The sequence below is a fragment of the Dryobates pubescens genome, chromosome 22 (genome assembly GCF_014839835.1).
Source record: "Dryobates pubescens isolate bDryPub1 chromosome 22, bDryPub1.pri, whole genome shotgun sequence".
NCBI lineage: Eukaryota > Metazoa > Chordata > Aves > Piciformes > Picidae > Dryobates > Dryobates pubescens.
In genome coordinates, this window is record NC_071633.1 from 16,625,430 (window position 1) to 16,695,269 (window position 69,840).

A 69,840-nucleotide genomic window follows, 5' to 3' on the forward strand; every position below is an offset into this window, starting at 1 on the left:
ACTTCCTACACAAGCCTCAAGAGCTGGCAGCTAGGGTGTGAAGCAATTAGCAGCAAAGCAGGCTCTAAACTCCTCGCATCCAGGGTCTCCAGGAGATTTGGGGTCTCCAGGAGCTGCAAATCCCTCATCCACTGGGGACCACAGGGTGGGGTGGCGCTCTGGCATGGGCTTGCATGGCAATCCCCTTGCCCTCCTCACAGCCAGCACATGGGAATCAAATACACATCATCTCGTGGGTGGGGTCCTAGTAAGCCTTTAACCATCACTTCTAATTTCCTGTGGAAGATGTGGCAGAAACAGCCTGGGGTTCCAGTTTACCAGGGTGGGGGAGGGAGAGAGAAAGCAAAACAACAAACCAAACAACAGCATCAAAGATCTTTAAATAGGACATTTTGGAGATGCATTGGAAGAAGCTTAGAAATTCATCCTGTGGGTGGCTAAGTAGTCCCAGAGTGTGAGTGAGAACAACTTCCTAGGCAACCAGCACCACACTGTGCTGGCTTTCAAGGCAGGGACTGGGCAAGGGCAAGTGGCAGGGCATGGACTGGCCTATGGCAGTGGAGAGATGGAGTTCCATCCCTCAGAAGAAGCCTGTCTGCACCATTTGGGGAGCCAACCAACACCTTCATTTTGGGTAGAAAACATGACACTAGGAATCTCATCCATGCACCTAGTGGAACATCTCCAGAGTACTTTCTCTGCTCCCAGTGGTGCCTGCTCATCCTAAAAATCCTTGTGCCCAGCCTTGTCGATTCAGCTGAAGCACCACAATAGCCCAAGAGGTCACACTGGCCTCCAAGCCTTCTTGGGGAGGGGAATGCTGCAAGCAGAGACTTGTAGCTGTGCCTGAAGTTTCTGTTTCTAATAAACTCACCAAATGGTTCCCATCTGCGTGGCCTGTCTCTCTGCCATCTTTAAATATTTATGTCAACGTATCTATGGTGATGGGGCAGGTTATATAAAGAGGAGGAGGAAGGGGGAGGGGTGGGGAAGGACAATATCAGCTCCCACCAGAGCTGTGGCAGAGGGAGAGCAAACCTGAGTGGGATTCCCCATCCATCCCAGACACTCCCCATTCCAGCAGCTCAGGCTCTGCTGCTCCTGAGCCCAGGGAGTGGACACTCATTTTTCTCAGAGCATCAGAGAGGGATGAGCTGCAGCTGGGCTGAGCCACGCTCCATGAGATGCCATGTGGGAGAGCAGGAGCCCAGCCCCTCGGTGCAGAGAGCTGCTATTGTATAATCAATGTATAATTCATTAGGAGGTGAATACAGATTGGGATTGCTTCTTGCTGATGCAACAGGGCTGGAGAGAGAGGTCCGGGAGCAAGCTGCTGCTCCCCGGGTTCAGCAGTGGCACTGAGTGATGCTGAAGTGGAGAGAGGGGACTGTGCCTTGGGATAACATGGGAGAGCCAAGCTGGGATCTGCATCTTCCTGGCAGCTACGCTGGGAAGGAATTTTCCTTGTTGCTGGCTGGAGTCAAAGGGAGGCAAGACAGTGTGAGCTGTGATCTGGGAGGCAGGAAGGTAGGAGGAGCTGTGCCCTGCTGAGGCAGGAGGGTATGAGGAGCTGTGGATCGGTACCTCAGGGCACAGCTGGAAGCATTTGTCCCAAGATGTGCTGATTCCTCCCAAGCTGCTGAGCAACCTCCCTGGAACTCTGCAGATAAGGACCTGGGGTTTATTCCTCACAATTTCCCTGGCAGGGGCAGATGTGCAGCTTGACTCCAGGCATTAATTGTTCCACAGACCTTCAACCCATGCACTGACTGGAGCTCGTACTGGGTGGGCAGTGAAGCAGCCCCATCCCTGGGCCTGCAGCCCAGCAGGGCTTTGGTAGTTCCAGCTGAAAGCTGCAAACCATGAACCACGTGAGGCTTTCCAAAACAGACTCCAAGGCTGCTCTGGGGCTTTCCCCTCCTCAGCTCTGTGCTCTCTCCACATCTCACCTCGTGCTACATCTCCCAGAGGACAGAGATGATGCTTGCTGCTGGTTCCTCATCTTCCCAGAAGAGAAACTACAATCACTCTCACCCCCTCCTGCATTTTACTAAAAGTGAGAACAGCCACAACCCTTCACAGGACAGCTGCAAGGCTGCTTTCAGAGCAGCTCCTGACCTTACCCTCCTTCAGCTGAGCTGGTGGAGCTCTGCTGCATGGAGCATCTACCTGCATTTCTGGAGAATTACAGGCAGCTGCTTCTGCTAACACCTTGCTTCTGCTCCTGGGTAAAAACTCTTTAAAAAAAAATACTTCATAGAGTTGTTTAGGTTGAGAGAGACCTTTGAGACCATGGAGTCCAACCATTAACCCAGCACTGCCGAGTCTGCCACCAAACCACGGCCCTCAGCACCACACCGACACAGCTTTTAAATCCCTCCAGCAATAGGGACTCCACCACTGCCCTGGGCAGCCTGTCCCAGGCCTTGACAACCCTTCAGGGAAGAAATTTTCCCCATGTCCAACTTAAAGCTCCCCTGGCACAACCTGAGGCTGTTTTCTCTTGTCCTGTCGCTTTTTACCCAGGGGAAGAGACCGACCCCTACCTGGCTCCAGCCTCCTTTTCAGGGAGTTGCAGAGAGGAACATCTCCCCTCAGCCTCCTTTTCTCCAGGCTAAACAGTGCCCTCAGCTGCTCCTCATAAGAGCAACAGGTCTCCAGACCCTTACTAACTTTGCTGCCCTTCTCTGAACACATTCCAGCATCAAAATGTCCTTGTAAGGAGCTTTCTTACCACCCTGGGTCTGCAAAGGTCCACCAAAATCTGCCAGCTTAAAGGCTTGCCCAGCCCTGTCCTTTGGGAGCCTGCTGCAGGCATGACCCAGAGTCACACAGCAAAGGGGCTGCTGCATGAGGAAGTTGCATTTTCAAGGCAGTGGGAACTGGCAGACACACAGTCAATAGAGCAGGAAATAGCAAAAGGCTTTGGAGACGAGCCAGCACACTATAGGGCTGGAAGTTTCCCACTCTCCTCACCACCAAATCCTTCTAGCCAGCCAGCAAACCACTTCAGGTGTGCTTTTCACAGGCACTCTGAGCTCCCTGGGCATTCTCTGGGCACTGGAACGCCCTCTTTGCCGAAGGTCTGAGCAGCCAGGGCTGCCGTGGGAAGCTGCGCCCTGCCGACCTGCAGTCCTGCCTGAGCATCTGCCGCCCTTGAGGTGGGCACTGGGAGAGCTCCCCTGGCTCACAAGCAAGCTGTGGTTGGTGGGGCCACCCGCAGGCACGTGGCCAGCCTCATGTAGAGCCTCAGGGGAAATCACTGCTGCCGCTGGCAGAGCAGGACCTGAGCTGCGTGGGCAGCCGAGGATGGAGAGCAGCACAAAAGCCTTCTTATTGCTACCATGGGCTGATGCTCCCCAGCCCTCCCTGGCCTCGGCTTGCTCCTTGTTCTTGTCTGCTCAGATAGAGCTGGGGAAGGGGGGGGAGGGGGCTTGTCTGGAAGAAGGGGAAGTCATGAGCAGAAGCTATGATTGCTCAGGTAAGGGTTGTGGAACTAATTGATAATTGCTGGAGCTTAATTGACAATTATCTGGAGCCCATTCACAATTAAATATTTAACTTTGCACCTTTGCTCTCTCTTTATTTTACTGGGGTTTCTCTTTCTTTCCCTCCTGCAGAAGCCAACACGCATCAGGGTTTCTGTCCTACAAGAGCCTGAGTGCTGATGTGATTGTAGCAGCCACCTTCTGCTCCTGCAAGGCTCAGGAAGGCTCAGGGGCTCTGCAGGTGTTTCCCTGCCTGGCTGCTGGCTCTGCAGCCCCACTGCTCAGCTCTCATCCCAGCAAAATCTCTCTGCTGCTCTCCTCAACGCCAGCAATCTCAGCAGTGCTCACTAACATGTTCCGGGGGTTTTGCTCCCGTTGCACAACAACTGTAAATAGGGCAACAGGGGCAGCAGGTTAGGGACCACTGAGTGCAAACATTACTCAGGACAGGGATTCTTTGTTGACCCAGGTGTGAAATCACCCACTGGGCACTCACCCACCTCACAGCTCCCCTCCAGCCAGAGGGGAGGGCTTCACCTTTTAACTCCAGCAGCAGATAGCTTAACTATGCATGCTTCAAGGGGAATGGCAGATGCATAGATTCACAGAATGGCTTGGGCTGGAAGGGCACAAGGCCTCACCCAGTCTAGCCTTCAATACCCCCAGGGTATTCAAGCTGCATCAGGGGAAGGTTAGGCTGGAGGTGAGGAGAAAGTTCTTCCCAGAAAGAGTAATTGGCCGTTGGGATGTGCTGCCCAAGGGAGGTGGTGGAGTCCCCATCCCTGGAGGTGTTCATAAAAGGCTGGGATGTGGCACTTGGAGCCATGGTTTAGTTGTCAGGAGATGTCAGGTAATAGTTTGGACTTGATGATCTCTGAGGTCTTTTCCAACCTGGTTGATTCTATGATTCAATTTGGGCAACCTGTCCCAGAGTATTACCACCCCTGTACTGAAGAACTTCTTCCTAAGATCCAGTCTAACCCTAGGTTCAAACCATCCCCCCTTGTTCTGTCACTAGACAGTAGTAGATACGTGGCTCTGGGCAACCTGCTGTAGTGTGAGGTGTCCCTGCCCATGGCAGGGGGGGTTGGAACTGGATGATCCTTGAGGTCCCTTCCAACCCTGACAATTCTGTGATTCTATGATGAGGCTAATAAAGAGTTCCTTTTCCTCCAGAAGACCAACACTCATCTCAGGTGCTGGGACAGATGAGATCCAGCTGCCCAGGGAATATCTCTTCCTAGCACTGAGAATGACAGAAGGTTATCCCTGCTGTAACCACCCTCCCCCCCCACTCCAAGCCACACAGGCAGCCTCACACAGGGCAGAGAGAGAGAAGGAATGATGGCCTGCAAGAAATTCATCTTTATTGAAGCAACCATGAGTCACAGGAGCTGCCAGCTGGCCTGAGGGAGAACAATAGCAGTGGCCTGGACAATAGCAGCTGGAGCTCACAAGAGAGATTGTCTCTCTCTGGGGAGTGATATACTTAAGAATATAGACAGTGAATCTTTCCCCACTGCTGCAAGTGGGTACTGCACATCACTACCAAATCCCTGCTACACCAAGGTGCTTTGGTCACTGCCAGGAGGTAGCTTGGGTAAGACTCTGGAGCAATCTGAACTTCATCCTTTTTCCCAGTGAAGTCAGGGGTGAAGCTTTTCTGGTTGCAAGAGAGTAGGATGAGGAGTGGGAGCCCTTTCCCACCCCCTCAACGCAATTTTTTCCATGTTCAAATGCCAACCAGGTGCTGCAGGCTGGACTGCTGCTCTTGTACAGGTAGCAACCCCTGCCTGAGGGTCAGGACCTGTCCTGAACATCAGTGTGGGGACTTCCACATTTGTCTCCATAAACAGTTGCTACTTACTGGTGTTCATAGAAAGACAGAATTCTTGTGGGTGGAAGAGACCTTTAAGATCACCAAGTCCCACTGCTGGCCTAGCATTGCCAAATTACCACTAAACCAGGTCCCTTGGTCCCACATCTACACAGCTTTCAAATCCCTCCAGGGCTGGGGACTCCACCACTGCCTTGGGGAGCTTGTTGCAGGCCTTGAACAACCCTTCAGGGAAGAAATTTTCCCTAGTGTCCAACCTAAACCTCCCCAGCACAACTTCTCCCTAGGGACAAGAGGAAATGGCCCCAAGAGACCAAGGTCCACCTCACTACAGCCTCCTTTTCAGGGAGTTGTAGAGAGTGAGGTCTCTCCCAAGCCTCCTTTTCTCCAGGCTGAACAACCTCCTGACTGAACACCACGACAAAGCAGGAGGATGAAAGCTGTTGTTAGCTGTGCAGGCACTTCGCCTGGCCACTGAGTTTCCAGCAGCTTTTCCAGCAGCTACTGAATCCATTGCAGTGATGGGTTTCAGCTCAGCAGTGGCTCTGCCTCTTTGCAACAAGGGCAAAGCACACCAGGGAGCAGTTTTGTGGGTAGACTGAGAGCCGAGTTCTTCAGTGGATTGAGGCTCTGGGGATTTCTGGGTGCTGTTGAGAGGGTGACGTGCAGAGGACGTGCAGTTGCACACTGCCTTTCGTGACCTGGCTGGAGATGACTCCTCTCCTCTTAGAGATTTCAGCTTCAGTCCTGCCCTGTATGTGCAGTATCAAAGTCCTTTTGTGTTGCACAACAGCACAGTGGGTCAGTGAAGCTAGATAAACACAGTGCTGCAGCTGGGAGCTGAGCAAGCCTGTGGAAGCAGTGTGGCTTCAGGCCCTGGGAGATTGACTAAATCCTAGGAATTAAAAATATAATGAAGTATTGAATTAGCAGGGAGGAATACCAGGGGGATATGGCCTTCTGCTGAGCATTTGGGTTCAAAGCTCCTGCAATGCTCTGTGATTTTTTTTCTCCTGATCTCCACTGAAAGCTCTGTAAATCCAGCAGTGTTGGAGAACAGGGGAAAACCAGCCCGCAGCTGTTGGATGCCAACACACTTGAGCACGGCCAGAAACGTGGCCAAAGTCAACCATTACAAATGTCCAGGGCTAGGAGAGCACATTTCCCATCAGCAGAGACACACTTTGTTTCCATGTGTTGGCCAAAAGAGCACAAGATTGGTCCTGGGCTGTGATCCAAAGCCATCTTCCCTGCAATACTGCACCTCTTGGGGGGACACAGGGAACTGCTCAGAAACAGCCCAAGAGAAGTTTGGTTCCATGCTGTGGTTTTTGCTGGGCTCTTTGCTTGGTTCTTGCCCTCAGGGGCACTGTTTGTGCCCTGCTTGTGGAGCTCCAGCCCATCCATCCCCTGATGAAGGGATCTGCAGCAACGAGCCCCTGGCCATGTCTCAGTCCTTGTCTGTTTTCTGTGCAGGTGTGGAACTATTCCTCTGCAAAGCACCAGCTGCTCTGACCGGCACAGCAGTCTGTAGAGCAGAAGAGGACACATCCCACTGCCTGCCCCCATGCAACTCCCTCCTGGGCCACTTCAGACCTCCTCTTGCACCAAGAGCTGGCTCTGCCTGCTGGGGATGCCCAGGCAGCAGATTTCTACTTCTGTCTCAGGACGTATTTGCCTTTCCGGTCCAGGTTGCTGCTGAAGTGGATGGAGAACCAGAGGAATGAAGTCAGGATCATCCCATAAACCTAAAGGGCAGTAAAGGAGATGGGCACACAATTAAATGCTGAACTGATTATGATGCTCCCTCTGAGCAAAGAAGCCACCATAAACGTTGCCCATTAGTCCATTTCTGGATTTAGGTACCAGAACAGAATGGAATTAACCAGGTTGGAAAAGACCTCAGAGATCATCCAGTCCAAACTGTCAACCAACACCATCTGATTAACTAAACCATGGCACCAAGGGCCTCATCCAGGCTCTTCCTAAACACCTCCAGGGATGGTGACTCCATCACCTCCCTGGGCAGCACATCCCAATGGCCAATCTCTCTTGCTGGGAAGAACTTCTTCCTCACATCCAGCCTAAACCTCCCCTGGCACAGCTGGAGACTGTGTCCTCTTGTTCTGGTGCTGGTTGCCTGGGAGAAGAGACCAACCCCCACCTGGCTACAACCTCCCTGCAGGGAGTTGTAAAGAGCAAGAAGGTCTCCCCTGAGCCTCCTCTTCTCCAGGCTAAGCAACCCCAGCTCCCTCAGCCTCTCCTCACAGGGCTGTGCTCCAGACCCCTCCCCAGCTTTGTTGCCCTTCTCTGGACACCTTCCAGCATCTCAACATCTTTCCTAAACTGAGGAGCCCAGAACTGGACACAGGACTCCAGGTGTGGCCTAACCAGTGCTGAGTACAGGGCAGAATGCCCTCCCTGCTCCTGCTGGCCACACTATTCCTGATGCAGGCCAGGATGCCATTGGGCTTCTTGGGCACACTGCTGGCTCATGTTCAGCCTGCTATCAACCAGTAAAATGTCACATTGTTCTTGAGGGCTGTTTTCCAGTAGAATGGTGAACAGCAATTCCATCTGGGGAGGGAGAAAAAAAAACCCAACCCCCAAAAACCCCCACACCAAAAACCCCAACCCTAACATGTGGTTAAAGCATCTGATGGAAATTAGCAGAGTATGGCTCAAAGCCTGTGCTAAAAATAGCAAGAAATGAAATGGAACCAGGAAATCCAGATTTCAAAGTCCTGCCACAGAGCATTCCTCTGCACAAACAAACATCTCCTTCTCCTAACAGGCTTTGGTAAAAGCAACAGAGGAAGAAAAACAAACAAACAAACCCAACCCAACCCCAAACCCCCAAACCTCATATATTGTTTGGAATGAAAACCCCAAGAGAACAAAAACTCTCTAGCAACCCCCATGCCCCAGCCTGTGCATGTAGAGGACAGCATAGTTCATAGGATCATAGATTCATAGACTGGTTTAGGTTGGAAGGGATCTTGAAGGTCATCTGTTTCCAGCCCCCTTGGGGACAGGCTCTGCTCACTGGCTCCCTGGGATAGGACAAGGAGCAATGGATGTAAGCTGCAGCACAGGAGCTTCCACCTCAACACAAGGAGGAACTTCTGCACTGTGAGGGTCACAGAGCACTGGAACAGGCTGCCCAGAGAGGTTGTGGAGTCTCCTTCTCTGGAGACTTTCAAGGCTCATCTGGATGTGTTCCTGTGTGACCTGAGCTAGATTGTATGGTCCTGCTCTGGCAGTGGGGTTGGACTTGATGATCTCTTTGGGTCCCTTCCAACCCCTGACATCCTGTGACAATTTTCCACAGATTTTGGTAGAATGCAAATAAATTACCATTGGATGCAAAAGGGAAAATAATGATAAGGTCTAAGTAATCCTATTGGTCTGAAAATCAACATCAAGTTAGTTGTGTGGACTAACTCTCTCTCTTTTTCAACTTCTTTGCTCTGCCTGGGGTTTCTCCTAGCTTGCTGCCCTTGGCTGTGTTCCTTTGTTGTGGCTAAGTACTCAAAAGCTACTCTCTGCTCTTCTCTCTTTTACCTTGTACAGGGAGGAAGAGGAGGAAGCTGCTGGTTTTGTCCAGGACTAGGGGGAATGGAACTAAACAAGAAATGGGTAGATTGAGATTGGATGTTAGGAAGAAGTTGTTCCCCAGGAGGGTGGTGAGAGCCTGGCACAGGTTGCCCAGGGAGGTGGTGGAAGCCTCATCCCTGGAGATGTTTGCAGCCAGGCTGGAGGTGGCTGTGAGCAACCTGCTGTAGTGTGAGGTGTCCCTGCCCATGGCAGAGGGGTTGGAACTGGCTGCTCCTTGAGGTCCCTTCCAACCCTGATGATTATTCTGTGATTCTTGTGTCATTTATGACTGTTGTGTATTTTGTACATATTCATTGCATTCCCTATTTCTGGATTGGAGTCTGTGCCTGTAAACAGAGCTTCATTTGCTTCCATCTGAGCTGCTCTGGCAAATGTTTGTTCAGGGAGGGTGGAATTTCAACCCACCACAGCCAGGTAAGCTGGGAAGGACAATGAGGGCTGCACAATATGCTCTTCCCTACAAGTCTGCTCCAACATGCCACTGCCTTTGCTTGCAGCTTGGGCTGGGGCCGTGTGTGCACTGCTGGCTGAGGGACAGCGAGATCAAAGCAGCTCCAGCCCTCATCTTGTGCTTCCCTTGCATCCTGCCCTCACAACAGTGAGCTGTGAAGGGAGGTTTCCTCTAGCACCTGCCTCAAAGGCAGCCACCTTATCTGGCTCCAGCATCAGGCAATGAAAAAAACGAGAGACCTCTAATGAATACCCTCCTGCTCCTGGCTGAGCAGAGCTGCAGTGAAATTCCTCCTGCAGCTGAGGAAAATGAGAAAGCCACCCCAAACACTGCCAATGGGACTTGGGGGTTCCAGTCACCCACCAGTGCCTGATGGCTTCCCTAATTCACTGCTGGCAGTGTGAAGTACAACATGATTGCTCCCCTGGGCTGTGTTTCACAGCACCACAGTACATTAGAGCTTGGAATGGACCTCCAGAGATCATTGAGTCCATCCCCCCTGCCAGAGCAGCATCACTCAGGGGAGTCTGCACAGGATTGCATCCAGATAGGTTTGGAACTTCTCCAGAGCAGGAGACTCCACAACCTCCCTGTGCAGCCTGCTCCAGGGCTCTGGCACCCTCACTGTAAAGAAGTTGCTCCTCATGTTGAGGTGAAATCATCTATGTTCAAGCTTGAAGCCATTGTTCCTTGTTTTATGGCTGTGCACCACTGGAAAGAGCTTGGCCCCCTCCACTTGACAGCCACCCCTCAGCTATTGATAAGACATTGATCAGATCCCCTCTCAGTCTTCTCTTCTCCAAACTAAACAGCCCCAGAGCTCTCAGTCTCTCTTCACAGGGGAGATGCTCAAGTCCCCTAAGCATCCTCATGGCTCTCTCCCTCCATTGGACTCTCCCCAGCAGGTCTCTCTCTCTCTTTAGATGGAGAAGAGTCTGCTGGCCCAGAGCTGTGCCAGGTGGACACCAGGAGTAAAACCAAACGCAGGTTTGGTCAGGAAAGGCTGCATGGGAAGCAGCAAGGAGGTATCACAGCAGGCCTAAGAGCCTCCTTCACGGTGAGCAAGCAATTCTCCTGGCCTGTAGCCCTTTCTGGATGCTTCACCACACGTGTAGGGCCCTGCAGTGGGGGAGCTGCTGCAGCACACCTCTGCCAGGCAGTGGGTGGGCACGTGAGCAGGCTTGATTTAATTAGCAGCACTCCCCAGCTCTGAAGGAGCCATCCCCAGGCAGCCTCCAAGCCCCCTCATTGCTGAAGGACGTTTCTCTGGCACCATTTCATTCTTCCAGACATTCTCCCTCCAGATAAGACTCTCAAATGCAGTACAGACCCTTTCTACTCAAGACACCCTCTGGGGATGCTCCCTCCTCTCCTCTGCAAGATGCTCCTTCACAGCCAGTCTCTGGCAGCCCAGGCAACATGCTCTGCTCCTCTTCTTTGCAGCCTGCTCCTCACAAGCCCCTGCTTCCCCCAGTCACTGCCCAAGGGGCACCTTACCAGGTCCATTAGTTGCAATTAATAGGCTGAGACCTTTCTCTGCACAGCTCTCCCAGCTCCACTGCTGGTGCTCAGCTGCTTTCAAGAACTTCCAGCTCTGGCTGCACTAAGAGACTTCCCAGGCTGAAGTGGGAGGCAGCCAGTGAGTGCTGGGCAAGGAGAGGCACCAGGCTCCCCAAACCTGGAGGCTTTTACTGTATCTCCTTTTCCAGAACTGCTGCCAGCTTCCCTTTTGGATTCACAAGCCCTGCACCGGGCAACATGGCCTCTGATTTGCAGGAGATGTGCTGGCAAGCTGGATGAAATGGAGACACTGCTGCAGCTTGCTCCTGCTGCTTCCTGTGCCTGGCTGGGCAGAAAAAGCGGGCAGGGAGTCTCCTCCTGCAGGAAAAGGCCTCTGGCCCTCAGCCTGGCCAAGTCAGGGCCTGGCCCTTTCTTAATTTCCATGGTGGAACCTACCACCACTTGTTTCTCTGCTGCCTGTCTGCAAAATGATCCAAGAGATCTCAGCTTCTGAGATCTGGCTAATTTAGGATACACCTCCCCCACTGGCTGCTGGTTCTTGGGGTTGAAATGCAAAGGAACAGACATAGCTACCATGAAGGCAATGGTGATGCCCAGGAGCGTGGAGACAAAGTCCATGTGCTTCTTCAGGAAGTGCTGGATCTCTTGAAGGCAATCCTGGGAGGAGAGGAAGGGAATGGAATGGAATGGAATGGAATGGAATGGAATGGAATGGACCAGCCCAGGTTGGAAGAGACCTTTGAGATCATCAAGTCCAACCTATCACCCAACACCATCTAAGCAACTAAACCATGGCACCAAGCACCCCATCAAGTCCCCTCCTAAACACCTCCAGCGATGGTGACTCCACCACTTCCCCTGGCAGCACATCCCAATGGCCAATCTCTCTCTGTATGAAGAATTTCTTCTTAACATCCAGTCTAAACCTCCCCTGGCACAGCTTGAGACTGTGTCCTCTTGTTCTGGTGCTGGGTGCCTGGGAGAAGAAACCAACCCCCACCTGGCTACAACCTCCCTTCAGGGAGTTGTAGAGAGCAAGAAGGTCTCCCCTGAGCCTCCTCTTCTCCAGGCTGAGCAACCCCAGCCTCCCTCAGCCTCTCCTCACAGGGCTTTCAGCCTAGCAGCAGCTCAGGGAGGGGGATTTGTCCCCCCCAGCTGCAGTACCAGATAGAAATGGAGCCGAGGAGGGGGTGCTGCTGCGTGGGCAGCTCTCTGCCGCTTGCTGCAGCTTGGGCAGACAAACCCCTGCAGTATGTTTGCTATTACTGCAGCACACCTACGGCTGCCTGGGTGGGATGTGTTTTGGGCTGGGGAGGGGTGTGAGGGGGGGTGTGAGAGGGATCTGTGCACACAGGTCACAAAGGTTGTGGTGCAAAAGCTTTTTTCTTTCCACCCACTGGCAAATTGAAAGAGGGGGAGGTGGCAGAGGAGAGCAGACCGTAAGGCTGACCACGTTCCTCACAGATCCTCATGAAGAGCTCCATCTCACAAGGTGTCACAAGCATTCACACACATCAGCTGTGAGCCTGCCAGCAGCCCTGTGGAACTCCAGGAAGTGTTAGCCCCAACAGAGTCATCTCCAAAGGCAAAAGGATGTCCTCCATGAAGTCATTTGTAGAGCAAGCTAAGAGTGCTCAAAGCCAGAGAGCGAACGTGCAGCAGCGAACAAACAGCGGCTCCCTGGGCTGCAAAATGCATCCTTCCACCCACTCAGCACTACAGCAAACACAAACCAGGAGTGGAGGAGGAGCAGAGTCACCCCTACAGTGCTGCTTTTCCTCTGCTTTCCCCTCCTGCTCTTTGAAGTGAGTTTGACTTCCGACACCAGAAGGGATCCTACCGGAAGTCCGCGGAGGGACTTTTCATCAGGGTGTCCAGGGACAGGACAAGGGGAAATGGTTTGAAGCTGGGGGAAAATAGGTTTAGACTGGATCTTAGGAAGAAGTTCTTCAGTACAAGGGTGGTGAGGCTCTGCAATAGGTTGCCCAGGGAGGTTGTGAATGCCTCCTCCCTGAGGGTGTTCAAGGCCAGGCTGGATGAGGCCTTGGGCAGCTGAGTCTAGTTGAGAGGTGTCCCTGCCCGTGGCAGGGAGGTTGGAGTGGCTGATGTCTAAGGCCCCTTTCAGACTAAGCCATTCTATGATGCTCTGACTCTGTCTGAGATGGGACTTTCCCTGAGGCAGCACTTTGAAAGGCTGCTCCCTGAGCTGCTGTGTGCCTGCTCATCAGGGTCCTGTTGGCACATCACAGTCCTGCTGGCACCTCACACCTTCCCCCTAGGGACAGTGTTTTTCTGTAGCTGTAGCAACATGGTTTTGCTTTTCCTAGGTACAACACACCTATTGGTACTGGCAGCTGCAGCTCCTTCAGCTGATTTGGCTACTGCAGTGGGAGATAAATAATCATACAATAGATTTGCTGAGAGACCATGAAGTCTGCCTTGTGGCAGAGGCAGTCTAATAGTGGTGGCTTCTCCATCCTCTTCACTACAATACTGTGAAGAGGAGGAATGAAGTGCACTTGAGGAAGCTACTGCTGGGCATCATCCTCCTGCTTCATGAGTTTCTCATTTTAATGCCTATTTAATGCCTTGGGGGCAGATGAATTACAGCAAAGCCCACCCCTGCTGTTGGTGGGACTAAGCCTCAGACACTAGTGTGAGAAGGAAAGGTCCAACAGATCTGTTGAGCTGAGATGCATGCCTGTGATCTCTCACACTCTGCACACAGAGATGAGGAGGAAGCTGGGGGGATGTGACAAGCTGTAAACACAACAGTCTTGAAGGCTTTCTGGAGCTGTAGAGGAAACCACAACTGCAGCTCTGAGACCTGCTGATCTGCTGGGGCTGCCCCAGTGGGTGAGACACCTCCTCACTGAGACAATAAAACCCCAAGGCAACAAACCTCAGTCCATAACACCCCCAGCCCATGAAAACCCCACAGTTCTCACCACCACACCAGCAAGCTCTTAACAACCCCAGCCTTCCCCTTACCTGGCCTGCATCCCAGGCCTGGCCGGGCGGGCATGTCTTCTGCTCCATGTTGGCTGTGTCCCCAAACGGAGAGTGCTTCCCACAGCACAGGAACTGGAAGGGAGGGAGAGGTCTGTCAGCAGCCTGCCATTTGCCTCCCCATTGCCACCAGGTGCTGGTGAGAGGCCACCACACTTCCTCCTCGCTGCCCCAAGCAGGGCTACACAGCCAGGGCTGCAAGGACAGGAGCACGTGGGAGTGCAATCGGCAGCTGCAGTGGTGGAGGTTAAATTCAGAGGCCCTGAACTTGCCCATGGTCCTCCAGGAGTGCTGCCTGGGGCTGGGGCATTCCTTCCCTGGTCCCAACAGCTCTCACAGAGGTTGCTCTGGAAAAATCATGAGATGCACAGACTCATTATGGGCTGGAGGACACCCCCAACAACACCTACTGTGGAGCTGGTTTCCTGCAGCCAGAAGAAGGGGGGAGAGGGGGGAGAGAGAGAGAAGGAGAGAAGGAGAGAAGGAGAGAAGGAGAGAAGGAGAGAAGGAGAGAAGGAGAGAAGGAGAGAAGGAGAGAAGGAGAGAAGGAGAGAAGGAGAGAAGGAGAGAAGGAGAGAAGGAGAGAAGGAGAGAAGGAGAGAAGGAGAGAAGTCTAAAAGAAGTCTTTCTCCATCACTCACAGTGACTAAAGTAAGCAGCTGATGAAGCTGGGTATTGTTGCCTGGTTCTCCTCACCCAGGGGGACTCTGGGTGTGCTGCTCCACATCCCTGCAGGGCAAGAACCACCACGCCTGCTCCTGGCTCTGGGGGTCACCAGCAGGGTTGCAGGGAGAAGCCTTTGCCCTCTCCTGCGTTGTGAGAAGCACAGATGAAAGCAGCTTTGGAATGCACTTCTTGTGATGATTTCAGAGAGCACAGGAGGCTAAAGGGAGGTGTTCTGGGATCAGACCTTCCCATCCAGCACTGCTGTGTGCCATGAAGTCACTACACAAACAGGCCCTGCTGTGCATGGAGCCAGCATCTCCTTTACTCAGTGGGGACTCAGGAGCTTCTCACCACGGGGCCCATCCTCACTCATCTCCTGCAGCTTTTAAGGCAAGCATCCTCCCTGTGCTCTGGGTAACCACCCTTGCACACCTACTGTGAGCTACAGAGATGTCCCCTGCACCAGCAGAGCCCTGGCTGGTGGCTTTGTGGAGCTTGCTGGCAGCCTCCAGCACTGCATGAGACCAGGTAGCCTCTGGTGCTCTCCAGCCATAGGCTCCAGGGTAAACAGAATTAACCAAGTGCAAATATTCCTGCTGGACAGTGTGTCCAGTTTGCGAGCTCCCCAGCTCAGGAAGGACAGGGAGCTGCCTCAGAGTGCAGCAAAGGGCTGCAAAGATGATTAGGGGACTGGAACATCTCTCTTAGGAAGAAAGGCTGAGGGACTTGGGGCTTTTTAGCCTGAAGAAGAGAAGGCTGAGGGGGGAATCTTCTCAATGCTTGTCAGTGCTTCAAGGGTGGGTGGCAGCAGGATGGGACCAGGCTTTGTTCAGTGGTGCCCAGTGACAGGACAAGAGGTAACAGGCACTTAGGGAGCTGAACATATGAAGTTCCATCTAAACATCAAAAGGAATCTCTTTGCTTTGAGGGTGGTGCAACAGGCTGCCCAGAGAAGTGGTGGAGTCTCCACTTCAGGAGTCATTCAAAATCTCTCTGGATGCCAACCTGTGCAACCTGGCCTAGGGGAACCTGCTCTGGCGGGGGGGGGTTGGATTAGATTGTCTCCAGAGGTCCCTTCCAACCACTATCATTCTGTGATTCCATGAAGTTTCTACCTGACCTGGGACACCAGAGAGCTGTGTATCCACCTCCTTGTATCACAGATAGGAAGTATAGCAAAGGGTCTGCTGAGCCAGACCATGTATATCAGCCACAGCATGGGAGCTGTGAAGGTCTCATGCCAGATCAGTGCTCAGGGAAGTGACCCTTTCCTCTTGTTGATTATCATCTGGTTGGCCAGACCTGGGAAGAGTAGGAAAGGAGGAGCAGACCTCCCAGCAGGCTGGAGGACTCAGCTCCTGAGTGAAAAGAGCCTTGGAGCATCACAAGGCAGAGCACAGGTGTCAATCCCAGCCTGCTGAAGCCATCAGGAAGGCAGCCCAGGGCAAGGCTTTCTGCTCAGGCTGGAGGAACACTTACTGCTTCATGGAGGGCAGTCAGGTCGTGCCTCCTGGGGCTGGAGCTGTTCCTCCTCACCTCCTCGTACACGCGGTCGTACACATCCATCACGCTGTCTTCCACCTGCCACGAAAGCAGAGAGCTGCACGTAGAAAACACTGACTGTGGGCATCTCTGGAGGGAAATATGCCCCTCTGGCATCCCCCTGGGAGGACCCCCAGGGGTAGTGAGACAAGCAGTGCAGCTATTACATGAAAACTGTGCAGCAGCAGGAGCTGGTGTGCGACCAACCACGCACAAAGAGCACCTATGACAGGGTCAGTCCCACCAGAGAGGCTCTGCTGCTGCTGCTCGTGGACCCCTTGGCATCACAGCAGGGTCTCACCAGCTGATGGCTGAGGATTTTGGCCAGTTTTGGATTTAGTGTCAGAGGAAGCTCTGGCACCTACAAGCAGTGTGCCCCCTGGGTCCCTCTGCTAGGCAGAGCTGACACCATCTCCCTGTCCTGATAGGTGACTGGGAGGACAGACACACACAAGAGTGAGATGCTGAAACAGAAAGGTGAGAGGACCTCAGTCAGGTGGCTGCCATTATCCCAGTGATGGAGCAGTCCCTCCAAACAGAGCCCAAACCCCTCCAAGCCAGACTGACTCAGTGGTGAATCAGCCCCCAAATAGTAACCGAACATGTGAGAACTCACAGCTTGACAGATCCCAGCCAAGTCCTGCTTGGGTTTCAAAGGCAAAAAAAACGTGACAATTGCCCTCAGAGCCTGGAGTTAAAAGCTTCTTTCTGCCTTCCCTCCTCCCTGGCTTCCTCAGCAGCCTCAGTCCGAGCGGGCCGCAGGCAGCGGATCGGAGGGGGCACGGATCGGGGAGACAGATGGGAGTGGGTGGTGTGGGGAGGGACAGAGCCATCTCTCAGCCAGGCTTCTCAGCTCAGCATTAAGGGGCTCTGCTGGGAAATCAGGGTTAAAAACCAGCACCATGTGCCTGGGAGGGAAAGCAGGGTCATCTGAGGTGATTACAGCCATCGCTGCAATATTGCTCCCCCCCACCTGGCTGTCCAGAAGGAATCAGCTAAGGGAGGTGATAACCAGGGAGGGGAGAGAGGTAGGTTGAAAAGATCACTTGCATCCAGCTCAGTGCTTCCAGGAATAGAGTTTGAAGACTCCCATTGGAAGATTTTTCCACAGCTCTCAGCATGGCACAGAAGTGGAGGGGCCTGGGGGCTAAAGCTGCTGTCCCCCCAGAACGCTCCACAATCCCTCACGGAGCAACCAGGAGGTGAGGCTGAACAACCCAGCTTTAATGAGAGAGGTCTGATGATGGACAGAGATTGAGCCAAGGAAAAAGTCCATCTCAGCTAGGTGCACGATGCTGAGCTGTCCCACACCACTGAGGAGGAAGGATGCTCCTTTTGTCACCCCCAAGTATCACAGCCCATGGAGCAGGATGGGTGCAGCAAGACAAGCTCTCTCCAGCAGACTCTCCTTCCCCTGAGCAAACCCTAAACCCCAACAAGAGAGGAAAACATCCAAGCTTTTCTAACTTCTTCTTGGCCACAAAGCAGTTTTCCAGCAGCAGCAATTAAATAAATGGATTCAATAAAAAGAGCTTCCATTTCCACTGAAGAATTGGATTAAGAATAATGAAAAGAGAATCATCTTCTGACCTCCTCCTGTGGCCTCATCTTGCTGAGGAAGGAAGGAAGAGCACAGAGCAGCTGGCTTCTGAACCCAGGAGGTTTGAATATCTCAAGTCTAAGCTGCAGGAAGAAAGCCTCTTGTGTTATGACAACACACACCTGGGGCTCTGTGAGGTGATGCTGCTGCATGTTGATGTTTATCAGCAGGCTCAGGATGCTGAGCTGCCCCCCAAAAGGCCTGAATTTGGGTGTCTTAAGAAAACAGCCAAACAACAACAAAAAAACCACCACATTAAAGCATTCAAACAAGTTGTTAGGTTCAAGGGTTGAAAGTCATCCAGAAGTTGAACAGCTTCTAAAGGTCTGCTGAGCTCTGGGTCAGGAAAGGTTGGGCCAGGTAGTGTTGTGCCCTCTGCCCCCCCAAACTCACAGAACCTGGCAGAAAAGCTCCTCTGCCTTGGGGCTGGGGCTGGCTGCCTACTTCATAACTGTATTCAGCTTCAGCCAAGGTAAGATGAGACTTGGCCAGTGATGTTTTATCTGTCAAGACCACCACAGGCTCTGACCACACCACCAGAACCGATTCACTGAGCAGGAAAGTCGCTGCTCCTCGGAGTCTTCGTGCTGATAAGAACCCTCAGGGCACAACTGAGGCTGATGTCCTCCTGAGCAGCTGCTCTGGTGCTCCTGCTGTCCTAAACAGCCTGAGAGGAGGGCAGGGGAGCTGCCTGTGGCACTGCCAGCCTGGTAAGCTGCTACCAGCTGCATGAAGCCACCAGAGGATCGATTTGATCAGGAGAGGTTCTGCCTGATGCAGAAGTGCACATCTGCACCTTCCTCATTAGCTCAGGGCCCAGGCAATGACATTAAACACTGAAACTGAGGCTGCTTGAAGGGTAAGGGCGGATGGGACTGAACCGAGGGCACAAGATGCCCATAAAGCTGTGGCAGAAAATGATTCCAGCTGTCAGAAACAATAAAGGGAGAAACCACCGGCAGCCAGCATTTCACAGCCGGCTCAGCTGCACCGATGGTGACGACAATGCAGGCAATCTCCAGGTACATAACGACGACTACAGGCTTAATTGCCCCCTGTTTCTGAGCTCCTTTGCGGGCTGGCTCCTCAGTTATTTACTGGTGTGGGGGTTTTGTTTTGTTTCATTTTGTCAAGCAGCCTCCAAGAGCTGAAAGCACCAGGGATTAAATGGAAAACGTTTTAGAGAGCAATAATTTCCTCTTAGAATGTGTGTCTGGGCAAGCCCCAGAGTACAATTTGCTGATTAGTTGTTCTCAGCGTTTCTATCTCATAATTATATCTAGCATTTCCATCCAGCTATTATCTGAATGTGCTATTCAGATCCTGGGGAGGGAAGTATCAAACAACAAACCCATGGGTTGTTTTTTTTAAAGGGTGAATTGACTAATTCCTCCACATTCCCCGAGTTCTGCTAGGAGCTTTTGGTTCTGGAGGGGAAAATTGCTGTCTGCATCCAAGGCAGCGGTCTGTTAGCTCTCTGCAGTAAGCCTTGCATTCTCATTTCAGTGCTTCAGAGGTAGGCATAAAGCACTAAAGCTCAGTGTTTCTCACTGGCTGTCTCCTGTGTAGGAGATGAGCAGACCACAAGCCTGGTTTAATAAGAGAAGGCAGAGAAAAGCAGAAGATTGCACTAAGACACCATCATCCAGGCAGCTTTTCTGCCTGGGATGGAGTTCTGTTGATACCCAGAGCTGCAGCTGAGCTCTGCAGCATACAATCATAGAATCAATAAGGTTGGAAGAGACCTCAAAGCTCATCAAGTCCAACCTGTCACCACAGACCTCATGACTACTAAACCATGGCACCAAGTGCCACATCCAATCCCCTCTTGAACACCTCCAGGGATGGTGACTCCACCACCCCCCCGGGCAGCACATTCCTATGGCTAACAGTTCTCTCTGGGAAGAACTTTCTCCTCACCTCCAGCCTAAACTTCCCCTGGCACAGCTTGAGACTGAGAGCACCAGTCACACATGGCAGCTTCCACCCAGCTCAAAATACTGTGCTCATTCTTGCATGCCTGATGACAGAAAAAATAAAACCTGAGAGCATGAGCCAGGTGGCTTTATGGCCTCTCCTCATCTGCAATATTATTTCCTCCAGCACAGATCTCTTCATCCTGGAATTTTGTGGTGTTCTGGGACTGCTCCAGCAGGGCACTTGGAGTAGGTGATTTTAGAATTTAGAATTAACCAGGTTGGAAAAAGACCTTTGAGATCATCCAGTCCAACCTCTCACCCAGCACCATCTAAGCAACCAAACCATGGCACCAAGTGCCTCATCCAGGCTCTTCCTAAACACCTCCAGGGATGGTGACTCCACCACCTCCCTGGGCAGCACATCCCAATGGCCAATCTCTCTTGCTGGGAAGAATTTCTCCCTAACATCCAGCCTGAACCTCCCTTGATGCAGCTTGAGACTGTGTCCTCTTGTTCTGGTGTTGGTTGCCTGGGAGAAGAGACCAACCCCCACCTGGCTACAACCTCCCTTCAGGGAGTTGGAGAGAGCAAGAAGGTCTCCCCTGAGCCTCCTCTTCTCCAGGCTCATCAACCCCAGCTCCCTCAGCCTCTCCTCACAGGGCTGTGCTCCAGACCCCTCCCCAGCTTTGTTGCCCTTCTCTGGACACCTTCCAGCAACTCAACATCCTTCCTAAACTGAGGGGCCCAGAACTGCACACAGGACTCAAGGTGTGACCTAACCAGTGCTGAGTACGGGGCACAATGACTTCCTTGCTCCTGATGACCATACAGGCCAGGATGCCATTGGCCTTCTTGGCCACCTGGGCACACTGCTGGCTCATGTTCAGCCTACTATCAACCAGTACCCCCAGGTCCCTTTCTGCCTGGCTGCTCTCCAGCCACTGTGACCCCAGCCTGTAGCACTGCCTGGGGTTGTTGTAGGTGAACTTCAGAGATCCCTTCCAACCCCCCCACCATGCTGTGATGAGCCAGACTGCAGCACTGCTTTGTGCTCAGCTGCCACCCTCAACAGATTCCCTCTGCCACTGACAGCCAACTTGGGGTCAGTTGCCTCATAATAATTCTTCTTTTTCTGTTTTACACCAAGGGCTGGAGGGGAAAACAAAAAGTGTTAAAATATAATCAGGGTGCTTAAAAAAGTATTAAAAGATAATCAGGGTGCTTGCTTTCATGGTTAAGCAACAGGATGCCCTTTTGAGTGTGAGTGGTTGTGCTGATAGTGTTAATAACATGCTTTAAGAAAGCCACAGCTGTGCCCCATCCCTCAACTCAGCCCACATTTAGCACATAATGGACTGATAGAGCTGGAGAAGAGAAAGGCTGTCCAGGCTCCCTTTCAATAGGTCTCACACTCCCTCCCCACAGAAGCATCGCCACAGCCAAGTGGATTTTTCTGTTCCTAGTGCCATGCTATGACCTACAGCTGGAGGAATATAGCTGGAGGAAGCTTTCCCTTGGAAGGAGACAGTGCCTCCAACGCTTGCCAGCCGAAACCACCAAGAGGTGAGGCTGAAGCAGCAGATGGGCTTTGGCTGAAGCAAAGCCCCCAGGTTCAGGGATGAGGAGCTCACACCTTACAGCAATTCTTTTCCTGGAAGAAGCTGGGTGAAACGTTCCAGCTCTAAATTAGTCAGATTGCTGCCTCCCATTTCTGTCTGCATTCCTTAATGAGACATTCATCTAGGGACGGTATCGATGGGCTGCTGGATGCAACAGATGGAAAACCACCACCGAGATGGATGTGGCTGGCTGCAGAGAGCAGCCCTTTTCACTTCAAGCAGGAGAAAGAAGGAATTTTGAGGTTGTTTGTCATCCTCTAAATCCTTTATCCCCCCAAGCAGCAGAATTTATGGCTGCAGGAAGGCATTTACTCAAAGCCATTACTGTTCTTGCCCCTGGCTATTAGAAACTAGAGCAAATTTCAGTCTTACCTCCTTCAAGATGAAAAGTGACCTTTTTTTTTTCCCCACTTAGGTTATTTATCAAGGATGATTTCTACCTGCTAAGTGGATTTGGACCAGAGAGATCAGTCAAGGAGGTCAGCCTTCAGCTCCTGACCTCTTGGCAAGCCAGAGGCGGCAATGAATGCCCCTCCTGTGGCCAGTGAATACCTGCACCTGAGCAAGCAGAGCTGGATCCTTAGCTGTACACTGGAAAACCAACTTAGACTTGTGCCAAGAACAATGCTCTGAGATTTCCTCACTGAACCATCTCTGCAACAGCCAACAGCCCAAATCCACCCTGCAAAGCTGGGGCTCAAGGGGAAGGTTGTGAAGGCAGATGTTAGTTTTGTCTCAAAGACAAGGCCACCTTTCTCCTTTCTGCTGAACAGGGACACTCTTGGAGTGGCACAAAGGAGGATCCTCCTCTCCTGTGGCTCTTGTTGAGTTGTGTCCAGAGAAGGGCAACAAAGCTGGGGAGGGGTTTAGAGCACAGCCCTGTGAGGAGAGGCTGAGGGAACTGGGGTTGCTTAGCCTGGAGAAGAGGAGGCTCAGGGGAGACCTTCTTGCTCTCTACAGCTACCTGAAGGGAGGTTGTAGCCAGGCAACCAGCAGCAGAACAAGAGGACACAGTCTCAAGCTGTGCCAGGGGAGGTTCAGGCTGGAAGTTAGGAAGAAATTCTTCCCAGAAAAAGAGATTAACCATTGGGATGTGCTGCCCAGGGAGGTGGTGGAGTCACCCTCGCTGGAGGTGTTTAAGAGGGGACTGGATGAGGCACTTGGTGCCATGGTTTAGTTGATTAGATGGTGCTGGTTGGTAGGTTGGACTTGATGATCTCTGAGGTCTTTTCCAACCTGGTTAATTCTATTCTGTTCCATTCCATTCTCTTTCTGCCTTCAAGGTACCCACCCTAGCATGTGCTGAAGCTTCAAGAGGAACTACAACTTCACCAAGTCATGCTCTTTCAGCATCAGCAGGAAGGGTGTGCTGACCAGCATCACTCATACATTCCTCACCAGTGGCAACTGCCACAGACTCCCTTGCTTAGACAGAGACTGCAAGGCAGTCAGTTAAGACGTGCAACTGGAAGTTAACTCACTCAAAATCCTTGCTTGCTCCAGTAAGAGGAGCACTTCTGCATTTGGCTGTCTCTTTCCCTTCCTCCTCAGCATGCAGGAGCACACCCCTTCACAGGGGCTCGGGGGGGCTGATGAAACTGGCTTTGGATTAAGCAATGATGAAATGCAACAGAGAAGGGAAAACTGCTCTGAGTGCTTGAGCCAGGTTACAGAGCAGGTCCTACCAAGACAGGCTCCCTCCTCCCCATGCTTGACCAGGCTTTACTGCTGTATCAGACATGGTCTTCACAGCTTGCTGCAGCCAGTCAGCTCCTCTTCTCTCCAGCATTCCTTCAGCCAGTCAGTCCCAGGCACGAAACTCACCCAGTGCTGCACACCGGAGCAGCCCTTGAGGCCCCCTCACCACGTGAAGCTGCACGAGATAAGAAGATGCTGCTCTGCCTGCCCAGGAGACTGCTGATGTGAGAAGATCCAGATAAGGCTTTTAGCTAAGTGGTTTTCACCATTTATTTCACAGAGGCAAAAGCATTGCCTGTGACTGGGGCACAGCACCAGATGCTTCAGAGATAAGCACAGAAAACCAAAGCAGGAAATTACTCAACACCAACAGATTCCTTCCCCGGATCCTCCAGATCTGGGGCTGCATCCCTCATGAGTGACACCAGTCTCAATGCACCAAGATCCTGTTGGAGTTTTGGGGGTTATTTTGGTTGGTGCTTGGTTGGGTTGGGTTGCTTGTTTTTGTTAAACAAACCTTAAGCATTTCATAGAATCAATAAGGTTGGAAAAGACCTCAGAGATCATCAAGTCCAACCTGTCACCCAACACCTCCTGACTAACTAAACCATGGCTTCAAGTGCCACATCCATTTCAGTGCATTCTAGAACAGAGCTCCAAGCCTACAGCTTGCCAAGGCCCCACATCCACCCTCTTGATGGGGTGCTTGGTGCCATGGTTTAGTTGATTAGATGGTGTTGGGTGATAGGTTGGACTCCATGATCTCAAAGGTCTCTTCCAACCTGGTTTATTCTATTCCATTCTATGCTCCCATCATTCAAGATGCACAACTCATCAACTTATGAAGCTCCCAACATCATAGAATCAATAAGGTTGGAAAAGACCTCAAAGATCATCAAGTCCAACCTGTCCACAGACCTCATGACTAAACCATGGCACCAAGTGCCACGTCCAGTCCCCTCTTCAACACCTCCAGGGATGGTGACTCCACCACCTCCCTGGGCAGCACATTCCCATGGCTAACAACTCTGTGAAGAACTTTCTCTTCACCTCAAACCTAAACTTCCCCTGGTGCATGGCCAAAGTACCTCAGTCACCTCTGATCTCTCACCCATAGGACTTGAAACCAGTACCAGGCAAGACTGCTTCCCAACAGAAAGCATGGGGGGGAGTGTGGGTGGGTGGTGTGTGTAAATCATCAAACCCAGCTTCAGCTTAAAAAAAACCTCAAAAAAGCTGCACCAGCAAGAGTGCTCTGAGCTGGTGGGGGCTGCTTTGCTGTGGTGAGCATCCCACAGCCAAGGGAAGGCTGGATGTGCCACAGAGACAGCAACCATCCCCCTGACCCTGGGTCCCAGGGCTGATGCTGCCAGAGCCAGGAGCTGCAGCTAAGGCTGTGCCATGGGAAGCAGCAGAATGGGGACTGCGTGGGTTCAGCGTCAGGGCAGTGATAAATTATCCCTCCCAAGTGGTGCCTCAGACAAAGGAGAGCAGTGTCTGCCCCGGGGAGTGGGCCCTTATTGTGTGATGGGAACATAAACACTGGGAAAGAGTCACAGTAGAAAAGACACTAAGGAAGGGGGAAGGGTTTTCCCCCTTTCTGTTTTTTTTTTTCCCAGAGGCCTCAGAGGCTGGGAAAAATTCAGTGCCTACCTTAAAGCAACTGTGCCTGGCAGAGTAGCAGCCAGAGCAAGAAGGACATTAGATTCTTTACAGCAGTTCAGAGCTTTCTGCAAATGCTCTTGGAAGACCCCCACGAGCGTGCACAAACCTGATCCTGCCCCATGTAACCAAAAACCAGAAGGAAACTACCTGGGATGCTTCAAGGTCTGGTTTCAGACAGCACCTGAACACACCTTCACCTTGTGCATGACTCCCCTCAAGAGCTCTAAGCCTGAAAGGAGGTTGGCATGAGGTGGGGCTTGGTCTCTTCTGCCTAGTTACAAGTGGTAGCATGAGAGGAAATGGCCTTGAAGTTGCCCCACAGGAGGTTTAGGTTGGACATAAGAAGAAACTTCCTCCCTGAAGGGATTCTCAAACACTGGAACAGGCTCTGGGGGGGGTTGATGGTTGAATCCCCATCCCTGGAGGTGTTTCAAAGAGGCAGAGATAGGGTGCTGAACGGCATGGCTGAGCACCAGGCTTGGTAAAGTTAGAGAATGGCTGCATTTCATGACCTTAAAGGTCTTTTCCAACCAAAATGATTCAAGCATCGCCTTGAGACCAGATGCCCTGTGAGAGTTTACCCAACACACCCCAGCAGCCACAGGGACAGAGACAAACACACCCTGAAAACCCCACAGAGCTGGTTTGCCTCTAGAAGGACACCTAAAATGCCACTGCAAAAGTTACCTGGGAAGTGCTGGGTCACTCCTTGCACACCTGCAGAAACCAGGGATGATCCTGGGGGGGTTGTACACACACAGAGGATTTGCTTCCTGCAGACCCAAACGATGCTGTGCCTGGCTTTGTGTGCTTAGGTTAAGCCCAGCCCAGGAGGTGGGTGGGCTGAAAAAGGGAGAAGCTTAAACCACACCACTTTGCAAAGGTGCTGGTTGGGAAGGAAAAGCCACAAGCAGGAGGCCAGTGTAGAACCCACGTGTAGGGAAGATGCTCCTTGGATGAATGGCCCCCAGGCAGGGCAACATTTAGTTACAAACCAGCTGCAGCTGTTAATCCCAGCTGATCCCTGTTAGGAAATCACCACCTGAAGAGGCACCACCTTGCTCCCTAACCAAACATGAAAGAGACTCTGTTTCCTCTTCCCAGCATGAAAGCAAATGTTCACAGGATCACAGAATGTGAGGGGTGGGAAGGGACCTCCTGAGGTCATCCAGGACCATACAATCCAGCTCAGGTCACACAGGAACACATCCAGATGGGGCTTGAAAGTCTCCAGACGAGGAGACTCCACGACCTCTCTGGGCAGCCTGTTCCAGTGCTCTGTGACCCTCACAGTGAAGAAGTTCCTCCTCAGAAGAAAGTTTCAAGCAGAGCAAGCCTGCAGGAGAACCATGCATGGGCTGCTTGTGTTCTTCCCCCATAACAACCTAAATCCTCAAGTTCATTCCCCAGTTGCAAGCAGCACAGTGCCAAGATGCCAAAGCCTTGCTACACAGGCAGAGCCAAAAGTCACTGAAGAAACCTTCTTTGGAGATCCCTGAGAAGCCACTTGGTAGTTAAAAGATTGCCATGTGATTGTAGCCAGAGCAAGTGACCTCTTCATCTCTTTAGGCTGGGTGTTAGGAAGAAATTCTTCACAGGCAGAGAGATTGGCCATTGGGATGTGCTGCCCAGGGAGGTGGTGGAGTCACCACCCCTGGAAGTGTTTAAAAACAGCCTGGATGAGGCACTCAGTGCCATGGTTTAGTTCATTAGATGGTGCTGAGTGATAGGTTGGACTTGATGATCTCCAAGGCCTTTTCCAACCTGCTAAGTTCTTTGATTCAGCCAAAGCACAAGGCAAATCAAACCTTGACACCAGTAGTCTGGGCATCTATCTGCACCAGTTTCACCCTTCTCCCTGAGCTGGGCAATCATGTTTCCCTGGTTTGAGGCCAACGTTTCCCTGTGAACAGATCTCTGTAACTAAAGTTTGTTCAGTTGCAAAGTTCCTTTCCTGCTGCAGGGATTTTATTCTTTTGCCAGCTCACCCTGCCATCCTGAGCACTGCACAGGCACAGCTCCACAGCACTGCTGCAAGGCTCTCCTGAGCTGCTGCAGAGATGTGGCACGAGTCTAGCCCACGTCCTTCTCTGCAGCCTAGGACCCAGCCGCTTTGGGCCGTGCTGGGAATGACTAAGGGACCTCATCCAAACAGGCAGCAGTTTGTGGGAAAGGAGCTGCCATGAAAAGAAGTTTGGAAAAGAAGAGTCAGCTCTTTGGCCTCAGGAACCACATCTTCCTCCTGTGGCTGAAAACCAGCTGAAAATCCTCCGCATTTCCATGGCTACCCATGGCTGCTCCGTCAAAGATGCTCACACAGAGGTCATCCTCCCCACTCTTCCTTGTCCCCCTGCCTCTCATTCACTTGGATTTGCACCACTACTGTTGTTCCTCAGACACTTTCCTACCTAAACCACACTGTGGGCAGATGGCCCTTAGAGAAGGCAAACAAACAGGCTCTTCACCCTCATGGAGTTCCTTGGTTGCACTAGGTCAGATGTGGCAAGAGATTGACTCTCTCTCTGGGCCAGGCAGAAAGCCAGTGAAGTTTCACAGAGGCTTGGAGGCTGGGCTGGGGTGTTTCTGGAGCTGGGAGATTGAGAGTGTGATGGGACAGAGGTGAAGAGGTGCAGCAGATGAGGATAGGGCTCAGGAACAAGCCAAGCTAGAAAATACTGAAACATGAACCCTGGAGGTGTTCAAAAAGGGATTGGAGGTGGCACTTGGTGCCATGGTTTAGTAGTCATGAGGTCTTGGGTGACAGGTTGGACTTGATGACCTCTGAGGTCTTTTCCAACCTTATTGATTCTATGAACAGCTCAGCACTAGAACTAATAGGAGAAGAGGTGCTTCAACAGCCTCCAGATCACAAATATTTTCCTTTCAGATCTTTGGGTGAGCAGCCAGCCTGCCCAGGGAGGTTTTGACACCTCTCCAAGCGAAAGCAGCACGTTTTCTGTTGGTGCCAGTGTTTGATTGCAAACTGGAGTAGACCCTCACAGAAAGACTGCCTTAGACATGCTGGCAAGACAAGCAGAGGACCTGGGAGGTTACTCTGACTTAGTTTGTCCCTCCCCATTTTGTACATAATTTTCTATTCAGAACCTACCAAACATACTTTGGGGACAGCCAGATTATGAATCCCTTGTTAAAAGCACTTCAGTGCAGACAGCTGGATGCAAAGCAGCCCTGAGAAAACAGTTTGGGGAAGGCCTGGACCTAGCAGAACCCATACCCTGGCCACATGGATGGGGCAGTAGAGCAGGAATCATCATGCTGCTGAAGAGAAGGAGCAACCTTTTAGGATGAAGCCTGATAAACCCCAGCTCTGGGATTTCTGCCTGTCTGGGATATGTTATTTTAAGAGTAAACCTATGGTGACATCAAGCCTGTGTGGAATGCAGGTAACTTAAAGTTAAGATACATGGCATCAGTCTGAAATGATTCATGCAGGAGCTACAGAAGGTCACAGAAGCAGAAAGGAAAAGAGAAGACTCACATTCTGTTTACAGTGTCCAGGTCTGAGAATACCAAACATTTACACACAGCTGCCTTTTCTTTTTTCCCACCCCCTGCCCTGCTGAGACTTCATCTTGAGTACTGCAGTCAGTTTTGGGCTCCCCAGTTCAAGAGATCTGCTGGAGAGGGTCCAGCAGAGGGCTATGAGGATGATTAGGGGTCTGGAGCACTGCCTGGTGAGGAGAGGCTGAGGGACCTGGGGCTTTTTAGTCTGAATAAGAGAAGACTTAGAGGGGATTTAATAAATGTTTCTCAATATCTGAGGGCTGGGGGTCAGGAGGGAGGGGACAGGCTCTGCTCACTGGCTCCCTGGGATAGGACAAGGAGCAATGGTTGTAAGCTGCAGCACAGGAGGTTCCACCTCAACACAAGGGAGAACTTCTTCACTGTAAGGGTCACAGAGCACTGGAACAGGCTGTCCAGAGAGGTTGTGGAGCCTCCTTCTCTGGAGACTTTCAAGGCCCTGTCTGGATGCATTGCTGTGTGACCTGAGCTCGATTGTATGGTCCTGCTCTGGCAGGGGGGTTGGACTCAATGATCTCTTTGGGTCCCTTCCAACCCCTGTCATCCTGTGATCCTGTGTAGCTTTGCTGTAAGAAGCACTGTAAACAGGGCTCTGAAAGAGGCACAAAGGCAGAGAGGAAGTTTTGCTTTTGTCATGTTCAAGGAACATTCTCCTACCCACCTCCTCCTGAAAACAAACAGCAAAAGGGTTTTCACAGCTGAATGTTGGCCTTTTCCTTTCCAGCTGATTTTCTGTAAGAGGGAATCTGCTTTATGAAGGGAAGTTAGATTTAATTTCTCCTTATTTATTTATTTGTTTAGATCAAGAGGTCTGAACCCCTCAGAGCATCTGCTGTGGTTTGGCACGGGGTGGGGGGCCACTGCCCATCACCTGGCTTGCAGAAGTTGTAAAGTCTAAGATGCTTTCATTTCCTAGAGTCATGGAATACCAGGCTGGAAGGGACCTCAAGGACCTCAAGTTATTAAATGGTAAGTCCAAGTTCTGTTTTCCCCCAGCAGCCTTCTTCAAGGTCCCTTCCAACTCAAGCCACTCTATGCTTCTGTCTCTGGTCCAGCATGACAGCAACCCAAACCACCACTTTTCACACTAGGCTTTTGACTTTACTACTGCTGCCAGGTAATAAAGACATCTCCTGGGGCTTTCTCCTGGCCAGAGCCAACCTGAGCAATCATAACTCGCCACTTCCTTTGGATGGAGGCTCCCAAACGACCTTAGCAGGAATTAGAGCTGTCTGGAAATGACTTTTCAAGAGCCAAGCATCATCTTGTACAAAACAAAGCAAAGCAAAGCAAAACTGAGCAGAGCAAAACAGAACCAAAGCAAAGCAAAACCAAACCAAATCGTTCAAACCCAATCCAATCAAAACCAAACCAAACAAAACCAAACCAAACCATTCCAAGCCAAACCAAGCAAAGCAAAGGAAAGCAAAACATCCCCAGCAAATTAAAACCCCAATCCCTAAGCTATTTGGAGCAAGGCTTGCACTTTGTTTTGCCTTCAGGACAAAACCGTTTGCCCCACGTGAGGGTTTCCATGGCTTCTGCCTTCAGCTGACCCCATTGGTGAGGCAGCCCTGTTCTTGCAAAGGATGGATGTGACACAGCATCTGATAGACCTCAGCATGGATGGCTTAATTACTGCCAGATGTCCCTTTTATGGGAGAAAGAGCTGCTATGAAGGAAAAAATCCACCAACCCTCCCCCTCTGACGAGATGCTGGTGGCATTTCCTTGCTGCCGTCGCTTACCTCGGTGCTGTGTGTGTATCTCCAGCAGGCAGCTGGGAGCAATCCACAGAAGGCCAGAGCGAAGCAGAAAAACCCCTGAGAGGATAAAGAGGGAAAAAATACCATCAGTTAACAACATGGGGAGGGAAAAAAGATCCATTTGGAAACACCGTTGGGATGTATTTAATTAGGCTTCTCTGAGCGATTTTAGTTAAAGTTCAAGCTAAACATCACCACCTTCTAATAGCCTTCATAAGGTTGCTTGAAAGAAATTAGATGGATAACAGTGTTGCTCTCCATCAGGAGCCTTCTAATTACACTGTGGCCATTTGAAGGGTTGAGTGAAAATACATCCAGCATCCTGTGGAGCAGTTAATCTCTTCTGCCCAAACTTACCTTGGGCAAAGTAAACAAAGGAGGTGGGAGAGAGCCATTCTATAGACACTGTGCTCCTCTTCTGCAGCAGGGATAGTATCTCTTTACTCACAGCATGGTGGGGGTTGGAAGGGACCTCTGGAAAGCATCTAATCCAACGCCCCTGCTAAAGCAGGGTCATCCACAGCAGGTTGCCCAGGATCAAGTCAAGCGTTGAATCGAGTCAAGCATTGGAACAGGCTGCCCAGGGAGGTGGTTGAGTCACCATCCCTGGATGTGTTTAAAGGTCACTTAGATCATAGAATCATAGAATCAACAAGGTTGGAAAAGACCTCAAAGATCATCAAGTCCAACCTGTCACCCAAGACCTCATGGCACCAAGTGCCACGTCCAATCCCCTCTTGAACACCTCCAGGGATGGGGACTCCACCACCTCCCTGGGCAGCACATTCCAATGGCTAACAACTCTCTCTGGGAAGAACTTTCTCCTCACCTCCAGCCTAAACCTCCCCTGGAACAGCTTGAGACTGTGTCCTCTTGTTCTGCTGCTGGTTGCCTGGGAAGAAGAGACCAACCCCCTTCTGGCTACAACCTCCCTTCAGGTAGCTGTAGAGAGCAAGAAGGTCTCCCCTGAGGTTTCTTCTTCTCCAGGCTAAACAATCCCAGCTCCCTCAGCCTCTCCATGTGGAGCTTAGTGACATTGCTTTAGTGGAGAACTTGGTAGAGTAGAGCTAATGGTTGGACCTGATGATCTCAAGGGTCTTGAGATCTGAGTGATCTCAACCTGAATGATTCTATGATCACAATGGCCAGGTGGGTTTGGAATCTCTCCAGAGAAAGAGACTCTGTGCAGCCTGCTCCAGGGCTCCAGCACCCTCACAGCAAAGAACTTTCTCCTCATGTTCAGATGGAACCTCTTGGGGTCCAGTTTGTGCCTGTTGCCCCTTGGGCACCACTGACAAGAGTCTGGCCCCAATCCACAGGATTCAAACACAACCCCTCCCCCATGTTTAAAACTCTGCTATTGTTTGCAAAGTGGGGCAGACCCACATGAACAGTCCCTAAAGAAACCAGTAAGCAGGATAGAGGTCAGCCTGCTGTGGGTGAGGAACTGGACTGCACTCTGTTGGCAAGGTGGCCAAGCTGCCTGCCTTAGATCAGCGCCATCCCAGTCAGACAAAAGGATGACAGAAATATCCTCAAGGCCAGCGACTGACCCTGAAGTGTCTAAACAATAATAGCAGTGACACAGGAGGCAGCTTCACAGGCTCACAGGATGTGAGGGGTTGGAAGGGACCTCCGGAGAGCATCGAGTCCAACCCCCCTGCCAGAGCAGGAGCAGAGAATCCAGCGCAGGTCGCACAGGACCGCATCCAGATGGGGCTTGAAAGCCTCCAGAGAAGGAGGCTCCATAACCTCTCTGGACTCCTGTCTTCTCCCCTCTGCTTGCAGGGCTGGAAGTTCCCCATGTTGTTGCTTATTTGGACAAATCTGGCCCCAAAAAAAAAGAAAAGAGACAGACCCTGAAGTAAACAGCATTTGGCTGTTGTGACAGCTGGGCCAAAGGCTCTCGTCCACGTTAAAAAAGGGAAGGCAGAAAGTGCCTGCAAAGCATCTGAAGGCCAAATGGGCTTCATCAGATATGAGTCCACAGCTCAGGCTTGGAATGGCAAAAAAAAAATGTGATGAATAAGCACCAGTGGAAAATTATACTGCTCTGACAAGTTTTCCTGTGACACTCTCCCCCTTCCAACATGGAGTTATGGAGCAGGGGGAAATTGCCCAACTGGCTGCAGCTTCTTTTGGTTTCAGAGCTGTTGGTTTGGTTGGTTTCTTGGTTTGGGGTTTTTTTTTTTGTTGGGTTTTTTTATTCTGTGAGGGTTTTAATAGTGTGATCCAACTGCAAGCACTTTAAAAGCATTCCATCTTCCCTGGCAGTTTACCACGTTCAAGTGTGACAAGAGGAAGAAGAGCTGCTACCAATTCTGCTTCAGCTAAACCCCCAAAACTACCTAAAAAGGGTGGTTTATGAAAGAAAAAATTAGCCCAGAACTCCTCCACAGGCAGTGAGAAGGGAAAAAATGTGGCTGTGAACGTGCCAATAAATTGCCTTTTGCTGCTTCTCATCCATCTGTCTCTCTGCTTGTGGCAGGATGATGCCCTGCCCAGGGGCTTTGCTTCAGAAATAAGGCTGCTGTTGGCAGTTCATCGTGTTTCTGGGGCTGCCTTGTCTCAGGCTCTGCATCAGGCACTGGGGAAAAGCCTGGTGCAGCTCTTAGGAAAAGTTTCAATTATGTATGTCCAGCCTTTCCTTTTCTTTTAGTTTTTTGGCAGCTGCCCTGGCTGTGTAGGTGGTGAGATCACTCTCTGCCTTGCCAGCAGCTGAAATGGGCTAACAGAAGACCCTAAAGGAGACAGCGAGGAAAGGCTGATCGAACACTGATGTGACAAGGGGGATGCAAGCAGTGAAGATGGGGATCAAACACACAGGGTGAGATGCCACAGACCAAAGCCCAAACCCACCCAAGGGTGGGGCTTCAACCCTTGCATGAGAGCACAAACTGGAGCTGGAATGAGGGGAGGTTGCATGGACACATTGGGTTGCTCTTCACTAGGACCAGACCCTGCAGTCAGTACAAACCCCCCATGTCAGTAGGGGGCTGAGAATCATAGAAGTGTTAGGGTTCAAGGGACCTCAAGCATCATCTAGTTCCAACCCCCCTGCCATGGGCAGGGACACCTCACACTACAGCAGGTTGCTCACAGCCACCTCCAGCCTGGCTGCAAACACCTCCAGGGATGAGGCTTCCACCACCTCCCTGGGCAGCCTGTGCCAGGCTCTCACCACCCTCCTGGGGAACAACTTCTTCCTAACATCCAATCTCAATCTACCCATTTCTAGTTTTGCTCCATCCCCCCCAGTCCTATCACTCCCTGACACCCTCAAAAGTCCCTCCCCAGCTTTCTTGTAGCCCCCTTCAGATACTGGGAGGCCACAATGAGGTCTCCTTGGAGCTTTCTCTTCTCCAGACTGCACAACCCCAACTCTCTCAGTCTGTCCTCATAGCAGAGCAGCTCCAGCCCTCTGCTCATCCTTGTGAGCCATCATGAACCTGGAGAGTGACAACAGCAGTGGCATCACCCACACTTCTTTCCCTGTGCTCTCCTTTCCTTCTCCCACCAGCTCCAGCACTTAAAACATCTCTGTGGGGCCAGAAACCCCAGCAGATTAAAACTACCTTCTCATCTTCCCTTCCTTGGCTCTTCCCCCCCATCTCCCACATCTCAGGCCCTCCAGCATCTGCTCCCCCTTTATCTTCTCTGGGAACACCAAGATGCAGTCCCTTGGGAAGCTCCCTCTCCATCCAGCCGGTGTGGAGCAATTACGTGGCTCCGAGAACATCTTATAAATGAATTATGGGCTGCTCTTTCCCTTCCCAGCCAAAAGCCTTTTGGAAGAGCAACTTTCTAATTACATTAGAAGACATTTGGAAGGGGGGGGGGGGGGGGAAAAGAAAGAAAGAAAAAGGCACCACATAGCTTGCATACAGAATGTGGTAGGGTCGAGGCTGGTTCACCATCTCCCAGAACCTTGGAGCTCCTCGGAGAGGGCTGAAGGCTGCTGCCTGCTCCCCGTGCAGGAGGCAGCCACATCAGCCCTGTGGAGAGCTGTCACCAGCCAGACATCAATTACTCTTTTATGAATGACCTTGTTTCCATCCTTGCTGCAAGGAACAGTTTGTCTTGGCGGGAGCTGGCAGAAGGTGCAGGAGCAGAGCCTTGTCTGTTGGCTGGTGTACCTTCTGATTCACCTTCCTGATGCTTCCCCGTCGGTTAGCAGGGGTCTGCTTCAGATCAGGGAGGGACCTTCTAGCTCAGGCTGGGTTTGGTAGCCAGCCCAGGGGCAGGGAAGGGGTGGGGGGAGTTCATTTTAGAATGCATCCATCAGGTCACACCTCTCCCTCCCTGACCCAGCTCAGCTCAAAGCACACAATGTTTTTGCCTTTTGCTCTCGGTCTGAAGGAGGACTCCATCCTCAGCTCCAGCTGAGCATGTGGCTCTGCTCCCTGTGGAGCACCAAGGCATGGATGCCTTGCTCAGGAACACTGAGACAGGACACAGATTCATTGTGAAAGCAAGATGCTGAAGTGGGCTCTGGTGTTATGAAGGACCCTCTCCACGCTTGCCTGCAACGATACACCCGGGAGCAGTAAAGCAAGCAGTCCGTGCTGTGTGCTGGCCCTGCTGACACATCACTTCTGGTGAGAAACTGCCTCATGTCAGGCACTTGTCAAGGCTTTTTCCCACAGAAATTGGTTGGAGGTAGTGCTGCTTCATCCTCAACACAGATTTTGCTCTGCATGAGTGTTTTTTAGGCTGGGAAGATCAGGTGTAAGAATTTCAGCTGGGATATTCTAGTTGGGATATTGCTCCCTGCTGGTTTTTTTTCCTCTCTCCCATCTCTCTGTCCAACCAGATAGCAGTGCCTTGAACCCCACTGGAACAAGAGTCCTTCCTTTGTACAAGCAGTGCTAGTAAAACTGCTCTTTTCCTTCCTTCTCCTGCCCTTCAATAGTGACATGGCCTTCAGGGGCCAGGAGGGCTGCAGGATGTTTACATTCAGGACTTCACTGCACCACCAATCACCCAAAAGAAAGGTTTGCCAGGACTGGAGGACAGTCAATAAACCTGCCACTTAAACCCTGTTTAAGAGGAGCTTAGGAGGAAAACAGTCTAGATTATGAGAACATCATTTTTTATCCTTAAGTTCTCACTCTCTAGGAAGCAGCCTCACAAGCATCAGTGGATGTCTGCCTGGTCTGGTGATGCTGCTTATGCAGCTACAAGATGAGCTCCTGAGATATGTGCACCTTAACTAATCACTGGGCACCCATGATCATTATCAGGACAGCACCAGTAAGGCCTGCAAAGGCTGAGACCCCTCCTCTGTATGCACACAAACCTCCAGCTAGCCAGGCAGGGGCAACGTTTACCATTTAAGCAGACACCTCAGAAATGCCAGGAGAGAAAGTGGGGGAGAGAAAGTGGGGCACAGGAAGGAGATGGAATCCACCAACAGGCTGGTGACCAGGGCAATGCTTCTCACAGGCTGTCTCCATCCCAGCATTTCCCCAGGGCAGCTGGTTTGCCAAGCAGAGCTGTGGTGGATTAGCCATATTGCTGCAGAGATCACCCAAGCCTGGCTTGGCTGTGGCTCTACAGCCACAGCTGTCAGGCACCAATACTCTGGGGTCTTCCCTCTTTGATTAAAGACTGAATTAAATGGTCTTCTAAATGAGACACATGCTTTGCAGGAGAGAAGAAGTCCTTTAAAATCAATAGTGGGGGAAGGTGAAAAATCCTCTCTGAACAAGGAGAAATAAAAGCTGCAAGCAGGGGGCCGACCACTTCTGCCAGCTCCAGCCCAGCAGGGCCCAGCAGGGCAGGATGTGACACTGACAACAACCTTGTGAGCTCCATGGGGCTGAATCCCACCTCTACCTGTGATCACATCTCACCACAGCCCCCCCTTATCAATCCAAGCTGGGAATGAAGGGCTGGAAAGCAGCCCTGTGGAGAAGGACTTGGGAGCACCAGGGGGTGAAAAGTTAAATGTGAGCTGGCACCAAGCACTGTCAGCCCAGCCCCAACTCTGTCCTGGGCTGATCCCCATCAGTGTGGGCAGCAGATGGAGGGAGGGAATTCTGACCCTCTGCTCCACTCTGTTGAGACCCCACCTGCAGTGCTGGGGCAGCTCTGGAGTCCTCAGCACAGGAGAGATGTGGACATGATGGAGGGAAGTGATGGGAGGGCTGGAAGCCCTCTGCTGTGAGGCCAGACTGAAAGAGTTGGGGGGGTTCAGCCTAGAGAAGAGAAGGCTCTGGGGAGACCTTCTTGTAGCATTTCAGGATTTAAAGGGGCCAATAAAAAAGCTGGGGACAGACTTCTGGGCTGGGCCTGTTGTGACAGGGCAAGGGAGGGGATGGTTTAAACTAAAAGAGAGAGATTCAGCAAGGATACAAAGAAGAAATATTTTGCCTGGTGGTGAAACACTGACCTAAGTGTGGTGGTGATGCCCAATTCCTGGAACCACTCCAGGTCAGTTTATTTAGGGTTCTGAGCAACCTGCTTTCATTTCAGATGTCCCTGCTGACTGCAGGGCCCTTTAAACCCAAAGCAGTCTATGATTCTATGACTCTATAAGATGCTGACAAGCTACCTGAACCAAGAGGAGTAGAGAATAAACTTGCTGCTGATCAGCTCTTGCATATTTCCCAGGCTCTCCCATCAGTTTCTGAAGGACTGGGGCTATGCCACTCCCTTGCAGTGGTTCCGGTGGCTGCTCCCTCACTCCGTTTCTCCCGGAGCGGGGCTCGGTGGGGCGGTGGTTCCCTCCAGCGGCGGAGCCGCGCCCGGACCAGCCGCTCCTGGGCACTTGGTTCCCTCCAGCGGCTCCTCAAGAGCTCAAGAGAGACAGGGAACTGCAAGACAGGATCGGGTGGAGACTACGAAGATATTAAGGGGACTGGAGCGTCTCTGCGAGGAGGAAAGGCTGAGACACCTGGGGCTGTTGAGCCTGGAGAAACGCAGCCCCAGAGGATCTTCTCAATGCTCAGCAAGAACTTAAAGGATGGAGGGCAAGAGGCTGGGACCAGACTCTTTTCACTGGTGCCCTGTGACAGGACAAGGGGGAACAAGGCACAAACTGGAACCCAGGAGATTCCATCTGAACAGGAGAAAATCTCTTTGCTGTGAGGGTGCTGGAGCCCTGGAGCAGGCTGCCCAGAGAGGCTGTGGAGACTCCTTCTCCGGAGAGGTTCCAAACCCACCTGCACATTGTGATCCTGGGCCACCTGCTGTGGGTGTCCCTGCCCCTGGGAGCGGACTAGAAGATCCCCAGAGGTCTTTTCCAACCCTCGGCATGCTGGGATTCTGTGAAGTGCTTTGGCAGCCAAGCAGCTCGCTCGGACCTCGCTCCTGAAGCTGCGCGCATCACTCCTTGACAAAAGAAACAGCGAGCAGAAGGATGCGGTCCCCAGATGGAGGAGATCTGCAGGGCCATGTCTTCTACAAAACTGTCCCCTTGTGGCACAGGATGGAGCAACAGTTTGTCCTTCCCCTTCACATTTTGAGGGTAGCAGCCCAAGGACCCCCGCCCCGAGCCGGTCCCTGCCGGTACTCACCGTGGCGGTGAGGCACTGCGATTCCCGCACCGTGGCAGCAGAGCTCAGCAGGGCAGCGAGGATCAGGGTCATGCTCAGGCAGATCCCCAAGTAGAAAGCTGGAAGGAAGTTGGGCATGAGGTCAGACACCATGACTTTAGGGCTGGCACCCTAAAAGCCTGGCTTTCACCCTTCTTAACAGTGAGGGTGGTGAACAGCTGCAACAGGCTGCCCAGGGACTGTGGATGCCTCCTCCCTGGAGGTGTTCAAGGCCAGGTTAGGTGAGGCCTTGAGCAACCTGGGCTAGTGGAAGGTGTCTTTTGCCCGTGGTGGTTGGAACTAAATGATCTTTAAGGTCTCTTCCAACCCAAACCATTCTATGAACAACAAAAAAGTGCATTTTGGGGAGCTGATCCAAGAGGACCAGGTTACAGAACTCCAAAGGATGCATCATTTATTCAGTACCCCCATTGAATCATAGAATTGTTATGGTTGGAAGGGACCTCAAGGCTCATCCAGTTCCAACCCCCCTGCCATGGGCAGGGACCCCTCACACTGGATCAGGTTGCTCAGAGCCACATCCAGCCTGGATGTGCTACATCTGCTTTGTTTGTTTGGCAGGGCTGCAAACCTCCCAGCAGTTCCCACAGCTCCAGCAGAGCAAAGCAACCCAAAAAGGATGAGTGAAGCACCCCAAAAGGGTGTGGGGCCAGCCAGCAGACCACAAGCTGTCAATCATTTTGTCACTTTGATAAGGATCCCCCTGAGCAGGGCTGCTGACACACAGCAGCTGTCCCACGGTCCCTATCGGGGCTTCACCCAACTGCTAATCTGGTGCAACATTCACCCTCCAGTTTCCTCCTGGCTAAGGCAGGGTCACAGTTGGTAGGCTCTGAGGCAGGACTGTGATGGCCTTTGCAACCCTCACTCAGGGCTCTGCAAACCTCACACAAAACTAACCAGGCAAAGAGTTAACACTTGCAAGGAAAGCAGAGTGGAAGCGTTGCTGGAGAGCGGGGACAGGGAAGGGAGAGCCTGCAAAGATGGATTAGCTGCCCACCTGTATAGCCCCCAGTGTGTGTAGGAAAGGGGGAGGACTGTACCTTAGGCATGGACTAACAGTTTTGCACTTGTCTTGCTAAGGAGGAATTTGGAACCAGGAGGCAGAGAGGCTGTGAATGTGTTTAAGCCCAGAGCATGGCCTGGGAGAGGCAGCAGATGCAAGTGCAGCAGAGGTGAGCAGAGCATTTCAGTGCTGGGGCTGTTCTCATCTCTTTGCTCTAGCCTTCTACCCAGGACTCAGTTGATGTTTCTCTCTTGTGTAGGGAAGCCCCTCCACCCTTCCTCTAAACCCAGGTGTTTCTCTGCATTTCTCTTCCCAGTCTCTATGCCCTCCTTCAGCTCCTATAGCAGTCCCTTTCCCCATGTCATCCCAGGTGCCTCCCAGCCCCACAGCAGCTTTGGGTCTGCCAGAAACTCAGCTTCCCCTGAGCTTTCATTGCAGCACAGGAGAAAGATGGGGAGATGGTAAAGAGAGAGAGGGACAAGAATGAAGACAGCAGCACCCAAGCACCCCTGTGCTCCCACAGCACACTTTGGTGCCAGGCAGGTGGGTGCAGGACAAAAAGTGCCTGTGGGACTGTGCTACCCTTGTGCTCCATCCCAAAGCCAGCCCCTGCCTCTGCACGTTCTTCAACTGCTTTAGGGGAGTTTTCAGCTCTTGGGGTCACCAAAGGTCTCTCTGGGATGAGACCATGATATACCTGTGTGGTGGATGACCCTGTAGGAGTTGTCCTCCAGAGAGATGTCACTGATGAGGGTGAAATGGAGGCCGTAGTGGGTGACGGTGCTCAGCGTGGCGATGGACAACCCCAGCAGCTAGAAAAGAAGGGGTGCAGGAAGAGACTGAGAGGGCAGCAGCTCCTGCTGAGCCCCAGGCAGATGCAGACAGCCTGACCAAACAAAGACCACTTCGTGGACCCCCAGAAGAGCATTGAAAGGCAAGCCCTGGACATTCAAACATAGTGAATCAACCAGGTTGGAAAAGACCTCAGAGATCATCAAATCCAACCCATTACCTAACACCTCCTGACAACTAAACCATGTCTCCAAATGCCACATCCAAGCCTTTTTGGAGCACCTCCAGGGATGGTGTCTCCACCACCTCCCTGGGCAGCACATTCCAATGGCCAGTTACTCTTTCTGGGAAGAACTTTCTCCTCATCACCAGCCTAAACTTACCCTGGCACAGCTTAAGACTGAAGCTCCTTTTGTCTCTTGCATACTGAGTCCAATCACCCTCCCAGCCACAAGTGTGACTGCAGCAGGTCCATCCTCCCTCTCTTGCTCCAAGGAGACAGGAGCAAATCTCTTTGGCTGAAACCCACCCATTCTGCTGGCAGCAACCTTTCCTTTCTCTTTTGAGGTGGTTGTGAAAGAGCTGCAGAGCTGAGAGCCCTGAGAAAGCAGAAGTCTGGCAGCGGAGAGGGGGAGATGCTGGTGGCCAGAGATAACAGCTCCGGGTGCAACGATAACTCAGGCAGTTGGCTCTGCTTGCCCTCTGCCTGTGAAAAACAACGTGGGAAAACCTGACCTCCTGCCAGCAGGGATGGGAAAGGCAACAGCTCACCTCGATTCTGCAGAGATCCCCCCCCCAAACCTGCCTTCTCACCATGACACAGAGGCTGGTCACCAGCAGCTGGCACTTGGTGGTCCTCATCCCACATCTCAGTCCCATGGCTGCTTGTCCTCAGAGAGAGCTGGCAGCTGGTCCCTCCAGCTCTTGATAACGCCTCGGTTTCCCCCCCAAGGGAGGCATGGCCAGAGCAGAGCCTCTTGGGAAGTGTAGTCCCCACTATGTGCTAAGTACCTCCTCCTGCCTGCTTATTAAATCCTGTTTAAAGCAGCCACCTCCTGCCTGGGCTCTTGGTGGCTGCTGTCAGCTCTGACACAACTGATAAAAGAAGAAAAGCATCTAGAATAAAACAGCCTCTCGTGGAGTTTGGAGCAAAGCTCCTTTAATATAAATATATATAATATAAATATATCCCAGGCACCCAGCACCACAACAAGAGGACACAGTCTCAAGCTGCTCCAGGGGAAGTTTAGGCTCAAGGTGAGGAGAAAGCTCTTCCCAGGAAGAGCAATTGGCCATTGGAATGTGCTGCCCTGGGAGGTGGTGGAGTCACCATCCCTGGAGGTGTTCAAAAAAGGCTTGGATGTGGCACTTGGAGCCATGGTTTAGTTGTCAGGAGGTGTTAGGTAATAGGTTGGACTTGAGGATCTCTGAGGTCTTTTCCAACCTGGTTGATTCTGTGATGATTCTATAATCCCCTGCTCAGGAGACCCTTACCATCCATGGGCATTTGGATTCTGTCCTCTCCCTTCTCCTTGACACTGAAGACCCCAGGGACTCATGGCTGCAGGAAAGTCAGATGACTTCTGTACTTCAAAACCACCTGCCTGCTGGATGTGTGTCTCCAGAAGGCAAATCAGAAAGGAGCCTCAAGGACAATCATAGAATCAATCAGTCAGGGTTGGAAGGGACCACAAGGATCATCCAGTTCCAACCCCCCTGCCATGGGCAGGGACACCTCACACTAGATCAGGCTGGCCAGAGCCTCATCCAGCCTGGGCTTAAACAGCTCCAGGGATGGGGCCTCAACCACCTCCCTGGACAACCCATTCCAGGGCTTCACCACTCTCATGGGGAAGAACTTCTTCCTCACAGTCTGGGCAAAGGAGACTAAATGACTGAGTGCCTTAATCCTCCCTGGTTTCAGAGCCAGGCTGGTAAAAAAGAGGTGAAATAGAATAATGGAGAATGGTTGCACTCCCCCCAGGAGAAGGTAAAGACGTCCCACATCAGTACCCCTGGCTACAAGAAGACAACAAGGAAGGAGGGGAGTGGGGGAAAAAAAAGAAGGAAGATGCATTTTGCAGAACAATGAGAAGAGAGAGGGAGTTGCACAAAGCTATGTACACAGGAAAAAACATCTTATGATTGTCTGACTCCATCACTTGCTTTCTCGTAAGCCTTCTTGCAAAACAGCTTGGCTGCAGCCTCTCAAGACACCAGTGAGAGCTGCCACAGCTTGTGTGCCCCTGCCCTGGTGGGACTCCCTGATGCCCAGCAGGAGACACTGGTGTACCCATGTGCACACAGATCTTCCATCTGGAAACCACCTGAGAACGCCCAAGAACCTAAGAAATGGACAGCAGTAAAGGAGAGCAATGGGGAGAGGACTACACAGAGAGGGCAACGGGCTGGGGAGGCATCTCATGCCCAGCCACAGGTGTCCAGGAACAGCAACCAGACACCAGCCCCAGCAGCAGAGATGCTCCAGGGGCAGGAGTACAGCTGCAAGGTGACCATGTCCACATGGTCCCCACCATGGGCCAGACAGAGAAAGTGCCTTATAAACCACTGGGGTGGAGCAGAGCTGTTAGCACTTGTCACTGCTTCCAGCCCTGAAGGGCAGGTGGTTGTGTTGTCAGCTGCACTTGCAAGAACGACCACCAAAGGGGCAGGGGTGTAAAGGCAGCAAGGCTGCTCCTCAGGTGGAGTTACAGGGCAAGTCTGGAGGGTTGCAGGAAGGTATGAAGCACAGCTCTGTATGGAGAACCAGCTAGAGAAGCACGGCCAAGGGCCGTGGCGAGTTAGAAGGGAGGGCACAGCCGTGTCACCTACCCTGAGCTCACCTGGAGCCTGTGTCGCGGAGAGGAACGCGGCAAAATCCATGCAGCCCGTCTTCACTTTGCCCTGGACAGCGGCTTCCTCCCCCCAGCCCTAAACGCCTGCCACCGAAGACAGACCTGTGCAAAGCCACATCTCACACTAGAGGTCCCCACAGGCCAGCAGAAACCCTTCCTGAAGGTCTGGGTGATTCAAGTGGAGGAAAGAGACAGAAACTTCCTTCCCCAGTTCCCCAAAGGTCTCTTCTGTACGTGCAGGAGGAGCCTCGCACCTCACTGCAGGACCACCTGAGAGGTCACCCCCCTTGGAATTGCTCCTCGTTTCTCCACAGACGATGCTGAGACCCTCTTGAAGGGTAACACTGCCCACACTGAACATCCTGAAAGAGCTGGGACATTGGAGCTGTTTATGCTACAAAGTGGTTATGCTCTGGCAGGGGGGTTGAACTTGTTCTTCAGAGGTCCCTCCCAACCCCTACTATTCTGTGATTCTGTGAACTTGGGAGACTGAACACAAGTGGGGGAGAAGAGGCTGAATTTGTGCAAGTGCTTCCTCACTGTCAGCTTCTGGGACGCTTGCTCCATTGGTGCAGCCACCAACGCTGCATCAGCAGCACTCCAGCCCCACCTGCTTGAACACCAGCAGGTAAGAGAAACTCCCCTCTCCAGTTTAGGGCTGCTACTCATGCTCCCACAAAAGCATGGGCTACAGGCAGGGCAGAGGAAGCCAAAGCCATAATCCAGGCAAGACACATCTCTACTGGTCTCTGCCACCTCTTGGGAGCCTCCTGCTTTGCCACCATGAGGGAGAATATCATTCCTCCACGCAAGAAATCAGCTCCAGGCGTGGCAGATTTGCAAGTGTCACTCTCAAGCCTATCCTGTCCCTCAGCCACTGCCCATAACGTGGCTGCCCTCCCCCAAGAGCTCTCTGGTAAGTCAAACATGGCCCTGTCACACCGTGTGGAGCCCTGTGAATGGCAAGAAACTGAGGAGACCTCACATCCCAGGCGCATCACAAGGACGCATTGTAAAGGCTGCTTAGCATTCAGAGAGCACCCAGGCACAATCAAAGCTGAAAAATCAACTTCTAAACCCGGGGCTGCCTCTTTGGAAGAAGGGGAGGGGAGGGGATGGGCTTTGCCAAAGTTCAGAGGCACCACACAACCATGCTGTGAATGGAAACAAGGCTGGGCAGAGGCTGCCTCAGATGGAGAAAGAAAGAACCAAAACCAGAGAGAAATCATCAATCCAAAGAGAAGTAACAAAACCAAGGGGTTTGTTTTCCTGTTAGTCTTTCCAAAGTGTCTCAAAAACCCTCCAGTGATGCCCAGGCATTTGGAAATGAATTAGAGGTGAGCAAAACCGCTGGAACAGGCTCCCCTGGGAAGTGGTTGAATCCCTCTCCCTGCAGGCATTGAAAAGAGGCAGAGATGTGGTGCTGAGGGACGTGGTTTAGCACCAGCCTTGGTACAGTGAGGGATGGTTGGACTTGGTGATCTTAAGGGCTCAGAGGTCCTTCACTGCAGAGCTTGTCTCTCTCCAAGCAGGGCTCCCCCGCCTTGCACCACACTGGCTGAAGCTGTGCAGGGCTGTGAGATGCCCACTCCAACCATGCGTCCAGGTCTGGGCCCCGCAATTTAAGAAGGACACAGAGACTCTTGAAGGTGTCCAGAGAAGGGCAACAAGGCTGGGGAGAGGCCTCGAGCACAGCCCTGGGAGGAGAGGCTGAGGGAGCCGGGGTTGCTTAGCCTGGAGAAGAGGAGGCTCAGGGGAGACCTTCTTGCTCTCTACAACTGCCTGAAGGGAGGTTGTAGCCAGGTGGGGGTTGGTCTCTTCTCCCAGGCACCCAGCACCAGAACAAGAGGACAAAGTCTCAAGCTGCACCAGGGGAGGTTTAGGCTGGAGGTGAGGAGAAAGTTCTTCCCAGAGAGAGTTGTTAGCCATTGGAATGTGCTGCCCAGGGAGGTGGTGGAGTCCCCATCCCTGGAGGTGTTCAGGAAGGGATTGGATGTGGCACTTGGAGCCATGGTTTAGTTGTCATGAGGTGTTGGGTGACAGGTTGGTCTTGATGATCTCTGAGGTCTTTTCCAACCTTATTAATTCTATGATTCTATGTGTTTATCACTTTTGCCTTACTGTGCTAGGAGAGGAGAATTCCTTCCCTCACACCCTCTGGGGACGGGTAGCACATGGCTGGATGCTCTCTCTCTTGCTCTCTCTCTCTCTCCCCAGATTACAATCAGGAAGTTGACAGTGAACACAGACAGTGTTTAATGATGTCTTGTTCTACTGGATCTTACACAGCCATTAACTTTATAAAGAGATCTCAAAGAAGATTACATTGCTCAGAGCACGAGATGTACCCACCTTCCTTCAGACCAGCTGCAGGGTTAGAGAAAGCATAAAGTGGTTGCTTTGTGCTGTGCTCAACCCCCCCCCCCAACCCCCCCCCCAGCCCAACAGGCCACATCTGGCTGCAAATGCGTCATGATCAGCAGCCCTGTAGCCAGTTTGGATGGGGCAAGCTCATCCCTGAGCTGAGTGTGGAATCAGTGGGGCTGGAGGCTGTCCACTCTCCCTCAAGACTGGATATACTGCTGTTTGAATTGGGCATTTCATAGATAGAGAGATAGATAGATAGAGATATCTATAGATATAGATACAGATACTATATATACATATAGGCAATGAGGCTGGTGAGAGGTCTTGAGCACAAGCCCTGTGAGGAGAGGCTGAGGGAGCTGGGGTTGCTTAGCCTGGAGAAGAGGAGGCTCAGGGGAGACCTTCTTGCTCTCTATAACTACCTGAAAGGAGGTTGTAGCCAAATGGGGGTTGGTCTCTTCTCCCAGGCAACCAGCACCAGAACAAGAGAACACAGTCTCAAGATGCACCAGGGGAAGTTTAGGCTCAAGGTGAGGAAAAAGTTCTTCCCAGAAAGAGTAATTGGCCATTGGAATGTGCTGCCCAGGGAGGTGGTGGAGTCACTGTCCCTGGAGGTGTTCAAAAAAGGACTGGATGTGGCACTTGGAGCCATGGTTTAGTTGTCAGGAGGTGTTATATATTAGGTAGTAGGTTGGACATGATGACCTCTGAGGTCTTTTCCAACCTTATTGATTCTATGATTCCATGATATATACACTCATATATTAATTATATATCTTATTCTTATAAATATATTGAAAAGTCTATAATAATCCTTGTTGTTATTGCTCCACAATAAAACCCCAGTCATTCCTCTTTCATGCAGGTTTTCTCTTGGAAAGCTTCACAGGCAGCAGCTTTCTCTTGCCTGCGAGGAAGGCTTGGATCAGAAATCAGGAACAGGGTAACAGGAGAACGCTGACATCACTCCACTGCAGGGATGCCCTTTCTGCCTGAGCCACCACAGCCAGCTGAGGCAGCTTGGCAGATGCTGAAGGCAAGCCCCAGCATTGCGTGAGCGGAGCAGAGCAAGGACCCTGCGAGGGCACATCACACCTGCAAGCAGCTCCCCTCTGCTGCCCAGGAACCTGCATGCCCTGAGCTGCTTCTCTGGAGCCAAACCCTTCTGAGGAGCTGCTCATGGATTTTCCCCTCAGGTCTACAGCATGGCCAAGAATGCCTTGAAAGCCACTAAATTTGGGTGCTGAGCCTGAGGCATGCTGGAGTGGGATCACCAGAAACACACAATGCTCCAGTTGCTGCCAGGAAATTCAGCCCAGCTGCCTGCAACGCTGCAGCAGGGCTTGCTCCTTCCACCTGCTGCTGCAACCCATCCCGAGGGAAAAGGTTTCTCTTGCAACGTGGTGGAGCCTTGCTGCTCCCTGAATATCTCCTGCAGGTATAAAACCTCCCCTCTGCATCACACCTAGAAAACATGGGTGGCTTTTTGTGTGGCTGTTCCTGGCTAACATACACCAGAGAAGCAGCAGCAGGGTGGTTCAGGGTGGCCAGGGGAGTACAGCTCCTTTCTCTGACACCCAAATCATGCTGCAGAGCCTCACTGCCACACACATTTGTGAGGTGATGGCTCTGCCACCAAGTTGCTGCCAGAGACATTTGCTTTGAGTATTTGTCTGAGAAGGGGTTACTTTCCCTGACGTAAAATGAAGCCTCCTAACTGAACTCCAGCCTCCCTGCCTGCACACCTCTGGGTGGAGGGAGAACCCGCAGAAGGCAAGCAGCACTTCCCTTTGCTTAAGAGCTGCTGGAGTCATCACAGCAAGGGGCCACACAGGCAGCTGCCACAGGGGACAAGGCAGAAAAGGGCTGAGCTGACCCAAATAAAGCCAGGGAAAGGTCCTGGTGCAGATATTTCAGCACCACGCTGGGGATCTTTCTGTTTGTTTGTTTTTCATGGCCGGGCAGAAGAGGACAGCACATCTTTCACTGTACTGAAGGCAATCAGCCCCTGGGCTGTGGGTGCAGGCAGAACCCTCTCCATCCACTCTGCTCATTCAGCAAAGCCCAGTGCAAGCTATTTCATAGAAGCATGGAATCATTTTGATCAGGAAAGCATTTAAAACTCATTGGAGTCTGATTGTTAACCCAGCACTGCCAGGACACCACTAGACCATGTCCCTCAGCACCACGTCTACACAGCTCTGGGGTTGAGGACTCCACCACCGCCCTGGGCAGCAGGGTTCCAGGGCTTGACAACTCTTCTGGGGAAGAAATTGGTCTACATGTGCAACCTAAACCTCCCCTGGTGCAACCCGGGGGCATTTCCTCTCATCCCATCACTTGTTCCTTGGGAGACTGACCCCCACCTTGCCAGAAACTCCTTTCAGGGAGTTGTAGGGAGCCAGAAGGTCTCCCCTCAGCCTCCTTTTCTCCAGGTTGAACACACCGATCTCCCTCAGCAGCTTCTCATGACATTTGCTCTCTTTCTCACCACCAGCTCGTTTGCCCTTCCCTCTCAATTCAGCTCACTGCAAGCACCTTGCCCTCCGGCAAAGGCTGATGGACACCCAAGTGGGACCACTTGCCGTGGCACTGGGGAGCCTGGGTGCAACCCTAAGCCGCCTAAACTTTACGTTTCCTTTTCTCTCGGCATCTTTACCCTCGAACCTCACATTTAACAGGGAAGAGCCTTTCTGAAGTGACTCACGAACTCCCATACATTTTTATTGCTATTATTATTGTTATTCTTTCTGGGGGTATGCAGAACGGAACCGAGTCCCGGCTGAGCCCCAGCGAGTCTCGCTGTGCGCTGCCCACACACAGCAAGGGCAGCAGCGGGGCCAGCAGGGCCGCTTCTCCTCCCCGAAATCCTCGGGATGCCCAGCACGGGCTGGGGGGGGGCAGGGAAATGTCTCATTTAGAGGGGCAGGATCGGAGGGGGACGCGGGGAGCAGCACCGGCTGCTTGTGGCAGCCCTCACCGGTGTGCGTGGGTGGGAGGAGGGGCACGGGGGGGGAAGGAGGAAGGGGGGAGCCCCTCCCGTCGTAATAAGCGACAAAGGCGAAATATGAAAATTCTAGGGAGGGCAGCGGCGCTGACAGCGGAAAGTTGCGGGGAGGAGCGGCGGGGCGGGGGCTGAGGGAAGGGCCGGAGCCGGAGGAGGGAGGGAGGGAAGGAGGGAAGGAGGGAGGGAGGGAGGGAAGGAGGGAGGGAAGGAAGGGGGGGGGGGGTAAGGGATGCGGGGGTTGGTTTGGCGGCACGCGCCGGGCGCGCACGGGGAAGGGGGGGGCGGGGGGGGGGGGAAGGGCGGGGGCGTGCGCGGGGGCGGAGTGGGCGCGCGTGGCGCGGCGTGCGCGCGGCGCGTGCGGCCGGCGGGGGCCTCGCGAGCGGCGGCGGCGGCGTTGATAAGGAGCGCGCGGCGGCGGGACCCGCCGCAGAGGCGAGAGCGGCGGCGGCCACAAGCGGCCTGCCCCTCCCCCGCCCCTTCGCTTCCCCCCCCTCCCCCTTTTCTTTTTCTCCCCACTTTAAGTTCAGTTTGGTTTGGGTTTTTTTTTTCCTATTATTCTTAAATCTCAAGGTATCAGAAATAGATTTTGCAACTTTACATTGATTTTTTTTTTCATTATTATATTGTTGGGGGTTCCCCCCTCCCCCCCTTTTTTTTTTTCCCCTGTTCTTAACGTGTTAAGGGCTGGGGGTGGGTGTTTTTTTTCGGTTGGGTTTTTTTGTTTTACTTTACCTTACATTTTTGAGGTGCTGTCCGCCAGCCGCCACGGTGGCCGCCCGGCGATGAACGGCGGGGCCGTGCTGCCGCTGCCCCCTCCTGCCGCCTCTGCTCCCCCCGCCCGCCGTCGGTCTGCCTCCCCCGAGCTGCTGCGCTGCAAACGCCGCTTGGCCTTCGCCGCTCTGCCGGCCACCGGAGCGGCGGCGGCGGCCGCGGTGGCCCGTCGGAACGAGAGGGAGCGCAACCGAGTGCGGCTGGTCAACATGGGCTTCGCCGCCCTCCGCCAGCACGTCCCCCACGGGGCCGCCAGCAAGAAGATGAGCAAGGTGGAGACGCTGCGCTCCGCCGTCGAGTACATCCGCGCCTTGCAGCGGCTCCTCGACGAGCACGACGCTGCCGCCGCTTTCCCCGCCGCCGTCGGGGAAGGAGGCGGCGGCGGCTACTCCTCGGCTTCCCCTTCCTTCGCCTCCTCCGTGCCCGGCTCGCCGTGCTCCTCCGAGGAGAGCGGCTACGACGCGGCGCTCAGCCCCGAGGAGCGGGAGCTGCTGGACTTCACCAGCTGGCTGGGGAGCTGCTGATCCGGCGGGAGGTGAGGGGGGACCCCAGCGGGACGGTCAGGAGCTGCCGCTGCCCCCGGGGCTCCGGGGAGCCGTGCAGGAACCCACCGGCGCTCTCTGCACCTCTCTTGCAGCCCGCAGGTAACCTCAGCGCACTCGCTCTCTGCAGCAGCCAGCATCATCCCCTCTCCCCACAAAAAAACCCGCTCATCGCCCCCGATCCCGGCGGGACCCGGCTGGCTGCGCTTCTCGCCGGGCTGTGGCAAGTGCAATGGTGTGAAGGAGACCGAGAGAGGAGGAAGACCCTGCTGCCCCCCGCTCCTGGTGCTGCTCTGGAGGGGTGGAAAGAAAGAAAGAAAGACAAAATGAGACCACTTGATGCTTCCTTGTTTCTGGAGGGGGGAAAGAATCTTTTTTATCATGTCGGATTCTGGTTTATCTGTAACTTGAACTGCCCGTGGGGACACTGGTGGATGAAGACTTATTTTTGTAAGAGAAACCTTAAAGGGGAAAAAAAAGGGGGGGGCGGGGGAGGGGGTGGAGAGAGGAGACAGTTCTATTTTTTAAGCAAGTCCTATTCCCTTCTTCTGGAACACTGCCAGCTAGAATGTTTTGGGAACACACAAGGTTTAGACTAAAAAAAAACCCAAATACCCCCCAAAAAGGTGATTTTTTTTTATTATTATTTTGGAGTTTTTTTGGGTTTTTTTAGGTTTTATTGTTTTATTTCTCTCCAAACACTTCGGTAACAGACTGTAAAGTTTTAGGCTGTCTTAACGTGGTGTCTTGCCAGGTGTGAAGGTCCCACTGCCCTGAAAACTGAAGTTTGGTTTGTGTTCATTATTGTGTTGTTGGTTTGTTTGGGGGGGGGTTGTTTTATATTATTATTATTTTTTAACAGAAAAAAAAAACCCAAAACAACATTATTTTGAAGGCATTTTTTTTGTGTGTGTGTGTGTGTCTGCACTTGCTGGGATTTCTTACGTTGTACAGATGCAGTTTTTAAGAGAGTATCATATTTTATGTAAAGTGACTTTATAAATAATAATAATAAAAAAAATCTATTTATAAATGGCTGCAGGGCTGTGAGATGTGTGTGTGTGTGTCTGCCCTCCCTCCCTCCCCCCCCCAAAAATTCCCCAGGTAGCTGCTTCCTGAGGTGGTGGGTGAGGGAAGCAATGAGTGAGGAAGAAGGAGTTCTCCTGGACCAGGTTTCATGGGCTGAAGGGGACAAGGTGCTGCAAAACAAGCCCTATGAGGAGAGGCTGAGGGAGCTGGGGTTGCTTAGCCTGGAGAGGAGGAGACTCAGGGGTGACCTTATTGCTCTCTACAACTACCTGAAGGGAAGTTGTAGACAGGCAGATGTTGGTCTCTTCTCCCAGGCAGCCAGTACCAGAACAAGAGGACACAGTCTCAGGGGAGGTTTAGGTTGGATGTCAGCAGGAAGTTCTATACAGAGAGAGTGATTGCCTGTTGGAATGGGCTGCCCGGGGAGGTGGTGGAGTCACCATCACTGGAGGGGTTCAGGAGGAGACTTGCTGGGGTGCTTGGTGCCATGGGTTAGTTGTTTAGGTGGTGTTGGATTGGTTGATGGGTTGGACGCGATGATCTTGAAGGTCTCTTCCAAGCTGGTTTATTATTAACCCCCCCAGGCTTGTTTCACAGTATCACCAAGGTTGGAAGAGACCTCAAAGATTGGTTGTTTTTTTACCTCTCACCCAAGTTTTATGAACTCAGCACTTGGTGCAAGTATTGCAGAGCCGGTGCATGGGGAGATGCAGATGTGTGCAGGCAGAGCTGGTGCTGGTTTCTCCTTTCCTGGAGATGCAGAAGGGGTCCTTGACTGCAGGGATAGAGGCAGGAGAAAGTATCTGAAATTTGTCGTGGGATTGAATCATTTAGGTCAGAAGAAACCTTTAAGATCATCAAGTCTTACCCCAGCACTGCCAGGTCAGCACCACATCTACACAGCTTTTAATCCCTCCAGGGATGAGGACTCCACCTGGGCAGCCTGTTCCAGGGCTTGACAACTCTTTTGGGGAAGAAACTGTTCCTCATGTCCTGCCCAAAACATTCACTGGGGAAAGAAGCACTGTCCTGGCAGCTGCTCTCAGAGGTTAGGTGGGGTCTCCTTTATTTAGGGGAGCACCATCTCTGGGAGCAGTGCTGTCATTCAAACCTCACACATAACCAACAGCATCCCCCTCTGACCTACTCTGCCTTTAGCTGCACAAACAGATACTTTATCTAAAGGCAATAACATTAATTGCTCCTTTGAAACTATTGTCAGAGGCTCTGATTTCACTGGAGCTATTGAAGGCAAGGAACAGACTGCCCATTACTTTTGGGCTTGTGCTGGAGACCTTCTTCAGCAGAGGTGAGGCAGGTACCTGTGAAACAAAACACAGTGAGGGGAGCACAAAGCACTACAGCAGAGGCTGTGCCTTCCCTTCAGAAGCTCTAAGTGAGTGTTAGTAGATTGGGCTGGCCTGTGGAATATGCTGAGCACACACAAAGCAGAAAGGGTGATTAAAACTGACCTACTTTAGAGGGATGTGTATATCATCTTTGCTGTATTAGTGCTGGGAAGGTAGAAGTTTGCAGGAGAATGATCACTCAGCAGTCCCAAATTCAGTAATTGGCAGTGGGTGATCTAATCCAGGCCTGTCAGTGTTTTCCACATCCATGATTCCATGTGAAGAGCAAAACCCCCATGAGAACATGCAGGCTGTAACAGCCAGTAGCATTCAGGAGTCTGCAAGCAGTCTGCAAGTAGTTACTGTGCTTCAAATTCATTCCCTAACCAAAGCTGCTGTAATAAACCATCATTTGAAAGGCCCTGGGAATTCAAGTCCTGAGTAAATGGCTTGCAAAGGTTTTGCCCTGTCTAGCTCTTCAGCAGCCCCACGGGGAGGAGAGAGAGCTGTGAAGGTGTGAAGTGATCTGCTACACTTGGCAGCAGCAGATAGGGCTGGGAGGGTGGGTGGCTGCGTGGTACCTGTCTCCACTTAGGGTTTAGGGGCTCCAGATGAGCTCCAAAAATTCCATCCAGTGCAAAGCCATGCAGATTCCCAGCCTAAATCAACAGCATGCTGCCTTTTCCAAGCAATTCAGAGATCAGGGCTGCCAGGGCTCTCTACACAAGTGCCCCAGTATGGCAGAGTGCATTGGTTGGGAGAGTTTTACTACTGCTTGGCAGGGTGTTTGTTTTCCTTCCTCGGGAGCACCAACTTTTGTATTTCCAAAAGCAGCATTTGGCTCCCAGTCAAGTAGCTCCCAGCATCGTTACCAGGTTCACCAGTTCACCCAAGTTACTGTTGCAGCAACATTAAAGCTGCATCAACTGTGACTGTATTGGCAAGAAATTAACTGTCAACAGTTTTCACTTGAGCAATATTAATATTGGGGGTGGGAGGGATGGGGGGGGGGGGGGGGGGAAGAGCTTAGTCAGCAACACAAATCACCTCCATGCTGTCTGCCAGAGTTTCAGGAGAAATTCAAGGGAGAGAAGGCAGGAATGTACAAATTACTTGGGGGAAAAAAATTATAAACCCAATCAAACTCATCTTGGTCCTGGGTCTCCTGAATGCTTGAGGGAGGGAAAAGGTGCAGGGAGAAAGATGTGTGCCAGCTGCCATAACACAAAATGGACAGAGGGACTCCTTTCCCCAGCAGTGGTGACCACGAGTCACCAGCAGATTCTCAGATCAAGCTGCTGAAGAGGCTACACCAGAGAAGGGTATTGAATCATTCTGCCCTTTTAAGGAAGCACTAGAGGTGCAAGGTAGGTTCTCTGGGCAGTTGTGAAGATAAAAGGTACCTTAGAATCATAGAATTGGTAGGGTTGGAAGGGACCTCAAGGATCATCTAGCTCCAAGCCCTCTGCCATAGGCAGGGACACCTCACACTACTCATAGTACCCCAGCCAGATCAGCTCACTCCTGCTCTCTTCAGCAGCCACCTGCAGACTGCTTGGACTGAGCTGAGCAGCTCTAAAAGCTCACACCTAGAGCTCTTCTGAGCAGCCCCTAAAAGCTCACACCCAGAGCTCTTCTGAGCAGCCCTAAAAGCTCACACCTAGAGCTCTCTGCTTCATTTATCCAAAACAGTGCCAGAATGATGGCTTGGAGATGAAAGCCCTCTGTCCATAAGGATCACCTGTAAGCAGCAAGAGTAACATCAGCTCTGCCATCTTAGTCAGGTTCTTCTCCAACTGGATGTGGTAGTGAGAAAGTCACCTCCACATGACGGTGAGATCTTCAGTGTCCCAGTTAGCTGCCATCAAACAAGGACTGCTGTGGGAGCTTCCAAGCAGCCTGGGTGCCTGCCTGGAGCACTACTAAAACACTTGTGGCAGGGATGGGGAATGTCTGATGAGCACATCATTGCTCTTTAGGAGTGTAACGAGAAATTCAGTGCCTGAAATGGAACCTTTCAGCTTCACAGGAGGACACAAACCTACCTGTGAGGTAGAGGGCTGCAGGAGAGTCAGATTCAGGCAGAATAATTATGTTGAGGAATTCTGAGAATTAAGGGGGGTGGGAAGGTAGCAGCAAGCAGAGGGTGCCAGGAGGGACAGGACTGTTGATGTGCAGCTACAAAACACACTTGTGCAGACCTCTGTCTACATCCACCAGCAGGTTCACAGTTACCTCAGCAGCATTTCACAGGTCACAGACATGCTTAATGAAGCAGAAACAAGTAGCAGGGTGGTGTCAGGATGAGCTGCCCACCATTCCAGCCTGAAAGAAGCCTTTGATTTGCAACCATGGTTCCTTCCTTTGGTGTTTTGCATTGCTTAGGTTGAAGTTTTCCTTGTTACCCAAAGCATCTGAAGCCCACAATGTGGTGAAAATAATCCCTTGCAATGAAGCATAGAATCATAGAATCAATAAGGTTGGAAAAGACCTCAAAGATCATCAAGTCCAACCTATTACCTAACATCTAACACCTAACACCTCCTGACAACTAAACCATGGCTCCAAGTGCCACATCCAATCCACTCTTGAACACTTTCAGGGACAGTGACTCCACCACCTCCCTGGGCAGCACATTCCAATGGCGAACAACTCTCTCTGGGAAGAACTTTCTCCTCACCTCCAGCCTAAACTTCCCCTGGCACAGCTTGAGACTGTGTCCTCTTGTTCTGGTGCTGGGTGCCTGGGAGAAGAGACCAACCCCCACCTGGCTACAACCTCCCTTCAGGTAGTTGTGGACAGCAAGGAGGTCTCCCTGAGCCTCCTCTTCTCCAGGCTAAGCAACCCCAGCTCCCTCAGCCTCTCCTCACAGGGCTGTGCTGGAGACCTCTCCTCAGCCTCATTGCCCTTTTCTGGACAAGTTGTGTCTCAATGTCCTTCTTAAATTGAAGTGTCTTAATATCCTTCTTAAATTGAAGCATGCATCATCCTAGGATTCTGTCCTGGAAGTGCTCAAGGCCAGGTTGGATGAAGCTGCAAGCTACCTGGTCTAGTAGCAGTGTCCTTGCTCATGGTAGTGGGAGTTGGAACTAGATGATCTTTAAGGTTCCTTCCAACCCAGACCATTCTATAAGGATTACAACATAGTGTGTCACAGAATCACAGAACTGTGGAGGTTGGAAGAGATCATCAAGTCTAACCACTGACCTAGAGCTCACAATCCCATGACTACAGCTAAACCAGTGCCACTAAATCACGTCCCTAAGTACCACATCCAAACTCCTTTAAAAACCTCCAGGCACAGTGATTCTACCACCTCCCTGAGCAGCCTGGGTAACCCTTTCTGTGAAGAAATTGTTCCTAACAAAGCTGTCACCCCTCAGGGGCAGCCTCAGGTTCAGTTCCATGGATATACTCCCAAATTCCTTCACCTTATTAAGAAAGTCATGTTGTAGGAAGGGGCTCTGTGGTCTGCTTCAAGACCTGCACACCACAAGAAGCCCTAGGAAGCAGGGAAAAGGGTGACCACACCAGATTGACATTGGACTGTTTTAGCCTGGAGAGGAAAGCCTGAAAGGGGACCTTACTGGTGTTGATAAGGGTGGGTGTCAAGAAGGGTCCAGTCTCTTTTCATTTGTGCCTAGTGATAGGACAAGGGCAGTGGGCACAAAGTGGAACACAGGAGGTTCCACCTCAACACCAGAGGTGTACTGCCCAGAGAGGCTGTGAAATCTACATCTCTGGAGACTTTCAAACCCCACCTGGATGTGATCCTGTGTGGCCTGCCCTAGGTGATCCTGCTTTGGCAGGGAGATAGGAATCAATGATCTCCAGAGTTCCCTTCCAACCCCTAACCTCTTGTGATTCTTGCAGGGAATGAAGCTGTCCCAGCAGAGACCCAGCACCATGAAGGTCTTCAAGACAGCACTGCTTTGGAGCAGAGACAGGAATCCAAGGGAAAAGGCTTTCTCCTGTTGCTACCACCACACATCACCAGCAAACAACCACCTTTCACCACAGATCCTCCTGTAGAGACCGACCAAGAGTTGGTTTCAGTTTATAGGGAGGCAGTTTCACATTAAAGCTCTCACAAAGACTTTGCTGCTGCAGCCCCAGCACAGAAGGCAGTGAGGTGAGCTTCTGCCCACCAGCTTGCTCCTGCCTCACCTCCCCTCCTGCAGTGGGAAGCAGCTGCCAGGAAGAGACTCCTCTTGCCAGCCTTTGGTCTGCACGGTACCAGGGCTCTCCTCCTGCCCTGCTCTGCAGGCGGACGGCTGTGTGCTCAGACTAGTCCTGAGGTCATAGCACTCGTTTCATGCAGGTCACAGAATTGCTGGCTAGCAGCAACAATTTTCATTCATCTCTTATCTGGATTGGATGTGGGCCAGGAGCCTGGGAGTGTGCCTGCTTCAGAGGGAAAGGCAGCCCCATGCACAGTCACTGGCAGGCAGAGCTGGCCTGGCTTTGCCCAGCTTGGGCATCACCCAGTGCGGGTTTGGTTTGCTTCTCAGAAGCTACCAGCAACAAAGCTTTAGCCAAGGGTACACCTGGGAGTGATGGGACTTGGAGCATTAAAGCAGAACCAACTGTAATCACAAGTTAATGTTAACAGGCTATCAGGGAGTACAACAAATGACTTAAAATTCTGGGAACACCATGAACCCCCTGCTCCTGGCACGTGTGGACAGGGGAGCTTGGCCAGGTGCTTTCAGAGCATCCCTTGGGACTTCATCACAGGAACCTTCTGAAACTACTCCCTGAATCCTGCTCTTTAGAGAAGTGAGTGGATGCTCCTGTAGCTGAATCTGAGGACACAGAATGGGATTGGAAAGGACCTCTGGAGACCTTCTAGGCCAATCTCCCTGCCCAAGCAGGTTGTACAGAATGACATCCAGGTGGCCTTTGAATGACTCCTGAGATGGAGATTCCACCACCTCTCTGAGCAGCCTGTTTCAGTGTTCCCTCACCCTCAGAGCAAAGAAGGTCCTTCTCATGTTTAGATAGAACTTCTTATGTTCCAAGTCTGTCCCTGCCACCTCTTGTCCTGTCACTGGGCACCACTGAAGAAAGCCTGGCCCCATCCTCCAGACACCCACCCCTTAAGCATTGATAAGATCCATCCCTGCCAGTCTTCTCTTCTCCAGGTCAAACAGCTCCAAGTCCCTCAGCCTTTCTTCAGGGAGAGGTTTGACCTCCTCCTTGCCACTGCTCAGCCTTTTTATTATATCCAAGTAATTTCTTCCATCCATTACTTTCCCATAATAAAGATCTGCTGAGGAAGAGGTTAAAGCTAGTCCAGGAATGGGAGGAGTGGCATTAATTCTTCCCAGGAAGAGGGGCAGCTTTGCACCTCTGCTCTCACCAACATCAAGAGGGGAAAACTGAAGGGCAGCATCAATATCCTCAGCCCAGGGAAAGTGTGGCAAACCCAGCAGAGACTGGGATTTACACTGTACTTTAAATGGAGACTCTTCCCTGTTCTTGAGAGCCCACAGTCAGACAGATCACTGCTCAGATCAGGATGAACAAATCCTCATTTTTTGCAGAGTGCTGCCTGCCTCCTCGCTCCTCTTGTCACCTCTTTTTGTCCCAGAGCACAAGGTGGCAGTAAATGAAGTGGCCCACACAAGTCCTGGCTCCATGAAGGAGAGATCTACAGGGAAACCCCAGCGAGGTGGTAGGCTCCAACACCAGCAGCCACACAGAACAAGGAGGAAGAGCCCAAGACAACAGACATGTAATCTCTGCCCGATTTATCAGTGTTGTTTTACACTAGAGGAGAAATAAACAGTCATGTGGAGGAATGTGGAAGTGACAAGGGGAAAACAAGTGTGAGACAGTGGCCAGCAATAGAAGGCATAGAGTGCATTAAACCAGAGCAAGCAGCAGAGACATGACTTTGAGTATTAGGCTGTGACACATCCTCTCAGCTCCAGAAATGCAGATGTTGCTAAGATCAGAGGTATAAAGAGCAGGAAAGGAGAAACTTCTGGTAAGGTGGTTGTTTGGCTGCAGGGAGCAGGGCAGAGCTTCAAGCTTTGACCTACAAGCTGCTGGAGAAGCTTCAGTTCTCTCCCATCTTGATCTCCTTTCATCTCCTGGTCTCAGCCCCACCACTTAGAGCCTGCAGTACAATAGTTACCCAGTCACAGAGCCAGTAAATTGTGCTTGCTTTTCAAGTTGTTTGTTTCTGTTGTTTTAAAGGGAAAGAAAAACCAACACAGAGAGAGAGAGAGAGAGGCATGATAGCCCCAAGGGGAATTTTCTGTTCAAGTCACTGCCAAAAGAATGACCAATTTGGAAGTGAAATGTTGACTCTTTTATAACACAGCAAATCTCTTTCCCTTGAGTGAAGCACTTCAAGAGTTGGTTGTTGGGTGTTTTTTTTAAAGGAATTTTGTCAGGATATTTAATCCCAGGAGGAAGGGTTTCAATACTGTAACATACTCTCCCTTTTCTCTCCCTTTCCCACTTCTCACACACACAGTTCCTGCCAGGCTCCACAAAGGAGCCACAGTCCCTTTGGCAGAACCATACACAGAAAGAGCAGGTGAAACCCACTGGGTAAACAAAACCCTGGTGCAGAAGCACAAGCAAACACCTTCATCTTCTTACCAGCACAGAGCCCTCCTCACAAGCTGCTGGCTCCCACAGCCATAACACAAACCTGCCTTCCCCCTGGGCTTGCTTGTATGGAAGAGATGCCAACTGGTGTCAGGGGAAGCAGCTGGTCCCCATGGTGAAGCACCTGCATGTGATGCCTTGCTGAGGGGCTCTGTGCTAGCCAGCCCCTCACCCCAACACTACCTCTGCTTGCCCAGAGACTGGACGATGCAGAAGGTGAGATGTGCTTGAAGTCTGCAGCTCACATGGTATTTGGGTCTGAGACGTGCTTGAAGTCTACAGCTCACACGGTATTTGGGTCCAATTTGACGGGAGGTAGGGATGGGGACTGGGCCTGGGTCCACCCCAGCATGGCAAACAGCACCCCAGAGCAAACTGGACAATGCAGAGGGTGAGATGTGTTTGAAGTCTGCAGCTCACATGATATTTGGGTCCAATTGGAAGGGAGGTAGGGATGGGGACTGGGCCTGGGTCCACCCCAGCATGGCTCTGCACCATCTTCTTTCTCAATTCCCACCCCAACCCCCTCTCCAGCAGCCCCCTGACCATCCCCCTGGCTGCATCCCTGTGTGCTGCATAGACCTGGGATGCTACTGAGATAGTTTACAGCCCTCAGTCTTTGGCCTTGCTAGAGGACAGCCAGCAGAGAGGGGTGAGAGCAGAGAGGCTTTTGAAGTGGGGAGACCACAAAGCTCATTTAGGATGCACACGCCACCAAAAAACCCCAACCACCAGACAGTAATAACTTCAAACTAGTGCTGACTGGAGTTGAAAACAGCAATGTACTGGCAGAAAAAAGAGTGCCTAAGCCAAGTTCAGACTAGGTGTAAGCCGAATTCGACTCTGTTTGTGATGCTGAAAAGAGCTAATGGTTGCCGGCAGGCAAGCCTGGCTGTTGGAGAGAAGCACACAGCTTGTTAGAGAGACCTCTGAGCACTCTTGCAGGCCCAGCAGAAATCATAAAGAAGCCCCCAGCGTGCAGCAGAACCTGCTGCAGAACACAAGGGCAGTGTCCATGCCTTGCACATCCCGTGGCTGGTTGGGCTTGAGCTACACGGCCAGGATCTGCGGTGGGATCCGGGGTACAGGACAGGGGCTGTACTGGGTGTGAGCATGGCAGCAGTCACCCAGGGAGGGAGCAGAGAGATGGACAGGGAGCAGATGAGGGCTGCTGGAGACACAGGCTGTTTGGCTTTTTCTCTGTTTTAGTAAGAGAAATGGGTTGAGACTTCGGCTGGAGAGCTCAAATCATTCACTTCAAGCACTGCTTGTTAGCACACAACAAAGCAAGCGATGGACCTCCAGCCAAGCTCTGAGCTGAGCAGAGTAGAAGCTATCAGTTTGCCAGAGCTGATTAGGTTATTTGTTGAAAAGAAACTAAGTGGAGGATTTATTGCTGCTTTCTTTCCCCTGGTAATTTATGAGCTGGACTGAGATTTTCCTTTCTGTGTGGCTTTGTTTCTGCAGTGAAAAAGAAGATGGCAGTGAGCAAGGAGGATTTTAGAAGTGCAGTGTTTGGGTTGGGGTGGGAGTTGTTTAGCAGGACAAACTTTAATCTCCAGATGTTCATGAAAGTTCTGCAAGGTCAAAATGTACACCAGCCCATTTGCTGAAGCAAAGACTCCACTTTGGGGCAATTTATCTTAAAACCACAGGGGTTTTTGGGGGGACATTTTGAAGCACCTCTGAGCATCAATGTACAGCAGCAACATAGAGTCATAGAATTGTAGACTGGTTTAGGTTGGAAGGGGTCTTTAAAGCTCATGTCCCTGCAGTCAGCAGGGACATCTGCAACTAGAGCAGGTTGCTCAGTGCCCCAAACAACCTGACCTGCAATGGTGGCAGGGATTTGGCATCTAGCACCTCTCTGGGCAACCTCAGGTCTCATCACCCTCAGTGGCAGACATTTCTTCCTTCTCATTAGTTGAAATCTTCCTGGTTTAGTTTAAACCATCACCCCTTGTCCTGTCACAACAGGCCCTGCTCAAAAGTCTGTGCCCAGCTTTCTGATTTGACCCTTGAAGTACTGAAAGGCTACAGAATGCTCTCCCTGGAGCCTTCTTTTGTCCAGATTGAGAGACCCCAAGTATCTCAGCCTGTCCTCACAGCAGAGAGGTTCCAGCTCTCACATCGTTGTTGTGGCCTCTTCTGGTCCTGCTCCAGCAGGTCCATGTCTCTCCTGTGCTAAGTGCCTTTCTTGACATTTAAGCTACCAGAAAAATCCTGGGCTCTGCCCCTGCTTTTGCACAGTGCCAGGAATTCATGTCAGGGAAAGTCAGGTGGCAGCTGAAACCCAGTCTGCTGGAGTAAAGAACATGTGTGGTGGCTTTGTTTGCTTGCCTCATGTCTTGACTTGAGGCAGTAGGACTTTGGACCTCTTTCCTTACCCAGGGGCTAGAAACCTTGAGGAGATTCAAGCAAGGAATGAACTGAGGCATGTGAGGGACAATGCCCCAAGCTGTAGCCACTGTTGTGGCAAGAAATTGCTCCAAGCAAACCCAGTGAATGCAGCTAGGGGCATCTGTAGAGGTGCTGCTGTGTGAGATAGCTTGTCCAGCTTCTCCAGCCATCAGGATAGCCTCGATGCTGCAGCTTTAAGGTCCTAAAGCATCTCAGAGTGCAGAGGTCTGTATGGTGTAATAGCCCCAAGCACTTTCTGCCTACCATTCAGCCCAGTCATAGGATGAAAGGATAAGTCCAGCACGGGAGGTTGGGCAGCATGACCTTTACAAGTCCTTTCCAACCCAAACCAGTCTGTGATTGTGTGATTTGTAGCACACAGCTTGCACCAGGGACCAAAAAGCCATGCTGAAACAAAGGTGTCACAGCTCAAGCATATGGAAGCTCTCTCCTCACAGGCTTCCCATGGCCGTTTTTCTCCACCACCACTCTCCCAGGCTTCCCCTCCCCACCTCTGCTGCAAATCATCTGTGCCTCATACATCACCCCACTTTCTTTCTTGGTGCTTTCACCACAGGAGAAAGCTGGAAGCAGGAGGTGGAGCTGGGGAGGAGCAAAGGGAAGAAAGAAAATGGCAAACATGGCAGAAAGTGAGAGGCTGAGGAAGGAGAGGAAGAGGGGGAAAGATGGGGATAGGGGCAGGGTGGCCCCCAGCCACCCCTCGTTGTGCCTGGCTCTATCCATCTAAATAAAGGGACCGACCTGACTTGTGTCCCAGCTGGGAGAGGTTTTGTTGCCTTTCAGGTTTCGGTGTTAACCCCTCCCACTGTTTGCTCCCCCTCCTCTCTTCTCCCCCTTTCATCCCCCCTGTCATCCAGGCTGCATCAAAGTGACCCTGTCTTCCCTGGCCTTTCTGCCTCCTCCCTGGAGGCACAATGTCTCCTTTTGTGGCCACCGCCCAGGCGACCTCTTCCTCCTCCCTATCCCCATTGCTCCCTGCCCCCCTGGGTAAATAAACCCCGGGGCCAGGGGAGGGAGGAAGCTGGGAGGGGGAGTGCTGACCCTGAGGCAGATGGTCCCTTTTGCACCCCACCAGCCCCACCAAGGCAGGGCTTGCACCAGGGACAGGAGCTTGAGGCAGTTACTAGGGAGCAGCATGTGCCTGGGGGTGGCTCAAGCTGCCCAGCATCCTGCAGCAAGGAGGGGTTGAAGAGGACTTTTGCACATTTGGCCCCAAAAGAGAGCACATCCCTTTCCCCCCCCCCCCCTTGTATGAATGCCCATAGCAAGCAGCCCTGTGGCTGGGGTGGCTGAGGGCACTCACATGTGGGCCTTGGAGGAGCAAATACCCAGCCACAGCCCACAGTGGAGGTGCTGGCTGGGGGAGAAAAACCCACATTTGTTGGCCTGGGCACAGCAAGAGCCTACTCACAACTCACCCTTGTTGTGCTTGTGGGCTGCTCACTTCCCTCCTGGTTCTTCTCTCCCCTGCTTTTGTTTCCCTTTGGCTCCTCCTGGTTTATCAGCCTTGATGAGAGTCATAGAATCATCTTAGTTGGAAAAGACCTTTAAGATCATGGACTCCAACTGTTCTCTAACTCTTTCCTAACTAATCTGGTGCTAATCCATGCCACTCAGCACCACAGATCTTTGACTTTCAAACACCTCCAGGGATGGGGATTTGACCACCCCCCTGGGGAGCCTGTTCCAGTGTTTGAGAACCCTTCCAGGGAAGAAGTTTGTTCTAACATCCAGCCTAACCTCTGCTGGTGCAATTCCAGGCCATTTCCTTTTGTCCTGCCACTTGTTATTTAGGAGGAAAGACTGACTCCCACCTGCCTCCACCCTCCTTTCAGGGAGTTGTAGAGAGCCAGCAGGTCTCCCTTCAACCTCCTTTTCTGCAGGCTGAATGGCCCCAGTTCCCTCAGCAGCTCCCCCCCAGCCCTCCCCCAGCTTTGCTGTCCTTCTCTGGACCTGCTCCAGCCCCTCAATGTCCTTCTTGTAGTGAGTGCTTGTTTTGGTGGAGTTCAGTCAGACTGTGGCCCTACACAGGGGCTTTGCCATTGCAATAAGGTCCCTTCAGCAAGCACTGCAAGCAGTCTCACCACTCTTTCTGTTCCTCAGGTCACCTGAGAAACATCCATTTGTCCTGCCAGCTCTGCAGACAGGCAGGTGGGGGGCAAGGCAGGCAGAGCAGTGCTTTCCCACTTCCCAAGCAGGGATGCATCTGCCCACAGGAAGCTGAACTCACTGTTGGGATGGGTAGCACAGGGTTGGACATGGTGAGGAAGGTGGTCATCTTCATGAGTGCTTTTTCTGCTTGAAAGCAAGTATCTGGGCTGCCCAGGGAGGTGGTGGAGTCACCATCCTTGGAAATGTTTAGGAAGAGACTGGATGGGGTGCTTGGTGCCATGGTTTAGTTGATTAGATGGTGTTGGGTGATAGGTTGGACTTGATGATCTTGGTGATCTTTTCCCACCTGGTTAATTCTATTCTATTCTATTCTATTCTATTCTATTCTATTCTATTCTATTCTATTCTATTCTATTCTATTCTATTCTAATTGCAAAGGCTCTTTCTGCTGAGGCCACATGCTGAGGGCTAAAGCTCTTTGCTAAACAGAATCAGCCTCTTTCTCCAGGCTACTAACAGACATCAGGACCTCCAAGAGATGGAGAACTCCTGAACTTCTTGGGGGGGTATTTCCTTTTAGAAACCCATCAGCACCTCTCTGCTGGGAACCCCCTATTTCCCAGCCCCCCACCTGTGTGTCCCTGAGCATCCACAAGCCTGCAGAGGCCCAATGCAGCTCTCCAGCTATGGAATTCCAGGAAAAAACTTACTCCGCATGTTTGATGCTCTCCAGCCTTGACATTCAAGCAGCTGCGCCTCAGCTGAGCTTTGCTCCATCTGAGCATGCTGGCTGCCCTGGAAAGGCAGGGCTGGGCTGGGCACACAAACACCCTCCATCCCTGGGGCAGATGGGGATGTTGGGGTGGGCTTGGGTGGCTCACCCCAGCTGTACATCTGCCTCATGTTCCACTCCTGGACTTTCTAAAGGGAGAGCTCAGATCCAGCGGTGCCGCAGGTTGTCCAAAGCGGAGAGCTCTCCACCCCGAAGTCCTCATCTCTGTGTGCTTCAGAGCCTATTTTGGCTGCCCAAGGTGATGCAGCCGGATCCTAAATTAGCCTCTCATAATCTAAATTGAATTTAGACCCAGAAAATCCCCAGCTTTCAAGATGTTGCTGGTTACACAATCACCCTGGCTCTCCTTCTCAGGGGAGTGAAAAGGCAGGATTTTGAAATTCCTTGTTGGTTCATGTTTGCATATAAATGCTGATTTTTATCTTCTCTCTGTACACAAAGTAAACACAAAGCTGTTTTACAATAATGTTGCCGTTGAAACATGCATCCAGGATGGCAAAACAACCTTGACTTAGAGATGTTTGCAGGCCCAAGGACCGTGCCTCGCTCTCCACACAAAGAAGCCGCCCGCTCCAAGATCCCCAGCCCACCCTCAAGCCCTGCTGATGTGCTTCAGCAGCCAGAGCTTGCAAGGCAGGAGCAAGACCCAGCAGGAAAAGTGAGGTGGTGGGGTTGGTAAAAGATGTCAGTTCACCCAGGCTGCCCAACACAGCTGAATTCTGTAGACCCCCAAGGGCTGTGGAGTGTACTGGAAGAGCCCAGACCGACTGTATCACAGTATCACCAAGGTTGGAAGGGACCTCAAAGATCATCGAGTCCAACCTGACTGTAACTTGGGGCTTAGAGTGCTCATCTTATTTTTTTTACTGCTGGTCTACACAGAGAATGTCATTCAGATTAAAATGGAGGCTCAAAACAATGTAGTTCATAGAATCATAGGATCAACCAGGTTGGAAGAGACCCCCAAGATCATCCAGTCCAACCTATCAGCCAGCCCTATCCAATCAACCAGACCATGGCACTAAGTGCTTCATCCAGGCTTTTCTTCAAGATCTCCAGGGATGGTGACTCCATCACCTCCCTGGGCAGCCCATTCCAATGGCAAATCACTCTCTCTGTGAACAATTTCTTCCTAACATCCAACCTGAACCTCCCCTGGCACAACTTAAGACTCTGTCCCCTCGTTCTGTTGCTGGTTGCCTGGGAGAACAGACCGACCCCCACCTGGCTACAACCTCCCTTCAGGTAATTGTAGACAGCAATGAGGTCTCCCCTGAGCCTCCTCAAGGGAGTTATTGATAATCAGCTCGCTGGGGGAAAGCTCTCATGCCAGCAGATGCTCTTCATGGAAGAACTAAGTGCAGTTGTGGCCAGGACCAAAGAGAAAGGAAGAAGTGCTGCTGGGAGGAGATTGCTGACGTAGGGTAGGTTAATTCAGCATAACTCCTCAATTACAGAGCCCTTCCTGGGGATCAGAGGTGGCTACACTTGAAAAAGACCTTGTCCACAAGCCTGACAGCCTTAATTATGGAAAGAACCTCTTGAAATCAAAGAAACCCACATTTTCTGATGATTTCTTCTCTCTCCCTGGACATTGCAGAATCTCCATTTCAAAGTCAAGAGCCTCTGGTGAAAGAGGCACTCTGGGTGCAACAGGAGAGGATGAAAGTCCAGCCTCAATACCTCCCTTTGGCCATCTAGGACTGTGGTGGCTACTTTAAGCACTAGTCATCTACTTTAATGGCCCACAAAGTCAGAGGCCTTTTCTTCTAGCAGCTCAGTCTGCCTGCTGTAGGATGACTATTTGAGGTGGGATGGGCTGCCCCTGGGTGGTGTCTTTCCCTCCTGACGTCTGTAGCTGGGTCCATGGTGAGTAGGTGGATCAGCTGTAGCCAGCTTTAGGTGGTCAGAGGTTGCTGGGTTGCCTCCTGCCCTGTATAGCTGACTGCTCATGGAGGTTGAAGCCTGAAGCATGCCCCTTGAGAGCACACATGAAGGACACAGTAAGTGAAGGGACAGAGCATAGAATCATGGAATGGCTTGAGTTGGAAAAGTCCTTAAAGATCATCTAGTTCCAAACCCTCTGCCATGGGCAGGGACACCTTCTACTAGACCATGTTGTTCAAAGCCTCATCCAGCCTGATAATAAACGCTTCCAGGGATGAGGCTTCCACAACTTCCCTGGACAACCCATTCCAGTGTCTCACCACCCTCACAGTGAAGAACTTCTCCCTAATGTCCAATCTAAATCTGCCCTGCTCTAGTGGAAAACCATTGCCCCTTGTCCTAATACCACAGACCCTTATAAACAGTTCCTCTCCAGCTCTCCTGTAGGTTTCCTGGAGCCTTCAGGTACTGGAAAGCCACTGTAAGGTCTCCCCAGAGCCTTCTCTTCTCCAGGTGGAACAGACCAAGTCTCTCAGCCTGTCCTCATAGGAGAGGTTCTCCAGCCCTCTGATCACCTTTGTGGCCTCCTCTGGACCCTCTCCAGCAGATCCATACCTTCTAGTGTTGGAGGCACTGGAGCTGGGCACCGTACTCCAGGTGGGGTCTCACAAGAGCAGAGCAGAGGGGCAGAATCACCTCCCTTGACCTGCTGGCCACACTTCTCTGCCTGTAAGGAAGCCCTGTCATATATATTCTATAGGTGAGCAGCTGTGGCAGCTGTGTGTGTCCCAGCTGGCACCGGCTGGGTGTCACTGCTCCCATCCTGGCACCCTTTCCCTGTCCCCGCAGCTCCCCCGCGGTGCTCCTGCCTCACCTCCAGCCTCTGCGGGCAGTGATTAATGGTGCCCATCAATCAGGCTCTGCCGCGGTGAATGGGGCAGGCAGTCTGTGATTAACCTTGGGGAACCTTCTGTGGTCCATCCCCCCTCCCGCCTTGCTCCACGCCCCCCTCCCCGAGCATCCCCCTCTGCAGCCCCCCGCTGAGGTTATGTGGTGAAATGAGGCTGGATGCAAACGGACAGGGGGCCCTGGAGAGCTGTCTCCTGGGCTTTTCATATTGAAATGCTGAGGTCTCAATGACTCCTTTGAAGTTTGTTCTTCTAGGGTAAAAAAAAATTAATAAATAAAGCCCAAAGCCTATGTTGTCCTCCAGCAATGCAGGAGAGAACCAGCACTGGGATTGTTGGTGCTGAAAGGAGTTGAATCCACTGCTTGTGTGAGAAGAGAAAGTGTAAAACCATGGGGCAGTTAGAATAGAACAGAACAGAACAGAACAGAATAGAATAGAATAGAATAGAATAGAATAGAATAGAATAGAATAGAATAGAATAGAATAGACCAGGTTGGAAGAGACCTTCAAGATCATCCAGTCCAACCTATCACCCAACACCATCTCATCAACTAAACCATGGCACCAAGCACCCCACCCAGTCTCCTCCTAAACACCTCCAGTGATGGTGACTCCAACACCTCCCTGGGCAGCACATCCCAATGGGCAATCTCTCTTTCTGGGAAGAATTTCTTCCTCACATCCAGCCTAAACCTCCCCTGCTGCAGCTTGAGACTGTGTCCTCTTGTTCTGGTGCTTGTTGCCTGGGACAAGAGACCAACCCCCACCTGGCTTCAGGTAGTTATAGACAGCAAGAAGGTCTCCTCTGAGCCTCCTCTTCTCCAGGCTAAGCAACCCCACCTCCCTCAGCCTCTCCTCACAGGGCTGTGCTCCAGACCCCTCCCCAGCTTTGTTGCCCTTCTCTGGACACCTTCCAGCATCTCAACATCTTTCCTAAACTGAGGGGCCCAGAACTGGACACAGGACTCCAGGTGTGGCCTAAGCAGTGCTGAGCACAGGGCAGAATGCCCTCCCTGCTCCTGCTGGCCACACTGTTCCTGATGCAGGCCAGGATGCCATTGGCCTTCTTGGCTGCCTGGGCACACTGCTGTCTCGTGTTCAGCCTACTATCAACCAGTACCCCCAGGACCCTTTCTGCCTGGCTTCTCTCCAACCACTCTGACCCCAGCCTGTAGTTCTCACAGGGGACCAAGTTTCACTTGACTTCTCCTTTATTTCCCTGCTCTCTGGGCAGCATCAGGCAACCCTGGCCCCATTAGTGTCTACAAGGATGAAATATAGTGTTTGCTTTCAGGAACTGATGGTGATGATTTCTTAGCTTATTACATCATTTAATCATAGAATCACAGAATCCTTTTGGTTGGAAGAGAGCTTTAAGGTCATCAAGTCCAACTGTTGACCCAGCACTGTCAGGTCACCACTAAAACAGGTCCCTCAGCACCACATCTACACAGCTCTTAAATCCTTCCAGGGATAAGGACTCCACCACTGCCCTGAGCAGCCTCTTCCAGCCCTTGACAACCCTTTGGGGGAAGAAATTTTTCCTCATGTCCAATCTAAACCTCCCCTGGCACAAGTTGAGCCCACTTTCTCTTGTCCTATCACCTGTTAGTAGGGGGAAGAGACCAACTGCCACCTGCCTCCAACCTCCTTTCAGGGAGTTGTAGGGAGCCAGAAGGTCTTCCCTCAGCCTCCTTTGTCCAGACTAAACAGCCCCAGTTCCCTCAGCTGCTCCTCACCAGCCCTGTTCTCCAGACCCTTCACCAGCTTTGTTGCCCTTCTCTGGACCCAGTCCAGCACCTCAATATCCTCCTTGTAGTGAGGGGCCCAAATGGCTTCAGCCAGGATTGTTAATCCCTGTCACTGGAAGGGGATGGAAAGGGAAGATGTTCCCATTTCTGCCTGTGCCAAGTGCTTATTTTCAGAGCTGCTTGACTGAACACAGACCAATGTCTTTGCAAACATCAGTGTGGCTTGGTGCATCTCACATCCCACTGTACCTCTATGAAAACAAGACTCCTGTGATTTTTTTTCCCAGGTTCCTGGTTGGAATGGAGCCACTGCCCTGAGCTCAGCCCAGTCTGAGCAGGGTGTGTGGAGCTCCCAGGAGCTGTGGTCTGCTTGAGGAGGAAAAGCCAACCAGCCCCTTTGAACTCCACCTGCACTTAACACCCAGCATCAAGGCAGGTTATTTTCTCCTTGAAGGTGTTCAAGGCCAAAGCCTACACCTCTGGGTGAGAGGCTTTGCTCTCCTGCCTGCCTGCTTGGTGGTGGTGGCTGATGGCTGGGCTTGGCATTCCTCAGGCACACAATGCTGTAAGTCTGGGGAGAGCACCCAACAGCTAATACAGCAGCTGTGGCAGCAGAGTCTGTGAAGGAGCCAGGACCTCCACTAAGACTAAGCCAGGGCTTATAATCCTAGCAGGGAAGAAGCTGTGGTGGGAAGGGTCATGCTCTAGCAGGTGGGATGCCCTTCTCCTCTCCAGTACGTGGGATGCCTTCCTCCTTGTCCTCTTCCAACAGCCCTCAGTGCTGCCTCATTTGCTTATAATCACCACGAGGCTTTGTTGGCAAGAAAGCAAGCTGCATGTGCTCCCACCAGAGGCCCCCCCGGGGCCCCTCCGGGGTCTTGGCTGCTGCTGATAAGTATGCAAATTAATAAACGGACTGCAATTAGCAGCCAAAGCCCTTCCCAGCAAAAGGCCTGGTGTTAAAGGGGATTTTTTACCATGAGCAAACATTTGCCCCGTAGCTGAATGGGCCTGGTGAACATTTTGCACCCTGCTGCTCACATACATATGGCTATAGCTCAGAGACTTAGAGAATCACACAGTGGGTTGGGTTGGGAAGGACCTTAAAAGGTCAGCAAGTCCAACCTCCCTGCACTCAGCAGGGACATCTGCAGCTAGAGCAAGTTGCTCAGAGACCCTGGAATGGTTCCAGAGTTGGGGCTCCTACCTGGGCTAGGGTCTCAACACCCTCAGTGTCAAACATTTCTTCTTCTTTCTAGTCTGAATCTCCCTCTTTTAGTTCAAACCATCACCCCTTGTCCTGTCACAACAGGCCCTGCTCAAAGGTCTGTCCCCAGCTTTCTGATCAGCTCCCTCAAGCACTGCAAGCCCACCAGAAGGTCTCCCTGGAGCCTTCATTCTCCAGAATACAGAGAATTAAGCAGGTTGGAAAGGCCTTCGAGATCATCAAGCCCAACCTATCACTCCAGCCCTAACTCTCACAGCCTGGCCTCACAAGCAGAGGGCTTCCAACCCTTGCATCATTCTCATGGCCTCCTCTGACCCTGCTCTAGCACAGGGGTGCTTGAAGGGTGCCACGGGGCTGCCCTGGGAAGTGAGCACTGGGGGGGAGCAGGCTGCGGCTCCTTTCCCGAGAAGCCCTCCGAAGAGGCTGGAAGAGCCAGGCTGAGCTTTGCCACAGCACCCAGGGAGGTGGGGGGAGGTGGGGAGGGTGCCTGGCTATTAAGGTCTCCCTTCAAATGTTATTAACTAATATTTTGCTGCTGCAGCACGACAGGTGTGGAGGCGCAGGCAGGTAAACACCGCCCGGAGCCCGGCAGCCTGCCAAGTCTGCTTCCTTACATAAATCTCTCCACTTCAAGGTATGCAATTAATCCCGGCTCCAGCCTCCCTTCACCACAGACCTTCTTTGTACACATGATGGATTAATCACCAGAGAGGACTTTTGCACCTCTGCTATCACTCTTGCTTTTTTGCAGGCTGCTGCAAAGGACTCTGAGGGCCCACGGAGAGCCAAGGACGTGGTGGCAGAGATGGGTTGGTGGTGGCAGAGGTGGGTTGGTGGTGGCAGAGGTGGGTTGGTGGTGGCAGAGTTGGGTTGGTGGTGGCAGAGATGGGTTGGTG

At 52.0% G+C, this 69,840-nt stretch overlaps 2 protein-coding genes across 2 annotated transcripts; one reads left to right on the plus strand and one right to left on the minus strand.

The window, feature by feature from the left end:
* Positions 1-6,627: 6,627 nt before the first annotated feature.
* TSPAN32 (tetraspanin 32) lies at positions 6,628-40,209 on the minus strand. Its single transcript, XM_009899979.2, has 8 exons — positions 40,112-40,209; positions 39,204-39,318; positions 37,462-37,559; positions 29,924-29,998; positions 16,070-16,171; positions 13,907-13,999; positions 11,489-11,572; positions 6,628-7,073 (listed from the first exon to the last, which is right to left on the minus strand). Exons 1-8 carry the CDS (start codon positions 40,175-40,177, stop codon positions 6,978-6,980), a joined length of 729 nt encoding a protein of 242 aa, XP_009898281.2. The 5' UTR covers positions 40,178-40,209; the 3' UTR covers positions 6,628-6,977.
* Positions 40,210-48,267: 8,058 nt separating this feature from the next.
* On the plus strand, positions 48,268-49,005 carry ASCL2 (achaete-scute family bHLH transcription factor 2). Its single transcript, XM_054171873.1, has 2 exons — positions 48,268-48,833; positions 48,936-49,005. Exon 1 carries the CDS (start codon positions 48,310-48,312, stop codon positions 48,820-48,822), a length of 513 nt encoding a protein of 170 aa, XP_054027848.1. The 5' UTR covers positions 48,268-48,309; the 3' UTR covers positions 48,823-48,833; positions 48,936-49,005.
* Positions 49,006-69,840: the final 20,835 nt, after the last annotated feature.

What these genes read in the sequence shown, in the direction of transcription:
- TSPAN32 (XM_009899979.2), bottom strand. Translation starts at nt 40,177, where the DNA reads ATGGGACTGAGATGTGGGATGAGGACCACCAAGTGCCAGCTGCTGGTG. An exon ending in CAGGGTCATCCACCACACAG is followed by an intron (nt 37,560 to 39,203) that starts GTATATCATGGT and finishes ACTTCCTTCCAG; the next exon opens with CTTTCTACTTGGGGATCTGC. An exon ending in CGCAGTGCCTCACCGCCACG is followed by an intron (nt 29,999 to 37,461) that starts GTGAGTACCGGC and finishes TTATCCTCTCAG; the next exon opens with GGGTTTTTCTGCTTCGCTCT.
- ASCL2 (XM_054171873.1), top strand. Translation starts at nt 48,310, where the DNA reads ATGAACGGCGGGGCCGTGCTGCCGCTGCCCCCTCCTGCCGCCTCTGCT.